General features: G+C 44.9%; 2 protein-coding genes and 1 pseudogene across 6 annotated transcripts in view; 2 read left to right on the top strand and 1 right to left on the bottom strand.

The window, feature by feature from the left end:
• Window positions 1-17,871: 17,871 nt before the first annotated feature.
• On the top strand, window positions 17,872-20,971 carry PROP1 (PROP paired-like homeobox 1; the record flags this gene model as incomplete). Its single annotated transcript, XM_080672704.1, has 3 exons — window positions 17,872-17,980; window positions 19,178-19,407; window positions 20,633-20,971. 3 exons carry the CDS (start codon window positions 17,872-17,874, stop codon window positions 20,969-20,971), a joined length of 678 nt encoding a protein of 225 aa, XP_080528830.1.
• Window positions 20,972-27,599: 6,628 nt separating this feature from the next.
• On the bottom strand, window positions 27,600-28,241 carry LOC308251806 (rho-related GTP-binding protein RhoQ-like; annotated as a pseudogene). Its single transcript has one exon. The product of its transcript is annotated as a rho-related GTP-binding protein RhoQ-like (transcript).
• A 23,123-nt stretch (window positions 28,242-51,364) lies between these two features.
• Window positions 51,365-60,948, top strand: part of LOC308250898 (class I histocompatibility antigen, Gogo-C*0203 alpha chain-like) — a 14,482-nt gene continuing 4,898 nt past the window's right edge. For all 4 annotated transcript variants that reach the window (XM_080673835.1, XM_080673837.1, XM_080673838.1 and 1 more), the window contains exons 1-4: window positions 51,365-51,642; window positions 55,646-55,753; window positions 58,535-58,795; window positions 59,777-60,052. In XM_080673835.1, coding sequence (XP_080529961.1) covers window positions 55,705-55,753; window positions 58,535-58,795; window positions 59,777-60,052 — 586 coding nt within the window. In that variant the 5' untranslated portion in view covers window positions 51,365-51,642; window positions 55,646-55,704. The remainder of the gene's footprint in view (window positions 51,643-55,645; window positions 55,754-58,534; window positions 58,796-59,776; window positions 60,053-60,948) is intronic.

Below are 60,948 nucleotides of genomic sequence, written 5' to 3'. Positions count from 1 at the left end.
ATCCACCTATAGCCCTTAGGCAAGCAATTTCCAGTAACAGCTCGATGATAGCCCATCAGCAAGGATTTACATAAGACTAAAAGGTGGCAGTTGCTTCAGCTCCCTTTGTCTCAACTAGACAGTGGGTGCTTGACCAGCCTTCCGGGTTCCTTGTCCACACCTCTCTGCTAGTAAAGGCAATGGGCAGCTTCCAACACTGCACCTCCCAGGAAGCCCCAGAGCCAGCACACCCCGTGGACAGTTTCTGACCACAATGAAGTGCCACCACCCAGCCACCTCCACAAGTGACACACTCAAGGTGTGGTCTTGATGGGTACCAGAGCCCTGCTGAAGTAAGTCTTGCTCTTTGGGGCAGGTCCCTGCACAGTAATCCTCCACTGTGCTTGGAGGTTGGTGGTCAGTGGACACAGCCAGTCCTTGCAGCTGATCAGCCTGAGTAAATCCTTCCCATTGATATGCCAACAGCATTCAAGACTCAATCACAACAGAAGGGTGTACAGCCCACATGGGGGGCACTACTTGATACCCAGCTGGGGTGATCAGGAAGTCTGTACCACTAGACCCTACAGGACACCTACTACATTAAGCCACACTACCAAGCCTAGGAGATGTAATGGCTCTACCTAATACATAGAAAAAATACAGGGAGACTAACAAAAGGAGGAGACAAAGAAACATGGCCCAAATGAAAGAACAACAAACCCCAAGAAAAAGAAATAAAATGGAGACCAGCAATCTACTAGATGCAGAGTTCAAAACACTGGTTGTAAGGATGCTCAAGGAACTTAGTGAGGACCTCAACAGCATGAAAAAGAACCAGTTAGAAATGAAGACCACACTAACTGAAATAAAGAATAATTTACAGGGAATCAACAGTAGAGTTGGTGAAGCTAAGAACCAAATCAGTGATTTGGAATGTAAGGAAGGAAAAAACACCCAATCAGAACAGCAAAAAGAAAAAATAATTCCAAAAAATTAAGATAGAGTAAGGAGTCTCTGGGACAACTTCAAGTGTACCAACATTCACATAATGGGGGTGCCAGAAGGAGAAGAGAGATAGCAAGAAATCAAAAACCTATTTGAAAAAATGACAGAAAACTTCCCTAACTTGGTGAAAGACATACAAGTCTAGGAAGCACAGAGAGTCCCAAACAAGATGAATCCAAAGAAGTCCACACCAAGACACATCATAATTAAAATGTGCACAGTTAAAGACAAACAGAGAATCTTAAAAGCAGCAAGAGAAAAGCACTTAGTTACCTACAAGGGAGCTCCCATAACACCATCATCTGTTTTCTCAAAAGAAACTTTGTAGCCAGGAGGAAGTGGCAAAAAATATTCAAAATAATGAAAAGCAAGATTACTCTATCCTGCAAAGCTATCATTTAGAATCAATGAACATATAAAGAGCTTCCCAGACTAGAAAAAGTTAAAGGCGTTCATCACCAAACCAGTATTATATGAAATGTTAAAGGATCTTCTTGAAGAAGTAGAAGAAGATAAAAAAATATGAATAATAAAATGGCAATAAATACATATCTACCAACAACAAATACATATCTATTTACAATTGAATCTACAAACAAAATGAACAAGCAGAACAGAAACAGACTCATAGATATTGAGAACTTTTTGTTGATTGCCAGATGGGAGAGGCATTGGTTGAACGGGTGAAAAAGCTGAAGAAACTAAGAAATATACATTGGTTGTTACAGAATAGTCATGGGGATATAAAGTACAGTATAGGGAATGCAGTCAATAGTATTCTAATAACTAGGTGTGGTGCTGGATGGGTGCAGGATTTATTGGGATGATCACTTATTAAGTTAAGTAATGTCTTGTCACTGAAACTAACATAATGATGAATGTCAACTATAATTGATAATAAAAAATGATAAAAAAAGAAAATATTGGATGCTTCAAATGGCAGAGAGAGAGTTTTTGAAAATAAGCAATAGATGACTTGAAAAATATTTCAAAATGGATGTCTATCAGGACCTTAGTGGGCTTACTTGCTAACGTCAACTCTGTCTGCAGCTCTGCAGCTTAACAGTCACCCACAGAAGGGCTCATTAACTGTCCAACTTGTAATTTTCCAACACCACCAAGCATTTAACTAAATTGTGACACTATTTGCCAAGTTAAAAACAATTCTAGCTGAAAGCTTTTCTGAAACAGTTTATTGAGCCATACGCTAGCCAGAGAAAAGGGCCAGGACCTGGGGCATACAGTCTAAAGTACCAGCAGCCAAGCTACATGGAGAAGGCAAACACATCTACCATCCTTGAGCTGATGAGGCTCTTTTATACAATGTGTTTGGGGAAGAAAATGTAAGTTGTTTTTGTGGATAAATAAAGGGAAGTAACTTTTCTATGGAAAGTAACTTCACGGAGTTATCTGATCATACATTCCTAACTGGGCAGGTCATGGTGGGTATATAATTTCTTTAGTTAAAGGCTCATCTTTATCTTAAGCAAGCCAGGCCATTGTTTCAGTACATCTAGGTCAATGCACCTTTGAAATGCCTCTTTTCAGACCCTTCCTTCTAAAGCGTGACCACCCTTTCAGACACCTTCTACAGGAGAGGACCCTCAAGAGAACACCTAACTTTGCTAACCTGTAATTGGATGCCTGCCTCTCTCCCACCTTCATATAATCTTCCTTAAGGTCTCTTCTTAATTCCAAGTTAATAAAAGAAACTAGAAATTGTTATTTTCTGGAGCATTTGTCTCAGGCTGTTGAGATATCTTGCTTCCAGGCATAACCTCTGTTTGACTCAAACAATTTTTATAAAAATTCTCTATAGGTTTGGACATCCCTCTGTGGCCATGTTCTTGACATAGTAAGGCAGGATTCTGAAGAAGCCCGCCCAGGACCACCTCAGGCACCTGGACCAGCTGCTAGGTACCAGCAGAGACCCATGTGCCCCACTGGCTCCCTGCTTCAAATTAGTTGAACTAGGGGAGCCTTCTCTTGGAATCCCAAACCTACCTGCTTTAGGTAGTGGTTCCTGGCTTTATTTGAGCCGTTCTTATGTGGCTGCTTTTAATTTCATGGGTGTGTTTTTTTAATTGGCTCAAAAGGAAAATTAAAATTAACATGGAAAATCGTGCCCCATGGCCAACAAGTCCTACAACAGTCAGCCTCCCTTTAGTGCTCTGGCAAGTTTAATGTACAATTCATATGAAGCCTCACCTTGTAAGTATCTACCAAATGTGGAGATTTAATTAAAAGTGATTTCAGCTTAAGATGTCCAAAATGGGGCTGTTTTGATATTCTAAGTTAATTATTTACATGCTCAATTGGAAAAAGCAGGCTCTAAAATGGAACTGAATGAATGGAATGCTTACCTTGATTGACAAATAGAAGCATCTACCTTGTATGCATATATGCATAGTCCATGGACACAGACAAGGGGGCCGTGAGGGCCTGGAGCAGGGGGCAGGGGTGGGCTGGAGGGGCTAATGGGGGTAAAGGGTGACATATGTAATACTTTCAACAATAAAGATTTAAATTAAAAATAAATAAATAAAAATATGTGATCTGTGACATTGATAACATGAAGTGGAGGACATAAAGAAGTAGAGCTTTTGTATGCAACTGAAGTTAAATCATTAGCAGCTTAAAAAGATTGTTATAACTATAAAATATTTTATGTAATCCCCATGGTAACCACAAAAAACCTATAGAAGATACACAAAAGAAGTAATATGATATAGGTCAAAATTGTAGAATGGCATACTAAAAATGAAAAGCATCAGAAATGGAAGGTAAATACGTACTTTTTTTCCCTTGTTTTTATTTGCTCTGATAGATAACTAGCTGCTTAAAGCAATAATAGCAACAATGTATTGTATATTTATAACATGTTAAAATGGAATGCATAACAACAGGAACAAGAGGGAAGAATTGGGAATATACTATTATAAATCCCTTAAACTAGTGATATAATATTAATTAAAGGGAGGCTGAGAATATCATAATGTATTGTAAACTCTAGGGCAATCACTAAAAAGTTTTTAAAAAGAGATATGTAAACAAATCAATAGAGAAGATAAAATGAAATAATTTTAAAATACTCCAAGAGATAGCAGAAAAAATAGAAAGTTTAGCAAATAAATGGCACAAATGAAAAAATAGCAAGTAATAGATTTTAATCCAATTATATAACTAATCACTTTCAAATTGAATGATCTAAAACACTAGTTAAAAGATACAGGTTTTTAGATCACATTTTATGTTTTGTTTTTTTAAATCCTCACCGGAGGATATTTTTCCATTGGTTTAGAGAGAATAGAAGAGAGGGGGGAAAAAAGAGAGAAACATCCATGTGAAAGAAACACATCAACTGGTTGCCTCCTGCACACACCCCAACCCCAGGGCAGAGCCTACAACCAAGGCACATGCCCTTGACCAGAATCAAACCCAGGACCCTTCAGTCCGCAGGCTCTATCCACTGAGCCAAACCAGCTAGGACTAAATCACATTGTAAAAGTGAGATCCATATATATGCTTTCTATAACAAGTTCACTTAAAATAAATGCATAGATAAGTTAAAATTAAACGTAGGAAGAAAGATGTACCATGCAAGCACTAATAAAAAGAAAGATGGAGGAGCTATGTTCATTTCTGACAAAGTAGATGTCTGAGGAAGGAATATTATCAGATATAAAGAAGAACATTGTATAAGGACAAAGGGATCAATTCTCCAAAGGACATAGCAATCCTATATTTGTGTGCACAAATAACAAAATTTCAAAATATACGAGGCAATAACTGATAGATCTGAAAGGAGAAATAGAAAAATTTACCAAAGTGCTGAGCTACAAATCAATAACAAAGATATTAGCAAAATTCTCTAAATATTTGGAAATTAAATAAGACATTACTATATATCCCATGGGTCATTGAGGAAGTCTCAAGGGAAATTTAAAATTATTTTGAACTAAATGAAAGTGAAAACACAACATATCACAGTTTGTGAAATGCAGCTTAAGCAATACTTAGAGAAAAATTTCTAGCATTACATACTTATAGTAAAAAAAAATCTAAAATAACCTAATCTCCACCTGAACAATGTAGGAAAGGTAGTGCAAGCAGAAAAAGGAAATAATAAAGACAAGAGTAGAAATCAATTAACTTGGGAACAATTGAAATTGTTGTAGATATGTATAAAATTGTCACAATGTACACTTTAAGCATCTTACAATTTTATTTGTCAAATATACTTCAATAAACATGAAAAAATAAAAAGAAACCCAAAACACTTATTGGAAAAGACCTATGTATTATGTATCCCTGTGTTTATTGTAGCATTGTTTACAACAGATAAGATATGGAATCAGCCTAAGTGTTTATCGGTGGATGAATGGATAAAGAACAGGTGAAACATGTATACAGTGGAACATGACTCAGGCATAAAGAATAAAATCTTGCCATCTGCAAAAGCATGGATGGAGCTAGAGGGTTTTATGCTAAGTGAAGTGGGTTGGACACAGAAAGACAATGCCATGTGATTCTATTTATACTAGTATGTGGAACCAAAAAACAAAATAAATGAACAAACAAAACAGGAACAAACTCATAAATACAGAGGACATTTTGACAGTTCCAAGATGGGAGGGGGTTCGGGGGATAGGTGATAAAGGGAAGGGATTAAGATGTGTAAATTACCAGTCACCGAGATGTAAGTTACAGCCTGGGGAATATAGCCAATAATATCGTAATAACTATGTATGTATCAGATGGCTACTAGATTTATATGGGCGATCACTTCTGTAAGTTACATAAATGTCTAATCATTGGGGTATACACCAGAAGCTAATATAATATTGTACGTCAACTGTAATTGAAATTTTTAAAAAAATATTTAGAAATATAAAATATGTTTGCATTTAATAAGTGTATTAGTTTGCTAGAGCTACCATACTACTGACTAGGTGGCTTACCCAACATAATGTTATTTTCTGACAGTTTTGGAAGTAGAAGTCCAAGATCAAGGTGTTAGCACAGTTGATTTCGTCCTGAGGCCTCTCTCCTTGTCCTATGGATGGCTGTCTTCTTCCTTTGCCCTCACATGTTTTTCCTGTGCGCATGCACACATCTGTCTCCTAATCACCTTCTCTTATAAAGAACACCGGACATATTGTATTAGGGCTCCCATATGTTCTCATTTTATCTGAATTACCTCTTTAAAAGCCAAATACACTCCCATTCTGAGGTACTGGGGATTAAGACTTCGATATATGAATTGGGGGAAGCACAATTTAGCTCATAAAAATAAGATTTACTACTCATGTTGTAAATTCTACGGATTTTTGACAAATTCATGGTTGTACCTTTAATCCACTTTCAGTTAATTTTTGTATATTTTATAAGGTAAGGACCCAACTTCATTCTTTGCCATGTGGATGTACAGTCATCATTTGCTTAAAAGACTGTTCTTTCCTTATTCAATGACCATGGAACCCTGTGCAAAACTAATTGACTATAGACAGACTCTGAAGTGCATGAAAGGCCCAGCCTGTTTTGGGCACTGCCCCACAGCATCTGTGTGGGCCTGAGGGGGGTGGGATTCTCATGGGAGATTTGCAAAGTGCGGAGGAGATGGGAGCCCAGGAGAGAGAACAGGAGAGGACTGGATAGCAGGGACAAAAAAACTTTTTATGAATTGACCATATTATACACTAGAGGCCTGGTGCACAAAATTCGTGCATGGGGGGGTGTCCCTCAGCCCAGGCTGCACTCTCTCCAATCTGGGACCCCTCAGTGGGATCGGGCCTAAACAGGCAGTCAGACATCCCTCTCACAATCTGGGAATGCTGGCTCCCAACTGCTCGCCTGCCTGCCTGCCTGCCTGCCTGCCTGATTGCCCTTAACTGCTTCTGCCTGCCAGCCTGATCACCTTCTAACCACTCCCCTGCCAGCCTGATCGATGCCTAACTGCTCCCCTGCTGGCCTGATTGCCCCTAACTGCCCTCCCCTGCTGGCCTGGTCAGCCCCAATTGCCCTCCCCTGCAGGTCTGGTTTCCCCTAACTGTCCTCCCCTGCTGGCCCAGTCACCCCTAACTTCCCTCCCTTGCCAGCCTGGTCACCCCTAACTGCCCTCCCATGCCGGCCTAGTCACCCCTAATTGCCCTTCCCTGCTGGCCTGATCACCCACAACTGCCCTCCCCTGCAGGCCATCTTGTGGCAGCCATCTTGTGTCCACATGGGGGCAGCCATCTTTGACCACATGGGGCAGCCATCTTGTGTGTTGGAGTGATGGTCAATTTGCATATTGCTCTTTTATTAGCTAAAATAGGGTCTATTTCTGGGCACCCTAGCTCATTGATCTACATGTCTGCCTTTTTGCTAGTACCACGCTATTTTCATTACTGTAGTAACTTTGAAATCAGGAAGTGTATGTCCTTGTTCTTTTTCAAGATTGTTTTGTCTCTGCAGGGCCCCTTATAATTTTATATGAATGTGAGGATTAGCTTTTATATTAACGCAAGAAATAAAAGTTATTTGAATTTTGATAAGCAGCACAGCAAATCTATAGATCACTTTAGGTAGTATTTTCTTCTTAACATTAAGTCTTCTGATTCATGAACACTGTATATCTTTTAATTTATTCAAATCCTTACTTTTTCAGTAATATTTTGTAGTTTTTCAATGTACAAGTCTGTCCATATGAACAACTGTAAACCTACTTTTGCCCCACCCTGTATAAGTGAAACCATATGTTTGTCTTTCTCTGCCTGACTTGTTTTGCTTAACATAATACCCTCTAGGTCCATCCATGTCTTCTCAAATGGTAAGATTTCATTCTTTTATATGGCCAAGTAATATCCATTATATATAAGTACCACATCTTCTTTATCCCTTCTTTGTCCTTATGGAAACTTAGGTTGCTTAAATATCTTGGCTATTGTAATTAATACTACAGTGAACATAGGGATGCATATGTCTTTTCAAGTTAGTGTTTTGGATTTCTTCAGATAAACATCCTGAAGTGGGATTGCTGGGTCATATGGTTGCTCTATTTTTAATATTTTGGGGAATCTCCATACTATTTTCCATAGTGCCTGCACCAATTTGCAATCCCATCAAGAGGGCACGAGGGTTCCCTTTTTCCCACATCCTGGCCAACATTTGCTGTTTGTTGATTTATTGATGATAGCCGTTCTGGCAGGTGTGAGGTGATATCCCATTGTGGTTTTAATTTGCATCTCTCTGAGACTAGTGATGTTGAGCATTTTCATATGTCTGTTAGCCATCTGTATGTTCTCTTTTGACGAGTGTCTATTTAGGTCTTCTGCCGATTTTTTAATGGATTTTATGGTGTGGGTTTGTTTTGTTTTGTTTTGTTTTTTGGGTGTTAAGTTGATGAGTTCTTTATATATTTTGGATATTAACCTCCTATTGGATGTATCATTGGCAAATATCTTCACCCATTTGGTAGGCTGTCTTTTCATTTTGTTGATGATTTTCTTTGCTGTGTAAAAACTTTTTTGCTTTACGTGGTCCCATTTGTTTTTTGTTTTGTTTTTTTCTTTTGTTTCCCTTGCCCAAGGAGACATCCACAAGACTATTGCTAAGCAATGCCAAAGGGTTTACCGCCAGCACTTTCTTCTAGGAGTTTTATGGTTTCAGGTCTTACATTTAAGTCTTTAGTCCATTTTGAGTTTACTCTTGTATATGGTGTAAGAAGTACTCTAGTTTCATATTTTTGCATGTATCTTTCCAGTTTTACCAACATTATTTACTGAATCAAATGTCTTTATCCTATTGTGATATCTTGCCTCCTTTGTCATAGATTAATTGACCATATGGATGTAGGTTTACTCCTGGGCTTTCTACTCTGTTTCATTGGTCTATGTGTCTGTTTTTATGTATCTGGTAGAATGATACCTCCCACTTTGTTCTTCACTCTCAAGATTGCTTTGCCTATTTAGGGTCTTCTGCAGTTTCATGTAAGTTTTAGGATTATTTGTTCTAGTCTTTAAAAAATGCCATTGGTATTTTGATAGAGATTGCATTAAATCTATAGATTGTTTTGGGTAGTATGGACACTTTAAAATGGTAATTCTTCCTATCTATGAGCATGGTATATGCATCCATTTATTTGTATCTTCTTCAGTTTATTTCTTCAATGTCTTATAGTTTTCTGAATACAGGTTTTTTCCCTCCTTGGTTAAATTAATTTCTAGGTATTTTCTTTTTATGACCTGATCAAAAATAAAATTGTTTTCTTAATTTCTTTCAGAAGTTAATTATTGATGTATAAAAATGCAACCAATTTCTGAACATTGATTGTATATCCTGCTACTTTACTGAGTTCATTTATCAGTTTTAATAGTTTTTTGGTGGAATCTTTAGGATTCTCTATATATAGTATATCATCTGTAAATAATGACAGTTTTACTTCTTTCTTTCTAATTTGAATGCTTTTTATTTGTTTTTCTTGTTTGATTGCTATGGCTAGGACTTCCAATACTAAGTTGAATAAAAGTGGTGAAATGAACATCCTTGTCACATTCCTAATCTTAAGGAAACCACTGTTAGCCTTTCACCATTGAGTATGTTGAAGTATGTCTCCTCTATTCCCACTTTACTGAGTTTTTATATTAAATGAATGCGGATTTTGTCAAATTATTTCTCTGCATATATTGAGATGATTATATGATTTTTATCCTTTGTTTTTTTAATGTGGTATTTCACATTAATTGATTTGCAGATATTATACCAACCTTGCATCCCAGGAATAAATCCCACTTGATCATGGTGTGTGATCTTTTTAATGTGATGCTGAATTCAGTTTGCCAATATTTTGTTGAAGGAATTTACATCTATATTCATCAGGAATATTGGCCTATAATTTTCTTTTTTGTAATGTCTTTGTGTGGTTTTAGTATCAGGGTAATGCTGAACTAATAAAATGAGCTTGGGAGCCTTCTCTCCTCTTCAGTTTTTTGGAAAATTTAGAAGGATAAGTATTAATTCTTCATTGCATATTTGGTAATATTCACCTGTGAAGTCATCTGGTCAGGACTTTTGTTTGTTGCATTATTTTTTATTACTGATGCAACTTCATTGTCAGTTAATGATTTGCTCAGATTTTCTGTTTCTTTTTTACTCAGCCTTGAAAGATTGTATGTTTCTAGGAATTTATACATTCTTTCCAGGTTGTCCAGTTTGTTGGCACATAATTGTTCATAGTATTTTCTTATAATTTTTTGTATTTTTGTGGTGTCAGTTTTTACTTCTCCTATTTCATTTTTTTATTTCATTTATTACTGTCTTCTCTCTCTCTTTTTTTTTCTTGATGAGTCTGTTTAAATGTTTTATCAATTTTGTTTATCTTTTCAGTGAACCAGTTCTTGGTTTCATTATCTTTTGAATTCTATTTTAGACTCTATTTCATTTATTTCCAGACTGGTCTCTATTATTTCCTTCCTTCTGCTCACTTTGAGCTTTGTTTGTTTTTCTTTTTCTAGTTCCTTGAGATGTACGGTTAAACTGTTTATTTGAGATTATTCTTGTTTCTCAAGGTAGACCTATAGTGCCATGAACTTCCTTTATATCTGCTTTAGCTGTGCCCCATAGTTTTGGGGTTGTTGTGTTTCCATTTTTATTGGTCTCCAGGTATCTTTTGATTTTTTCCTTGATCATTGTTAACCCATTCATTTTTTTAAAATAAATCTTTATTGTTCAGATTATTACAGTTCTTCCTCTTTTTTCCCCCAAAGCTCCCCTCCACCCAGGTCCCACCCCACCCTCTGCCCTTACCCCCCCCCCCACTCATCCATAGGTGTACGATTTTTGTCTAGTCTCTTCCCATACCCTCCACACCCCCTTTCCCCTCAGAATTGTCAGTCCACTCCCTTTCTATGCCCCTGATTCTATTACATTCACCAGTTTATTCTGTTCATCAGATTTTTTATTCACTTGATTTTTAGATTCACTTGATAGATATGTATTTGTTGGTCATAATTTTTATCTTTACCTTCTTCCTCTTCTTACAGAATACCCTTCAGCATTTCATATAATACTGGTTTGGCAGTAATGAACTCCTTTAGCTTTTTCTTATCTGTGAAGCTCTTTATCTGACCTTCAATTCTGAATGATAGCTTTGCTGGGTAGAGTAATCTTGGTTGTAGGTTCTTGCTATTCATCACTTTGAATATTTCTTGCCACTCCTGTCTGGCCTGCATAGTTTCTGTTGAGAAATCAGCTGGCCGTCATATGGGTACTCCCTTGTAGGTGACTGTTTTTCTCTTGTTGCTTTTAAGATTCTCTCTTTGTCTTTTGCTCTTGGCATTTTAATTATTATGTGTCTTGGTGTGGTCCTTTTTAGATTCCTCTTGTTTGGGGTTCTCTGTGCTTCCTGGACTTGTAAATCTATTTATTTCACCAGGTAGGGGAAGTTTTCTGACATTATTTCTTCTAGTTGGAATGATTCCTTTATTATTATGAAATGCCCTTCTTTCTCTTTTTTTATAGCTTTCGTTTTAAAGTCTATTTTGCCTGATATGAGTTCTGTTACCTCAGCTTTTTTTTCCCATTTCTATTTGCATGAAGTATATTTTCCATCTATTTATGTCTTTGTGTGTCTTTCAATTTGAAGGGGGTCTCCTGTAGGTAACATATATAGGCCTTGTTTTTTTACTCATTAAGCCACCCTATGTATTTTCATTGGAGCATTTAATCCATTTACATTTAATTATTCACAGGTATCTAGTTATTGCCATTTTATTGTTTTTCTGCTTGTTGTGTAGTTCTCTTTCCCTTTCTTATTCTCTTGCTCTCTTGTATGCTGATGACTTTCTATAGTGTTGTGTTTGGATTCCTTTCTCTTTATTTCTGGTATATCACTTGTAGATTTTTGGTTTCTGGTTATCATGTGCTTCAAACTGTGTTTATAGTAGTATATTTTAAGTTGATGATTGCTTAAGTTTGAACACATTCTATATTTACTACCATTTTTCTCACCCCCTCCATGTTAATGTCTTTGTCATTATTTTTTGCTTCTTTTGTGTGTGTGTTTGTGTGTATCCTTTAATTTGCTTTTATAATTACATGATATTCCTACTTTTGTCTTTTAACTTTGTACTAGTTTTATAGTTGGTTGATCCACTGCTTTTATGATATGTTAGCCTTTGTCAGTAGAGTTTTTTTTCTTGGCCATATTTTCTTATCCATATTTTTTATTTTATTATTATTATTTTTTTAATATTCTTAAAGAGGTCGCTTTAACATTTCTTGTAATACTGGTTTGCTGGTGATGAACTCCTTTAGCTTTTTCTTGTCTGGGAAACTCTTTATCTTTTTTTCTACTCTAAATGATAGCCTAGATGGGTAGAGTAATATTTGTTGTAGGCCCTTGCTTTTCATTGCTTTGAATATTTCATGACAATCTCTTCTGGCCTACAAAGTTTCTGTTGAGAAATCAGCTGATAGTCTTATAGGGGCACCCTTGTAGGTAACACTACTTTTCTCTTTCTGTTTTTAAGATTCTCTCTGTGTCTCTAACCTTTTGCATTTTAATTATGATGTGTCTTGGTGTGGGCCTCCTTGGGTTCATCTTGTTTGGGACTCTCTGTGTTTCGTAGACTTGTATGTCTAGTTCCTTTACCAAATTAGGGAAGTTTTCTGTCATTATTTTTTCTAGAATGCCATGGGAGTAAGAGTATCTTGTGAAATTAAGATATCCCTGAAAGATTGAATAATCTAGAAGACAGATGGGTCATATGCTCAGAGTAAACTAGTGTTTATATTACCAAGGGAATTTATATGTCCTTATAGGGACCTTATTCTCTAGGACCTCAGGAAGTCCTTATATAATCAGAGTACTGTCCTATGGGTTCACCTGGTCTTAGGCTAGTAAGTATACCTGTGTAGTCTCCAAGTGTTTAGTTGGATTATGATATTCTAAATTGTCAGAGTACCCTGGGGAAGCAAGAGGGGATTGTTTAGAGGATTCCAGGATATCATATAGGACCAAATGCTTGAAAGATAAAAGTCACAGAGTCTGGGAGACTTGGAGAGTCTTGGGAAGACAGGGGTATTAGAGAGAAAGAATGTCATGGGAGGCAGAGTACTCTGAGCCTCAGGATTTTTATCATGTCAGAACATTCTTGAAGTGTCCTTATAACATCACTAACTTTGAGGTTAGAGTGTCCTGGAAGGTGAAACTGTTTTCAAAGAATCAGAATGTCTTGGAGGTTGGAGTGACTGGGTGATTCAGAGTCCTGGAAATTCTGGGAGTACAGAGCTGGCAGGGTTTTCAGGTAGATCAGCCTACCCTGTTGGTATCTGAATGTGTGAAATCAAGCATTCTAAGTAGGTCAAAGTTTTCTGGAGAGCTGGTGGTCCTTGAGAGTTTGAATAGACTTGAATTGAATAGACCTGCCATGGAGTAGAGTGACAAGTTGTTCTTGTCGGGAATCAGGGGATCTTGGAGGAGCAGAGGATGGTAGGCAGGAGTGATGACAGTATGCAGGGAGTCAAGATACTTTGGCAGTTCAGGGAATGTTATGGAGTAAGTCTCTTATAGGGAATGGTTTCCTTGAGAGGCCAGAATATTTTGAGGGTTAGAAAAATCATCTTTTGGATTCAGAAGGTCCTGGTGGGTCAAAGCTGTTCTGGGCTGTCTGGGTGTTGGGAGTAGGAGGAAGTGTCAGTGATTATGGTACCTGTTGAGAAGTCTAGGGCTGAGAGAGTCAGTGGGCACTAAAGGGTTAAAGTGTCCTGGCATCAGATGTCCTGTTGTGCCAGGGTGCATCAGATAGTCGGGGTGCCCTGGGAGATCGGGCTATGTCTTTACCTGGCCGACAGGGTCAGGTCTGTATGATCAAAGTATCTCCTGGGTTGGGTCGCGGGTTGAGTGGTTTTTTTAGTGTCAGCATGCCCTTTGCAAGATTAGAACCAACGAAGGGTTCTGAATGGACTGAAGGGCAGGATTCCCTTGAGTGTCTAGACCCTTTAGGTCAGGAAATTCCTTATAGGGTCAGATTTTCCAAAATCTCTATAGACCTGGATGTCCTAGAGTGTCAGGGAGTCCTTGTGAGTTTAGGCTACCATGCTGATTATAAGGTACTCAAGTCAAAACTTGCTGGAGGGCCCATTAGTCCTAGAGAGTGAATGCATTCTTTGTGCCCTAGGGCAGTGGTCGGCCAACTGCGGCTCTGTTGACTAATGAGTTTGCCGACCACTGCCCTAGGGAAACAGGAATCTGATAGGGTCAGAATGATTCTGAGAACTAGAGTCTCTTAGAAACTCTGGTAACTATAATAATGATAACAAGGTAGCATTTTCATCCATGCTTACAATTTCAGGCATAGTCCTAAATCCTTCTCTCTTCTGAATTCTCAATCACTACTTCATCAGGTAGGTACAGGTGGTCCTCATTATTTGCAGAATCTGTATTTTCAAATTCACCCACTCACTAAAATTTATTTGTAACCCCCAAGTCAATACTCTTTTGCAGTACTCTTTGGCATGTCTGTGGTTGTTTGTAGCCATGTGCATGCATGGAGGGGTGAAAAATTTGAGTCTCACATTCCTAGGTGAGGTCAAACAAGGCAACTGCTCTACCTTTTTATCTCAGCTCTCATACTATATACAGGTGTCTTTGGCAGTCTATTTAGTGCCATTATTTTTCACATTTTTGTGCTTTGGGGGGTAATTTTGCTGCTTAAAATGCATCAAAGCTGGAGTGCCATTTGGTGTTCCTAAGTGCAGGAAGGCTGTCACATGCCTTGTGGAGAAAATACATGAACTTAGATGAGCTTTGTTCAGCACGAGTTATAGGACTGTTGGCCAAGAGTTCAATATTAATGAATTAACAAAATGTGGTAAGTAAGGTATCTTTAAACAGGAACACACATGCAACAAGGTTATATATTAACCAGTTGACAAAAATATTGTGGCCAGAGGTTAACGGGAGCCTATTTCCCATAGGAGCAATGGTTCAGAATTCACTAATCCAGTGTTTGTAATGACTTTATGCAACATAACTACCTCTCAAATAAAGAGAGAAGCTGTGTTAATTACCCCAGGTGATAAAGCTGTGGCACGGAGATATGAAGTAATGAGCTCAGAATCACATAGCTAGTAGGAGGTATAGGTAGGATTTGAACCCGTGGCAGACTGGCTCCAGAACCTATGCTCTTTTTCCTATCACATCACTCTGTTTCTTATAAGACAAGAGGTTCCTGACCAGGGTTCCTTGAAGGTCAAGGTTGGGGGGATCAGGGTGCCCTAGAAAACCAAATGCCTCTACATCTCCCAGCCTCCTGAGGGATTATGATATTCTGGGATGTCAAGTCAAAGTTATGGTGTCTCAGTATCCTCTGAAAACAGGACTAGTGGATCAAAGTTTCTTTGTAATATCAAAATGTCCTGGGAAATTAGGCTGTTCTGGAAGGCTGGGCAGAGTTCTTATGTAGTGTTAGGGGATCTTGAGGCGTCAGGGTACATTGGATTTCAATGCTTGCTTGTGGGTCCAAGTTGCCTACATGTTACTGGGTCTCTGAAGGCCATGGCTGTCATGGAGCTCAGGTTGTTCTAGGAGGTCACGGTATATCTTGGGGTAGAGGGAGAGGGGCTGGTGTCTTGGGTCAGTGTTTCTTGACTTTAATGTTATTATGACTGAATGTGCCTCCTTCCAGGTCATAAGTTGAAACCCTAACCCCAGTGTGATTTTATTTGGAGGTGGGGCCTTCGGGAGGTGGTTGGGTTTAGAGGACATGGTGAGTGTGTGGCTCCCACGATGGCATTAGGGTCTTTGTAAGAAGAGGAAGAGACACCAGAGCTGGCTCACTCCTGCACTATGGAGACGCTGGCTGTCTGCAACCCGCAACAGAGCTCTCACCAGGATCTGAATCAGCGGGAACCTTTATAGTAGACTTCCCTGGCCTCCAGGACTGTGAGAAATAAACGTCTATAGTTTAAGCCACCCAACCTTTGGTTTTGTTTGTTTGTTTGTGGGTTTGGGGGGGGTGTTTTGTGGGGGATTTTTTGTTTGTGGTTTTTTTTTGTTTGTTTGTTTGTTTGTTTTGGGCAGCCTGAGTTGACGAAGACAAATGTACATTCAGTTCTCCTGGGGATCCTGTTGCAATTCAGATTCTGGTTCAGTAGGACTGTGGTGGGGCTAAGATTCTAAATTTTTAACAAGCTTTGATACGTTTCTGATGCTTTTGATTCATGGACCATATTGTAAGTCGCAAGATCCTAGAGGATTATGATGATTTTCTGTCTTAACTTGTCAGGGTGCTTTTAAAGGATGTGTGTGAAGAATTAGCATGACCTTGAGGATCAGACTGTTGTATGGGTGCCGTGTGTTCTAAGGGGGTTAGGGTGTCCACTTTGGGGCAGTGTGTCCTGAGAGCTCAGAGCTTCATAGTGGGGACTGGGGCTCTCCTAGTAGAGGTAGAATGTTCTGGGTTTCAGTGTGTCCTAGAGGACCCTAGATTCCTGGGATATCAGGTTGTCTTTAAAGAATCAGGATGGCCCTGACTGGTTTGGCTCAGTGGACAGAGCGTCAGCCTGTGGACTGAAGGGTCCCGGGTTTGATTCCGGTCAAGGGCATGTACCTTGGTTGCGGGCACATCCCCAGTGGGTAGTGTGCAGGAGGCAGCTGATCGATGTTTCTCTCCCATCGATATTTCTCTCTATCCCTCTCCCTTCCTCTCTGTAAAAAATCAATAAAATATATTAAAAAAAAAAAAAGAATCAGGATGTCCTAGGATGTCAGAATGTACTTCCTAGGTCTGTGTAGCCTCAAGACCAGAGTATTGTGGGTGTCAGGGTATCCTGGCTGCTCAGGGATTCTGGGTGTATCCAGGTTTCCTTGAACAATCCAAATGTCAGAAAGTCATGGGAATCTCAGTCTCCTGCAGAGTCCTGAGGCCCAGGGGATTCAAGATGCACCTGGAATTCAGATGCTTTTCTGGGTCAGAGTTTTCTGAAAGTCTAGGCAACCTTGGAAGATCGCGGAGTCCGGGGCCCTGGGTGAATGAGGCAGTGACATGTGAAGGAGGAAGCAGAGAGCACTGAGAACTGTGGTGTCCTGGAGACTCAGCCGATGTTGTCCTCGGGGTGTCTGGTGTATTCTGAGAATCAGGGTATCTTGGAGGGGCCAGAATGCACTTGTATCTCTTAGTTTCTTAGTTGTCTGGAAACAGGCCTTTGGGTAGCACCCACAGGCTGAGATGCCAGGCAGGCCCTGCTCCTGGCCCCCTTTGCCCCCTCCCCCCAGGTGGGGTTCTGAGGAAGGGTCTTAGGAGGAATGCATTTTCTTCTCCTTCCCCTCCGCTCCCAGGAGGGGATTTAACAGGACAAAAGAATGTTGTCCTCTGGGAACAGGAGCTCTTGGCCCCAGGCCCTGGACCCTCCAGCAGAGCACCTTCCCTCATCCGGCTTGTGATCCTCCCCTGATGAAGGGGCTCTGGTGACCAGGCAGTGATTGGATGGGCCCACAGGGCCAGGAGGAGGTCATTCCTTCAAGACTCGGGGAGAAAGAGGTGGTGTGGGATTGCAAGCTGGGCAAGGAGGCAGCTGAGAGCAAAGGGAGAACGGTGTGCAGGAACGAAGGGGCAGGGGAGAATAATAGAGGCAAAAACAGACAAACAGGGTGAGGGCAAGACAGAGAAAGAGGCAAAGCTCAAGCAAAGAACTGGGGAAATAGAAAAAAAAGGAGACAGTGGAAAAAAACAGAGATATCTATCAATATCTACAGAGAGAGAGACTCGAGAGAGGTATAAACAGAGGGACACAGAGAGAGGTAACAGGCATAGAGGGGAACAACAGGAAGAGAGAAAGACTGCCCCCGAATTAGAGAATCGGGGACACAGGACGGGACTGTCCAGGGTGCTGTTGTTAGGCATGGAAGTGGAAGGGAGGAGTGAGCAGGGTAAGCCAAGGAAGGGGCGAGTTTGCAGAAGCCTCTGGCTGGAGAGCTGCCCAGCCGCCAGGACTCAGACCTCCACGGTGGGTGAGTGAACCTCTGGGGGGCCCCTGCTGAGGCGGCAGGTGTGGGGGCTCCATGCCTGGGCTCCGCAGGGCAATGGTTTGACACAAGGAAGATGAAGAGAAGAAATAAAACACAACCCTGCAATGTTAAAGCCATGGGAACCTTGGAAAACCTCGGTTTACAGACTGGAGGACGGAGGCCCTGGCATTGATGAGCTGCTGAACGGCTCACCTGGTGTGGCAGAGGGAAAGCTGGGCCTGTCTACTCACTCCTGACCTCAGTTTGCCCATTGCACTGCCTTCTCTGAAGGAGGGAGCTGGAGGGGCCAGGGTTTGGGATCTGAGGAGAGTGGGAGACCAGTGGCTCAATGCATCTGGGTCCCCAAGACCAAAGGTGAGCACTGGGTGGGGCCATACCCCTGAGTCCCCATGGGGATGGGGTGCCATGGCTCCAGACATCTCCTTTTCTCAGTGAATGCCTTCCAGGTGTTTCTTTTCTCTCCCTGTTCTCTCTTCTCCGCTGGCTCTCAGACTAATTAGTGTGGGGGCTTAGGGAGCCTGTGGGAAGGACAGACAAGCCTTTCCCACGAGCTCAAGTTCCTGCAGCCTAGTGGCCCAGCCAGGGCCGGAATAAGGGAGAAGATGAAATGTACAAAGGGGAGGGTGTGTCTGAGCAGAAGAGGGGGAAACGTTTTGTCTTCCCCATGAGGGGTGAGGGAGAATAGGAGCAGCATAAAGAAGGTTTCGCTGAATGTGAGCCCTAAGACAGGGACAAGTGATGGGGTCTTAGAGACCTGGACAGTTTGTTGGGTGTCAGAGCAAATAGGACAGCCACAGGATAAGACTCAGGAGGGCATCTTGTGCACTCAGAGCCGTGAAGCCCATGGAGGGCGCGTTGCAGGGGTTGGACCTGGGAGAGTGGGATGGGGTGGGCATGCCCTGCAGAGGCCAGGCTGCCAGAGCTGAATGCCCAGGAGGAGGAGTGAGTCTGAAGAGTGGATCCCATGAGGAGAGGCAGCCTGGCTTAGGAGACTCGAGGTGAAGCAGGGCCAAGGCTGAGCTGGGTCCAGCTCGTTATGAAAGCTTCAGGGTTTCTGTCTGGGGCAGAGTGTATGTGGACAGCATAGAGGCACTGAGCAGACTCAGGGGGAACAGCATCAGTGTCGGGAATGGGTGGTGGGTCCACTGGGCAGCAATCTCTCCTTCCCTCCATCCTCAGACATGAGCGCCCAGCCCCACATGAGCCTCTCTGGTGTGGGAGTGGGGACACCAAGGCTTTCACCTCAAAGACAGAGGGGCCACTTGCACACCCGGCGCCGCCACCGCACCACCTTCAGCCCAGCGCAGTTGGAGCAGCTGGAGTCAGCCTTTGGGAGGAACCAGTACCCTGACATTTGGGCCCGAGAGGACCTGGCCCGGGACACCGGTCTCAGCGAGGCCAGAATCCAGGTGATGGATCCTGGGCAGAAGTGCGATTTGGGTGCTGAGGAACTACTGGGACACACATTTTCACAGGCATTATGACCCTAACCTAAAATTCACCGAAATATAGCCTCATCCGACAGTCACCAGAACCTCCTCTGCACCGGGAGTGCCCCTGAGTGAACCCTAGTGCTAACCTAATCTAAGTTGCATTTCAGCACCTACCCCCACCCTTAACAGTGATTGAATTCCAACAGAAATCAATCTTAACTCTACATCTACATATAGACATATAACCTTGTCCCTAACCATGGCCTCAAAACTCAACCAGCCTGAGGCTCCCTCAATTCCTACCATGGAGTTCATCAATCTTAAAGCATAAACCCGACCCTAAATTCAACCCTGTCTACAATTAAACTTGTCCATTGTCTGAATGTCTAATAACCCTAGGGGAAATGTCCTATTCTCTGGGGAGGGAGAAATGCCATTGTGTCATATTTATCTCTTTCTTGTTGCAAGTTAACATATCTTTTTTAAAAATATATATATATTTTATTGATTTTTTCAGAGAAGAAGGGAGAGGGATAGAGAGTTAGAAACATCGATGAGAGAGAAACATCGATCAGCTGCCTCCTGCACACTCCCCACCGGGGATGTGCCCGCAACCAAGGTACATGCCCTTGGCCGGAATCGAACCTGGGACCCTTGAGTCCGCAGGCCGACGCTCTATCCACTGAGCCACACTGGTCAGGGCTCAAGTTAACATTTCTTTTTCTTTTTTTTTTTTAAATATATTTTATTGATTTTTTACAGAGAGGAAAGGAGAAGTATAGAGAGTCAGAAACATCGATGAGAGAGAAACATCGATTCAGCTGCCTCTTGCACACTCCCTACTGGGGATGTGCCCGCAACCAAGGCACACGCCCCCAACTGGAATCGAACCTGGGACCCTTCAGTCCGCAGGCCAACGTTCTATCCACTGAGCCAAACCAGTTAGGGCTCAAGTTAACATTTCTTATCCAAAGTTACATTAGGGCAAATGTAGATACAAGTTGGGGATAATAGTATGCGTCTCACTTTGTCAGTAGGTCTGGCGCAGACATGTCTCCTGGAGAGCATTACTTCCTGTGGTGATGTGGGAGACATTTATGCCCTGTATCTATACCTTCTGCCATTGGGGAGGGGGTCGCATATAACAGTGCCACCTAATTGAGACGAGGGCTCTGACATGGCTATTCTCCCCACTCCTCAGGTCTGGTTCCAGAACCGCAGAGCTAAGCAGAGGAAGCAAGAGCGGTCACTGCTTCAGCCACTGGCCCATCTGTCTCCTGCCACCTTCTCTGGTTTCTTGCCCGAGTCCCCTGCTTGCCCCTACTCCTACTCAGCACCATCTCCACCAGGAACCTGCTTTCCTCACCCCTACAATTATGCTCTTTCCTCTCAGCCCTCCACAGGTGGTTCCTTTGCTCGACCCCACCAGTCTGAAGACTGGTACCCCACCTTGCACCCAAACCCCGCTGGTCATCTTCCCTGTCCCCCACCCCCACCCATGCTTCCTCTCAGCCTTGAGCCACCAAAGTCTTGGAACTAAGGTCAAACAAGTGCTGATAAGGTAATTAATTGCCCAGTTTCTGGCCTTCAGGAAACAGAGAACACTAGGTGGTTTCCTTTCCTTCTGAGTAAAGTAGAAATATGGTGAGGGGCAGCTCCGAGAGTAGAAATTAAAAAATGGGAAATCATGATAAAGGCTCACTGAGGTGACTGAGAGAATTTAGGAAGGTGAACTTACTGGAAGATGCACATAAGCCTCAATGGAGGTGACTGGGGGAAGGGTAGTTTTGATGGAAGCAATTGTTGCTGCTGGCGAATAGAAAGGGTTGAGGGAGATAGAGCTTGTGGGGCTTCATTCATTGAGATCACAATTTAAGATCTTCATCCCAGCTGTTGATAGCTGATTTCAAGAAGGCTTTCTCTTTTTTTAAATTTCTTTATTGATTAAGGTATCACATATTTGTCCTCATCCCCCCTCATTCCCATCCCAAACCCCTCCCCACTCATGCCCTCACCCCCGTGTTGTCCGTGACCATTGGTTAGACTTATATGCATGCATACAAGTCCTTTGGTTGGTCTCTCCCCTTTACCCCACCCTCCCCTACCTTTTCTCTGAGGTTTGACCGTCTGATCGATGCTTCCCTGTCTCCGGGTCTGTTTTTGTTCATCAGTTTATGTTGTTCATTATTTCCCCCAGATGAGTGAGATCATGTGATACTAGAAATACACTTATAAGATCTGAAAATGAGACAAGCAATAATGGTTATGCTGAGAGGCAAATGAATCAGTCTGTAGTGAGTTCCTTTCTGGGCCAACAGTTCTTTTGAGTCCCAATTTCAATGTCAAACAGTTCCTTATGTGTACATGTCAGCAATGATATTTCAGTTCTGGATGGTGGACAAATGGTGGTAATGCAGGTCCGACCCTCTCTGGTTTGGTCCTGGGCAACCTGCAGCGACGCACAGCTGCTGACTGCTAGTATGGCAAGGCGTCGTCAGTGTCTTCCATCTCTGGACTGTTTCTCTTCTGTCTTCATGGCTGGAACAGTCCTATCAATTCCTCTCTGTTGCAGGAATCCACATGGTCTTGGAGTTGTTTTCTGAAAATATACAAACATATTCTCAACCAAAAGTTAATAAAGGAATCTTTTCTATAAATTTGACTTGGGATCCTTTTAAACGATTTTCCTTTGGCTTGTTTTGACACCATGTGTGTTTTTGTCTTGCTGTTAGCATTACAAATGAAAGTTAATTTTCTAAAGTAAAAATTTTCTAGATGTAATTTACTTACAGGATATTTTTCCTTACATGATATTCTTCTACTATCCCCCCTTTTTGATTTAAATATTAGGAGGCTTTTGGAAATTTTCTAATGTAGTCTTGATAGCTTTTAAATTTTAATTTTTTGCACTAAAATATGACTGCTTTAGGTTCATTACATGTTACGCAATTTTACCATGAGATGAACTACCAATAAAAATTTTAGTTAACACTTTAGGAACAGCTTTTTGTCCAGTACCATTAATTTTTCTAGAATATTCGCTTCTTTTAATTAGCCAATTTAAATTAGTCTGAAAACTTGACTACTATTTTACTGTCAAATTTAATACTCTAACAACAATCTTATTTTACCCTGTAAATATTAGTGGAAAGGATTATTTGCCTTCAAGAAAGCTTTTGATTTAAAGGCTACCCATACATTCCTTCCCAATCATCCACCCTACACCCCAAATCAATCACTAACTTTTGTTCATTCTGTCCTAGAAATATCTCTTCAATTTATTCTTCTCTTCTCCATTCCAGCAGACACTGCTTTTGCTAGCTCAATATTTTCTAATTCTCATTGGTTTCCTTAGCTTCAGTCTTTCCAATTTATAAAAAATAAATAAGATCTGATTCACTTGGCCTGTAAGAGACTTAACATTCTTTCAAACTAACTTTTAAGTTGACTGCATGTTTTATTTTCTTGTGGGTTCTTTTTTTAATTGGAACAAAGGAAGAAGATTTTTTTTGTGTGTGTATAGATACCATAAAGACTGTGAAGAAATCTATATGATCTAAGCCAGGCAGTTTCATTTATAGCACTGTTTTTTATGTAGTTACATGATGTGATGGTAGTGTTTTAAACTATGAAACCCCTGAGAGATTGTACCTCCTAGTTTAAATACACTATCCTATATAATAAAAGGGTAATATCCAAATCGACCAAACATCAGAACGACCGGTCACTATGATACACACAACCCACAGGGGGATTGCCGCTCAGCCACAAGCCGGGCTGACGGCTGGCAAAGGTAGCAGCGGTGGCAGGAGCCTCTCCCACCTCCATGGCAGCACTAAGGATGTCCTACTGCAGGTGTACACAGCCCACATGGGATGTACCACCACCCAACCACTTCCACAAGTGACACACGCAAGGGGAGCGGGCCTAAGCCATCAGTCAGACATCCCCCAAGGGCTCCTGGACTGCTAAAGGGCACAGGCCGGGCTTAGGGGATCCCCCCAGTACCAATGTCGTGCACTGGGCCTCTAGTTTATAATAAATGATGCTTCAGAAAAAGGAGAGGACTTCCAGGCAAGATGGAGGTGTAGGTAAATGTGTTACTCACCTCTTCCCACAACCACATCAAAATTACAACTAAACCACAGAACAACCATCATTCAGAACCACCTGAAATCTGGCTGAATGGAAGTCTTACAACTAGGAAATTAAAGACACAGTCACATCCAGACTGGTAGGAGGTGCAGAGACAGGAAGAGGCTGGTCCCACACCCATGTGTGGCAGATAAAAATAGGCCCCTGGCCGATGTAACTTAGTGGTTAGAGCATCAGCCGTGCACCAAAGGGTCTTGGGTTGAATTCTGGGTCAAAGGCACATACCTGGGTTGCAGCTTCAATGCCTGGCCCCGGTCAGAGCACATGCAGGAGGCAACCAATCAATGTGTCTCACAGAGATGTTTCTCTCTCTCCACTTCCCTCCCCCCATCTCTTCCACTCCCTCCCTTCCACTTTCTCTAAAAATCAATGGAAAAAATATCCCTGGCTGAGGATTAACAAAACAAAAACAAAAAACAAACAAAACAAAACAAAATGGACCCAGCTGGTGTAATGGTTGAGCGTCAACCTATGAACCAGGAGGTTATGGTTCAATTCTGAGTCAGAGCACATGCCCAGGTTGCTGGCTCCATTCCCAGTGTGGGTGTGCAGGAGGCAGTCAATCAATGATTCTCTCTCATCATTGATGTTTCTATCTCTCTCTCCCTCTCCCTTCCTCTCTGAAATCACTAAAATTATGTATTTTTAAAAATGGGAGGGATATCTCAACCATGGAGGTGCCACCTGAGGAGCAAGGGGGTCCCAGCCCCACACCAGGCTCCCCAGCCCAGGGTTCCAGTACCAGAAAGGGAAGTCCCATAACTTCTGGCTGTAAAGTCCAGCAGGGATTATGGCTCAATGAGACAGAGGGTTGCTGGAATCCCAAGCAGTTCCTCTTAAAGGGCCCATGCATGGACTTATTCAGACTCACTTCCTCTGAGCTCCAGCACTGGGGCAGGAGCTTGAAAGGCACCAGAGACATATAGAGAGGAACTGAATTGTCAGGCATCAAGGCAAGACTGGAGTGGGGGTTATCTTTCTCACAGACAGAAGTGCTGGCAGAGGCCATTGTTCCTTTGCTGAGCCTTCATCCACAGAGCCAGCAGGCAGGAGCATATCTGAAACTCTATAAACTAAGCTCACACCGTTTGCCCCACTGGTGATTCCTTGAGGCCCTGCTCCACCCAACTTTTAGGCCCACACAAGCTGTTTCCAGTGACTTTACTATAGGAATGGCCTGTCTTGGCTCATGCTTCTGATTTTCACAAAATCTCTCAAGTAAGCAGCATCTGGCCTCAGCAAGCCCTGTACCTCTCCCTAAGTGGCCCCAGGCCTGGTACTATCAGCAGCCGGCCTTAGTTCACAGCATGGCCTTGCCTGGAAACCTCCAAACCCAGCACAAGTAGCAGCCATCTGCAAATAGCTTTGTAGCTCATAGTGGGTGGCCCCAGGCAGAACACAGGCAATGGCTGACCTTGGCCTGTACTTCCTGAGAGATCCCAGAGCCAGCACACACAGTAAACAGTTTCAGATCACATTGAAGTACAACCACGCAACCACCTCCACAAGCGACACACTCAAGGGACACACTCAGTGGGCACCAGAGTCCTGCTAAAGTAAGTACTGTTCTATGGGGTGGGCCACTGCACAGCTGCTGCTCCACTGTGCTCGTAGATTGGTGTCGGTAGTCACAGCCAGTTCTTCCAAGTGACTGGTCAGGTGATAAATCTCTCCCATTTACATGCCAACAGCAGACAAAGCTCAACTACAAGAGGAGGGTGTACACAGCCCACATGGAGTGCACACCTCAAGTGAACAGCTTGGGTCACTGGGGAGGCTGAGCCACTGGACCCTACAGGTCATTTAGTACACTAGGCCACTCTACCAAGCCAGGGAGATATAGCAGCTCTACCTAATACAGACAGTCCTCGCGTTACGTCGGACTCGACATATGTCTTTTCGTGGTTACGTCGCCATCTCCCATTTATTTATAAAAAAAAAAGTTTTGTCATTTCAACGTATGAACATATGTGCTTTATGTTTTTTATTATTTATTTACCACAAGTAAAGGTCATGAATTGTTATCTTTCTTTTAATTTTTTTTTCTGTTTCACTTCATTACTGCTGTGTATGTGCTCCATGTGAGTGATGTAGGTGCTTATATAGGTGGGTTCTGACTTAACAGCGAAAATCGCTTTGTGTTGTGCCATAGGAACAGATCTCTGACGTAACCTGAGGACCTACTGTATATAGAAACAAACACAGGAATGCCAAAATGAGGAGATAAAGAAACATGTCCCAAATGAAAGAACAGAATAAAACTCCAGAAAAAAAAAAACTGAACAAAGTGGAGATAAGCAATCTACCAGATGCAGAGTTCAAAACACGGCTTATAAGGATGTTCAATGAACTTAGAGGAAAAGTAAAAGAACTTATGAGAACTTCAACAAAGAGATAGGAAATGTAAAAATGGACCTAGAAACCAGAAAAAAAGAACCAGTCAGAAATAAAGACTACATTAACTGAAATGAAAAATACATTACAGGAATCAACAGTGGAGTAGAGGAAGCAGAAGATCAAATCAGAGATCTGGAAGGTAAGGCAGCAGAAAACATCCAAGCAAAACAGCAAAATGTAAATGGGGATAATATAAGGAGCCTCTGGGACAGCTTCAAGCATACCAACATTCACATTGTGGGGGGGCCAGAAGAAGAGAGAGAACAAGGAATTAAAAGCTTATATAAAAAAATAATAATAGAAAACTTTCCTAACCTGTTGATGAATATAGACATACAAGCCCAGGAAAGTGCAGAGAGTCCCAAACAAGATGAACTCAAAGAGGCCCACACCAAGACACATCATAATTAAAAAGCAAAAGGTTGAAGACAAAGAGAGAATCTTAAAAGCAGCAAGAGAAAAGCACTTAGTTATCTACAAGAGAGCTCCTATAAGACTGTCAGCTAATTTTTCAACAGAAACTTTGCAGACCAGAAGGGAGTGGCAAGAAATATTCAAAGTGATGAAAAGCAGGGACTTACGATCAAGATTACTTTACCCAGCAAAGCTATCTATATATATAAAAACCTAATATGCTAAGTGTCCAACCAATCGGTCTACTGTTCAGTCGACCGCTCAACCAGGCGCTATGATGCACACTGACCACTAGGAGGCAGACACTCCAACTGGTAGGTTAGCTTGCTGCTGGCATCCGGCCCATTGGGACTGGGAGAGACAGGCCGAACACACTCTGGAGCCCTCCTGCAGTCCCTCCCCGGCCAGCCAACCTCCGGCCGTCCCTCCTTGGCCTCTAAAATATTTCTTCTAATTAATTTCCTTTCAATGTGCACAAATTCATGCACCGGGCCTCTAGTCATTTAGAATTGAAAGACAGATAAAAAAGCTTCCTAGACTAGAAAAAGCTAAAGGAATTCATCACCACCAAACCAGTATTATTTGAAATGTTATATCAAATGTTATATTAAATGTCTTCTTTAAGAAGAAGAAAAATATTAAAAATATGAACAATAAAATGGCAATGAATACATATCTATCAACAATTTAATCTAAAAAAATAAATAAATAAATATACGAATAAGCAAAACAGAAACAGCCGCATAGATACAGAGAACATCTTGATGGTTGTCAGATGGGATGAGGGTTTGGGGGATGAGTGAAAAAGGTGAAGGGATTAAGAAGTACAAATTGGTTGTTACAGGATAATCATGGGGATGTAAAGTACAGCATAGGGAATATAGTCAATAATATTCTAGTATTAGATTCTAGTGTCAGATGGGTATGAGATTTATTTGGATGACCACTTAGTAAGTTATGTAATGTCTAATCACTGGGGTGTACACCTGAAAGTAATGTAATAATGTATGTCAATTGCAATTTAAAAATTAAAATTTTTTTTTTAGAAAATTAAAAATTTATTTTAAAAAACTAAAAATGAAAAAAAATAAACTGGCTTCAGATGCTATTTGCTGCTTCTTGGACTTTTAAGAAGCATTCCTAGTGAACTTTATAGAATTCTGAGGACACAGTTATATTTTCCTTTTAAGTTTTAAACTGCTTCAGTATTTATAAGAGGTCTGGGAATAGCTGTAGCATTTCATATGCCTTCTTAGAAAAAATGCACAGTTCCCTTGGCCACTGAAGATGTTTCTCATGTAATCAAACAACAGTTTATACATCTTGATTTTATTCTTTATTTTACTATGTTTCTTTGGAGTTAAAATGGCTATGATAAGCCTTATCCAAAACAGTCTTCATTCCCTTCTGGGTTAAAGCTGAACATTTCACATAGTAGTACCACTCCTATCTCTTTTGCTAGTTTCTGACCGTGTTCCACACATACAGGTTTTTCTTTCAGATCATTCAGTCTTGCTAATGGTTTTAGGTCATATTGGAGATCAATCTGAGTACCTGTTAATAAAAATACATTTGGTGACTATTCCTTAAGTTCTGGTACCCACTCCTCTTTCACATTTTGAAAAGAGGTTGGATTTACCACAGAGAAGCATATAAGGAAAACATTAGTCATTGGATAAGATGAAGGCCTCAGACCATTATAGCCTTCCTATCTGGCCCTGTCACAGTCAGTCCCATGAGGCACTGCTTGCTCCTCAGGGTGACACTGACTGTCGTGCTGGAAGACTGTGGGCACACACACCTCCGGGAAGACATCAGTTGGCATAGCTCATGAGCAGGCACATCTAAACTCCTAATGATGACAATTCTTAGAATTTATTCTCTTTTTTTATTGATTTCCAAGAGGAAGGGAGAGAGAGATAGAAACATTAATGATGAGAGAGAATCATTGATTGGCTACCTGAAACCCAGGCATGTGCTCTGACCGGGAATCAAACTGACCTCCTGGTTCATGGGTCGATGCTCTCAACACCAGCCAGGCAGAATTTATTCTCTTAACTTTCCTACATATCATACAGCAGCGTTAGCTAAGTCATCATGTTGTATATTACATCCCTAGTACATACTTATATTATAACTAGAAGTTTTAATCTTTTGACACCCTCAAATTCCTCTCCTTCCCCCACCTCTGATAACCACAAATCTGATCTCTTTTTCTATGAGTTTTGTTTTTCTTTGTTTTTAAATTAGATTTCACATATAAGTGAGATCATGCAGAATTTGTCTATGTCTGACTTATCTCACTTAACTTTTAAAATTGGCCTGAAGCCAGCCCTGACCGGTTTGGCTCGGTGGATAGAGCGTCGGCCTGCAGACTGGAGGGTCCCGGGTTCGGTTCCAGTCAAGGGCATGTACCTTGGTTGCGGGGTGTGCAGGAGGCAGCTGATCAATGTTTCTCTCTCATTGATGTTTCTAACTCTCTGTCCCTCTCCCTTCCTCTCTGTAAAAAATGAATAAAATATATTTAAAAATAAAATAAAATTGGCCTGAAGCCATAAACACTGGAGCTAGATTAGGGAGACAGGAGAAAGCAAAGCAGGGAAATCTCTGGGACTGGATAAAAAGTAAAGTGAATAGACATCCTTCTTCTACATAAATGAGTACAGGATACTTAACAATTAACACAATAACTATAACAAGGGTTCCTGCTCTAGTGGGAGATATGCTCTGAGGGGTCTGGAAAAGGGAAATTATCCTGACATTCCAAAGGCATGTTATCACAGATGCAAAAAGACAACAGACAGCCTCAGGTAAGGTAATGATTGACCTTTGTCAAGAAAGATACCAGCCTTGCCCTAGCCGGTTTGGCTCAGTGGATAGTGTGTTGGCCTGTGGACTGAAGGGTCCGGGGGTTTGATTCCAGTCAAGGGCACATGCCTGGGTTGCAGGCTTGATCCCCAGTGCGGGGTGTGCAGGAGGCAGCCGATCAATGATCTCTCATCATTGATGTTTCTATCTCTCCCTCTCCCTTCCTCTCTGAAAATTAATAAAAATATTAAAAAAAAAAAAAGAAAGATACCAGCTTAGAACATGACTACCCGCCATGACTTACTTTTAGCTAGAAAGTTTTCATTACAGACCATCCCATGTGGGTACATCCCATGTGAGTTTGTAAGGCCACCACGTGGGCCTCTCCTGAGCTTGTCAGGTTAGTATGTGGCCCCTTATATGTTGCAACTATTTTTTAACATTTGTTATTTGTGTTTTAGCCTTTTTAAACAAGGGTTTAATTAAGCCCTAATGCTGTAGGTATCTATTATATGTAATGAATTCACTTCTGCTTTTAGCATCTAGAATTTTAACAGTTATGTAAGATTGAGAAATAGTCACACAATTCATTTTCTGTGGTTTGGGTGAAGAACTTAAGGTGAAAAATCTCCCCTTGTTTTTACTGGCTTCACCCATGGTTTCTTTGTTATTTGGACCAAAATATTATATCTTGAATCATCTAAAATTTATTTTAGTATGTGCAGTAAAATGGTCATGTAATTTCCCCTCACTCAGTTAGCTGGCTTTTCCAATTATAATTTATTTAATAGTCTGACATTGATCTGTAAAATTATATTTTTTTCACATACTAAGTGCTCATATCTACAGGGAATGGTTGCAGACTCCCAATTCTTTTCCATCAATTAGTGGCTCTATTCTGATACCAGCACCTAGTGTTTCAATTACCAAAAACTTAAGGATTATTGATATGTTTAATGTGTTAAGTTTTCTTATCCAAACACAGGTGTATCCTTTCATTTTTTCAGACCCTCATATTGCTCAGAAAAGTTTTTTTTTTAATTGATATTTTACAGAGAGGAAGGGAGAGAGAGAAGGATAGAGAGTTAGAAACATCAATGAGAGAGAAACATTGATCAGCTGCCTCCTGCACACCCCCTACTGGGGATGTGCCCACAACCAAGGTACATGCCCGTGGCCGGAATCGAACTTGGGACCCTTCAGTCCACAGGCCGATGCTCTATCTACTGAGCTAAACTGGTTAGGGCAGAAAAGTTGTTTTATAAAACAAATCTTAATAGTAGTTTTATAAATTACAAAAGTAATATATGCTCTTTGTAACAAGTCAACTCAAAAGAAAATGATTTTATATATATAAAACATATATACACACATATATGAGTATATACATGCATGATATACATGTATATATAAATCTGGATCAATCACAAAAGCCTCATGTTGAGGAAATAATTTTTTTCAAAAAAATGCCTTCAATATATCATACCATTTATATAAAGCTTTAAATATGCAAACTAATTTTAAGTGACCAAAAATTTGAAGGTCTATGCTTGTGCATATTATGATTAGAATGCATATACATAAAGTAAAATTTGATGACATGCAGTCTCAGGAGGGAGAACATGCAATGTGATCCAGGAGTTGTATACAGCAGTATTCAATCCTTCTTGAGTACATTTGTGTTTTTTATATTAGTTAGTCCTAATATTGTGGGTGGGGCACCCTCTCTGTCCCCAGCTGTTGCCAGTGGAAGCAGAATTCCTGCAATGTCATAAGGAAAGGAATTTCCTGAGACTCCCACAGGAGAATGAGTGATCTTTATTTGTGTGAAATTAAACCCCCGGGTTTCCAAGGTCCCACTTCCCTCTGTCCTGCCATGGAAAACTCCAAGCTTGTCTTCAGAAGGGCAAGAATTAAAGCCAGTGCCCGGAGTCCCCACTTCATTTAAAGCATAGTCCAATCTACATCTGACCAGCTTAGCTTGTGTTCCCAGCTGAAGTCCATTGCTTGTGGGGTCCACATGGCCATGAGCCTGCATAGGGCCACATGGGAAGCTAGGGTACGAATGAGTGCAAGCCATGGAGTAAGTGTGAAACAGAAGCACGAGAGAGCCAGTTTCTTTGTCTGGTGATTTTAAACTTTCAAGATTTCATGAGCCTGCAGTGGTTCCACCCCCCTAGCCAATTATCTTATTCTCAGGTTAGACTAACAGACAAGCATTTTCCCTATGTCACCCCAACTTCACTGTACATACATCCATCTCCCTCTTTGTTGGACCCCTTTCCCCAGTGATCCCCAGGGAATGGACGAAGCAGCCCAGATGATCATGCTTATAATGTCTGGCCTCCCCTTTGCTTTCTTTCTGTTATTAATATTAATAACTAGCTACCGTGTTTCCCCGAAAATAAGACAGTGTCTTATATTATTTTTTGCCCCCAAAGACACGCTAGGTCTTATTTTCAGGGGATGTCTTATTTTTCCATGAAGAAGAATATGGTACACATTTATTGTTAAATGAAAATAAAGGAAATTTATTACCTGTATACGGTACGGTAGTACGGTAGTTGTCAACACAAACCAGACAAACTGTGAATCCTACAGTATCAAGAATTTACTCATTTATTCAATGACAATCATGTCATCCTCTTCTGGAACATCATCATAACAATCCAATTCCTGAATTTCCTGTTGAATTTCTTGTGACTCCATTTCTTTCAGAATCAGTGGACCAAATCTCTCATGTTTAGCAATAGCACTGTCTTTAAATGAGTACTTCTTGTCAAGGTAGCCTGCTCGCAGTGCATTTGCAATGCAACTGTCAGTGATTTTCTCCCATGAATTCTTCACCCAAGTCACAACTTCTTGCAGTTTAGGTTTCACAAAGTTTCCACGCTGATTTCTCTCCATTCTATTTTCAATGTAGTCATTAATTTCCATGCGCAAATTGTCTTTGAATGGCTTGTTTATTGCAATATCAAGAGTCTGGAGATAGGCCGTCATTCCTGCGGGAATCATTATCTGATCTATTTTTCTTTCATGAAGAAATGTCTTCATGTCTTTAGCGCGGTGAGTGCTGGCTGCATCCCAGACTAGCAGACCTCTTTGGCTCCCTCGCATAACAAGCGGCAGCATTAAATCGACCCACTTCCTTATAACTGCTTGTGTGGCCCAGGCTTTTTCAGTTTCAAGAATAAAAACGCCCAAAACACGTTCAATCTTTTCCTTCTTGCCCTTAGAAATGATTAAAGGTGGGATTTTAGTGCCATCCAGATGAATTGCCAAAATACAGGAAACACATGCACTTCCGTAAGCAGTGGAGGGAATGTATGCTAAGGAGGCACCCCGCTGTTCAATTGTTGTTTGAGATGATTGGCCCATAAACACTGCAGTTTCATCCATAGCAATCATGTTGGAAAGACTGTATTTAGAGAAGTCAGCATCATCAATAAAGGACTTGAATGCAAGTGCTCGCTTAATAACTTGAGTATCTTCCAACCTAAACAATGTTGTAGATGTTCTTAAAGACAGTTCACTTCGCTGAAAGAAATTATCCAGCCAGTGTTGTGATGCTTTGAAGTCTTCGGGGGCTATGTCAAACTGTGGTGCCATTGCAAGGGCAAATTCTTGAATCTGAGCCCTATTCACAACCAAAGCCTTTGCTCTCCTGTCAACAACCCATTCACAGATCAGGTCTTCCAGCTCAGAAAATAATGGTTGCCGACCTGATCCACACTTGCGCTTTTTAGCATTTCCCTTGTCCACTTGTTCAATGAGGTTACCATACTCTGCTCGCCATTTTCAGACCAATCGGATCCTCAACATCTTCTCTTTGCAGAAAGCAGTAAGATTTTGGCCCCAAGAGTCTTCCACGATTCCTTTCTTGTACTCCACGGAGTAGCTTTTTCTTTTTGCGCTCATTTCTAGGGGTAAAAAAAAAGGAATTGGGGTATCAAGGTGGGGGGAGGGGGATCACTCAAAATGACACAGGGGGATCAGAGGGGGGAATCAAAATGGCACAGGAGAATCAGAGGGGGGATTACCATTTTAGTAACCCCTTTTGATCCTCCTGTGTCATTTTGATTGTCCCCTCTGATCCTCCTGTGTCATTTTGATTGTCCCCTCTGATCCTCCTATGTCATTTTGATTGCCCCCTCTGATCCTCCTGTGTCATTTTAAGTGATCCCCCTCCCCCCACCCCTGTGCCACTGAACACCTTCACCAGACATCCCCCCTACCCCTTTATCAGACATTTACCCCCTGGGGCCTGCCTGGGGACTGTCACTGGGCTTGCTGGGGCCTGGATCTGGGCTGGAGCAGGGTCTGCCACTGACTGAGAACCTTCAGTCATCATGAAGGCGGCCGTGAGCATCAGGTAGTGTCACCAGAGACAGACCAGCACTTACCACCTTCGCCGCGTCCCGTCCGCTCTAATCCTCCTGTTCTTCTACAAGCATCTGCGAAAGTCTCCTCCTCTCTCCCGCCCCGCGCTCACCGCTCACTCCGATCTCCGCTCTGCCTCCACACAGCAGTGACGTCAGGACTCCACGTAACGTCACTGGTTGCTAGATGCCCATCGGGGCGGCCCTAGCCACCAGTTTACGGTAAATTAATTTTCATTCTGAGACAGAGCCTGGGGGCCTTATTTTCGGGGGGATGCCTTATATTTCACTCAGAAGGAAACCTGTAAGTAGGTCTTATTTTCAGGAAAACACGGTAGTTACAATGGTAACACTAAGACTTTTGAATATCTGAAATATTTCATAATAATTATTTAAGTTAATTATTTTGTCTATCATTCCCTATCCAACTGGGCATCATGAGATAAACAACATTAACAGTGTGTATCTGTCCACAACTATTCATGTTCATAGAAAAATATACATACAGACACTAATAGTTTTTCCTTTTTAAAAATAAAGATGGAATTCTAATATATATATATATATATATATATATATATCCCTTAATGTATATATATTTCATATATATAATATACATTCATATATATATTCCATATATATGTTAAACAAAAAAAATTTAATTTCCATGGCTAAGAGTCTTTTTCAAAAAAAGGATTTATTAGGCCATTGCTAGCAAAAAGAAAAAAAAAGACAAGTTTTGGAGTTTGGGATCTAAACCCCAAGGAGCATGGCTAATTAAGAAAGACTTGTCCAGGAGGTTTGCAAGTATATTTTTAAATCTTTATCTTTTTTCCCCTCATTGCCCCCCTCCACCTGGTTCCCACCCCACCCCAGGCCTTCACCACCCTATTGTCTGTGTCCATAGGTAAAGCATATATGCATGAAGATCTTTGGCTAATCTCTTCCCTCCCCCTCACCCGCTCCCTCTGAGATTCATCAGTATGTTCCATATTTCCATGCCTCTGATTCTATTTTATTCATCAGTTTATTTTGTTTAGGATTTATTGTTGGTTCATTTTGATTTATAGATTTAATTGTTGATAGATATTTATTTATTGCCATTTTAATATTCATATTTTTAATTCTTCTTCTTCTTCTTCTTCTTCTTCTTCTTCTTCTTCTTCTTCTTCTTCTTCTTCCTTTTTCTTCTCCTTCTCCTTCTCCTTCTTCAAGAATACCCTTCAACATTTCATGTAATACTGGTTTGGTGGTGATGGACTCCTTTAGCTTTTTCTTATCTGTGAAGCTCTTTATCTGACCTTCAATTCTAAATGATAGCTTTGTTGGGTAGAATAATCTTGGTTATAGGTCCTTGCTATTCATCACTTTGAATATTTCTTGCCACTCCCTTCTGGCTTGCAAAGTTTCTGTTGAGAAATAAGCTGACAGTCTTATAGAAGCTCCCTTGTAGGTAATTAAGTGCTTTTCTCTTGCTGCTTTTAAGATTCTCTCTTTGTCTTTTGCTCTTGGCATTTTAATTATGATGTGTCTTGGTGTGGGCCTCTTTGGGCTCATCTTGTTTGGGACTGTCTGCACTTCCTGGTCTTGTATGTCTATTTCTTTCACTATGTAGGGGAAATTTTCTGTCATTATTTCTTCAAATAGGTTTTCAATACCTTGCTCTCTCTCTCTTCTCCTTCTGGCACCCCAATAATGTAAATGTTGGTACACTTGAAGTTGTCCCAGAGGCTCTTATACTATCTTCATATATTTGGAGTCTTTTTGCTCTTCTAATTGGGTGTTTTTTTGCTTCCTCATATTCCAAATTATTGATTTGATTCTCAGAATTCTCCACTCTACTGTTGAATCCCTGTAATTATTCTTTATTTCAGTCAGTGCATGCTTCATTTCTGACTGGGTTTTTTCATGTCTTTGACATTCTCACTAAGATCCTTGAAAGTCTCACTAAGTCCCTTGAAGCTCTCATTAAGATCCTTGAGTAACTTTATAACCATGGTTTTGAACTCTGTATCCAGTAGTTTGTTTGCTTCCATTTCTTTCATTTGTGACGTATTTCTTTGTCTCTGCATTTTGGCTGCTTCCCTGTGTTTGTTTCTATGTATCAGGTAGAGCTGCTATGTCTTTTTTTGGAATTGGTAGAGTGGCCTTGTGTAGTAGAGGTCCTGTAGGGCCCAGTGGTTCAGCCTCCCCACTCACCTGAGCTGGGCACTCTAGGTGCGCCCCCGTGTGAGCTGTGAGCACAGTCTTATAGTTGAACCTTAATTACTGTTGGTGTCACTTGGAGGAATTGTTCTCCAGGCCAATTGGCTGTAAGGACCAGCTGCAACTACAGTGGAAGAGCTTCTGTGCATGAGACACCCTATGGAGCAGGACTTACTTCAATGGGGCTCTGGTGGTCACTGAGTCTGCTCCTTGAATGTGTCGCTTGTGGATGTATAGGGTTGTAATCTGGTATGGTCTGAAGCTGTCCACAGGTGTACTGGCTCTGGGGCTTCCAGGTAGATGCAAAGTCAGCCACTGCCTGGGGCCACTGGGCAGGAGCTACAGAGGGATCTGCAGATGGCTGCTACTAGTATTGGGCTTGTGAAATGCCCAGGCGAGGCCGAGCTGTGAAGCAAGGCTGGCTGGTGCTAGTGCCGGGTCTTGGGCCTTTTATGGATAGTTTTGAGGCACACTGAAGCCAGCTGCTGCTTGTTTGAGAGATTTTAGCAAAGTCTGAAGCCTGAGCCAGGATAGACCATTCATATGGAAAAGCTGCTGCAAACAGCTTGGGTGGGACTGCAAATTGGATGGGGTGGGGTCTCATGGAATCACTATGGCTGAGAGAACAGTGTGAGCCAGGCTGATGGAAACTCAGATATGGCTGCCAGTCAGCTCTGTGATGGAGGTGGTCCCAGCACAGGAATAAGGACCCTATCTGGGAGTAAACTGCCCCCAAGTTCCTTCCCTGATGCCAGACAATCCAGTTCCTCCCCATATGTCCCAAAGTCACTCGGCACTGGAGCTCAGAGGGATCAAGTCTGAGTAAGCTCATATGCCAGCCCTTTAGGAAGAACACCTGTGTCTCCAGCAGCCTCTGTGTCACTCAGCCATAATCCCTGCTGGTTTTTATAGTCTTGCATTATGGGGACTTCTCTTCCCAGTCCTGAAACCCTGGGCTGGGGTCTGATGTAGGGCTGGGACCCCTTGCTCCTCACAGGGGGCCTCTGCAGCCAAGATATACCTCCCAATTAAAAAATAGCACACATGGGTGTCAGACCAGCCAGTTCCATGCCTCTGCCCCTCCTGCCAGTCTCAATGTGCATTCTCCTTTACTTCTCTAGTTGTAGGACTTCCATTCAGCTGGCTTTCAGTCAGTTCTGAATGACGGTTGTTTTGTATTTCAGTTGTAATTTTGATGTGGTTGTGTGAAGCAGCAAGTATTGGCATTTACCTATGCCACCATCTTGGTTCTCTGTTTGCAAGCATTTTTTATACACCAAGTAGGTGGAGAAAATGTAAGCTATTCTGAAAAGATTTACATTAGCTATAGACAAAGAGAATGGGCTAATTCTGAGACAGGCACAGCAGAATCCACAAGGAAGAAGTGTCCACTCTTGTGGATTTGAAACTGGACAATGAATGGGTCCAGGCCATCTGTCACTACTTGAGCCAATTAAGCAGAGACAGGGTTGAATCATGTATGAGCATTTATTCCAACAGTGCCAGCAGTACGGGAGAGCAGCAGGTCATAGCCACGAAAATCTGCTCTACCCCTTCCCATAAGCCAGCTGCTTATATTGGGTAGAAGGACAAAGATTACACAGGAAAGTAGGAATTACAGGCATGTGGAAGTAGGCCAGGTATAACGATTACAGGTTACAGGCAATGTGGGCTGGGGTTCACAAAGGGTAGGCACCTCCTTCCATTGTTTGGGCAACAAGGTTGTTAATCTTTCCATGATGATAGGCAGTTCTCAGAAAAGGAGAACAGACCGCATTCTGAGGTTAATTCCCATGTCCTAGAATGTACAATTCTCAGCCAGGTTGGAATGCGCTTTCTCTAATCATAGCAGAGCAATCATTGTTAACAGAGCATGATTAATATTTCTTATAACATAGCTAGTCCCCACTATTCTATTTCTGCCCCTAACAGACTATGGTAGACAGCCAATTTATGTATAAACTAGAGGCCCAATGTACGACATTCATGCTCTGGGGGGAGGGTTCCTCAGCCTGGCCTGCACCGTCTCACAGTCTGGGACCCCTTGGGGGATGTCTGACTGCTGCAGAGGCAGGAGAGGCTCCTGCCACCGCTGTTGTGCTCTCCAGCTGTGAGCCCAGCTTCTGGCTGAGGGGTGCTCCCCCTGTGGGAGCACACTGACCACCGGGGGCAGCTCCTGTATTGAGCGTCTGCCCCCTGGTGGTCAGTACCTGTCATAGTGACCAGTCATTCTGCCATCCGGTCAATTTGCATATTAGCCTTTTATTATATAGGATAAGTAGAGACTCCTGGTGCTATGGTGCCTGGTTATTCCCATTTGGATAAACTGAAAATAGCCACCTAGAAATTAATCCTAAATTCCAACAGATACACTGGGATGTGAGCAGTCATTTGTCAGAGCTGGTCTAAAGCTATTAATTCAGAACATCTAATAATTTTTTCTGGTCATATATGTTCCTTAATGCCTTTTTAGAATTAATAACTATCAACATAAGAAACATTCAGCCCAGCCGGTGTTGCTCAGTGGTTGAGCATTGACCTAGGAACCAAACGGTCATGGTTCAATTCCCAGTCGGGTACATGCCCATGTTTCAGGTTTGATCCACAATAGGGGATATGCAGGAGGCAGCCAGTCAATGGTGTTTCTCTCTCGTCAACATTTCTCTCTATCCCTCTCCCTACCCCTGCTTTCTAAAAATCAATAAAAAACATATTTAACTTTTTAAAAAAAGAAACATTCTAACCTGTAGAGCCAAATTGATGACAATTGCCAGGAAGAAAAAAACCTCAACAGATTGAGAAACTGCTCCAGAAAATGGCAATCTGCACCCTATCTTATACATTACAATCCAAAGAGAAGATGTAAGTGGGTACATAAAATCCATTCGTGACAGATTAGGGAGGCCAGTGAAAGCAAAGAGGGCGGGGGGTGGTCAGGGAATCTCTGGGGTTAGATAAAAAGTAAAATGATAGACAAATACTTTTTTTTTGTAAGTAGGTGCAGGATAGTTAACAGTCAACAATGAACATAATAACAGTAACAGTGAGGGGGTTTGTGGTCTCTGCTCTGGTGTGGTGCCTGTGCTTTGACAGGGGAAAAAAGGAAATTACCCTGACATTCCAAAGGTATGTTATCCTAGATGCAAAAAGATGATAGACAGGCTCAGTTAAGGTAAAGATTGACCTTTGTCAGGGAATATTCTAGCCTAGAACATGACTACCCACCATAAACTGCTTTTAGTTTAAGTTTAATTTCAGACCATCCTATGTAGCTACTTTAGGTCTCTGAGTTTATGAGGCCTCCCCTGAGCTTGTCCATAACCTATGAACATCTTTCAAGTGAATTATATAAATTTTACTGTTTACATTGTCATTAAGTGGAGTTTTACCCCACTCAACTATTCCCTTATCGTTTAAGAATCAGAGTTGGCTTGGTATTTTGTTTTGTTTTACCACCACCAATACCACTGTAGTTGTTTTGTTAAAAGGTAATTCCCAAAAAAGAAAGAAAGAAAAAAAGAAAGTGTTATTGAGCATGGTCTCTAAGCCAGCCAGTTTAACTATAGAGATCAGAGAGGTGTTCTTGGAGGTATTTGCCCAGGAGGGGTCCTTTATAGTAGATAGTAGAGGCCCGATGCACGAAATTCATGCAAGAGAAGGCCTTCCTTTACCCGGCTGCTGGCACCGGCACTGGGGACCCAGGCTTCCCTCGCAACCCCAGCTTTGTCCGGAAGGTCGTCCAGAAGGACATCCAGAAGGATGTCCAGTCTAATTAGCATATTACGCTTTTATTATTATAGATACCCAGAAAAAATGTACCATGTTGATAGTAAGAAAAGACCAACGTATGGCCAGCATAGCATTAACTTCATTATTATAACTGATCATTAGACTATCATTGTCTAGTAGGTGGGATAGATGAGCAGATAACCAACTTAAGTTTTTCATCTCTAATAAAGAAGGGGTCTGGGTAGCTCATGCTGCTACTCAGGGTGTAGATGGAAAGGGCCCCTGATAGGAAGTTCCAGCACACCTCATCCCACCTGTAATCCTTCCCCTCCTTCAGTGCCCCCTCCACGTGGGAAACCTGCAGTGAGCATCACAGTGAGACCATGCTTCCACCCCAGGACATTTTTAAAATTTATTTTTATTGGTGACAGTATGATAGTTGCCCCCCATTTTCCCCTTTGCCACCCTCCACCTGGCCCAAACCACACCCCAGGTGTTCACCACACTATTGTCTGTGCCTATGGACTATAAATAGATGCATATAAATTTTTTGGTTAGTCTCTTCCTGCCTGCCCTCCACTCTTCCCTCTGAGATCCGTCAGTCTGTTCCATGCATCCAGGTCTCTGGCCCTATTTTGTTTTGTTCATTAGATTCCACATAAAAGTGAGATCATATGATATTCATCTTTCCCTGACTGGCTTATTTCACTTAGCATGATACTCTCCAGGTCCATCCTTAATGTCACAGAGGTTAAGAGGTGCTTCTTTTTGAATGCCACATAACATTCCATGCTGTTAATATACCATGGCCTTTTTATCCACTCATCTGCTGATGGGCACGTGGGCTGTTTTCAGTTCTTAGCTATTGTAAATAACGTTGCTATGAACATAGGGGTGCATATACTAGTATTCTTTCTGATTGGTGTTTTGGGATTCTTAGGATATATTCCCAGAAGTGAGATCACTAGATCAAACAGCAGGTCCATTTTAAATTTTTTGAGAAAATTCTATATTGTTTTCCACAGTGGATGCACCAGTCTGCATTCCCAAATAAAAATAAAAAATAAAAAGCCTAGGTGACGTCACGCCCTCGTGCGACGCCCTTACACAACATTGTCACAATGTGGCTGCCACAAGATGGCTGCCCTCACGTCGTCACAAGATGGCCACCATAAGATGGCCACCACAAGATGGTCAGGAGGGGAAGGCAGTTGGGAGTGATAGGGCCAGCAGGGGAGGGCAGTTGGGGGTGAGATCAGGCTGGCAGGGGAGAGCAGTTGGGGTGACCAGGCTGGTAGGGGAGGGAAGTTGGGGGCGATCGGGCCGGTTGGGGAGGGCAGTTGGGGGCGATTGGGCCAGCAGGGGAGGGCAGTTGGGGGCGACTAGGCTGGCAGGGGAGGGCAGTTGGGGGCAACATCAGGCCAGCAGGGGAGGGCAGTTGGGGGTGATCAGGCTGGCAGGGGAGCAGTTAGGGGGCGATCAGGCTGGCAGGCAGGTGAGCGGTTAGGTGCCAGCAGTCCCTAAACAGGCAGTTGGACATCCCCTGAGGGGTCCCAGATTGGAGAGGATGCAGGCTGGGCTGAGGGACACCCTCCCCCGCATGCACGAATTTTGTGCACCAGGCCTCTAGTGTTAAATAAGAATGGTGAAAGGAGCCCTGGCCAGTATGGCTCAGTGTTTAGAGCATCGGCCTGCTCACCAAAGAGTCGTGGGTTCGATTCCTGGTCAAGGACACTTGCCTAGGTTGCAGGTTCATTCCATGGTCCAGGTCAGTGTATTTGGGAGGTAACCAATTGAAACATGTCTCACCTCAATGTTTCTCTCTCCCCCTGCCTCCCTTCTAGTCTATCTAAAAGCAATGGAAAAATATCCTCAGGTGAGGGTTATAAAAAAAATATTTAAATCCTGTGCTTAAGGGACATGCTTTTAGTTTTTGCCCATTGAGTATGATATTGGCTACAGATTTGTCATATATGGCCCTTATTATATTGAGGTATATTCCCCCTATTCCCACTTTGCTGAGAGTTTATATCAATATTGGATGATGGACTTTGTCGAATGCTTTTTCTGCATCTATTGATACAATCATGTGATTTTTATCCTTCATTTTGTTTATGTGATGTATCATGTTTATTTTTTTGTGAATATTGTATCAACCTTGCATCCCCAGAATAAATTCCACTTGGTCATGGTATTTGATCTTTTTAATGTATTGCTGGATCCAATTTGATTATGTTTTGTTGAGGATTTTAGTATCTATGTTCATCAGGGATATTGGCCTATCATTTCCTTTCTTTGTAGTATCTTTATCTGGTTTTGGAATTAGGATAATGCTGGCCTCATGAAAAGAGCTTGGGAGTCTTCCCTTTCCTTGAATTTTTTGGAGTTATTTGAGGAAGATAGGTGTTAGTTCTTCCTTGAATGTTTTATAAATCCACCCAATCCAGCACTTTTGTTTGCTGGGAGTTGTTGTTTTTGTTTTATTTTGTTTCAATTTCATTAGTTGTTATTGGTCTATGCAGGTTTCCTGATTCTTCCTGATTGAGTATGGAAAATTGTATGCTTCCAGAAATTTGTCCATTATGCCCAGGTTTGTTGGCATATACATGAGTGGCTGGATTATTATGACCACCCTATCAGTACTTCATTGGGCCACCTTTTGCTTTCAATGCTGTGGCGATTCTTCTTGGCATTGACTCCACAAGATGTTGAAAGGTGATGCAAGGAATCTGACACCATGCCTGATGAATAGCACTGTCCAGTTCTGTGAGATTTGATGGTTGTGGAACCAGCTGCCTGATGGCTCTTTTAACTTTGTCCCACAAATTCTCAATTGGGTTGAGATCTGGTGATTGTGGGGGCCACCTAAGCAAGGTAAAGTCTCCCTCATGTTCTTGAAACCACTCCTGCACAATACGAGCACCGTGGCATGGCGCATTGTCTTGTTGGAAGAAGCCATCTCCATTGGGATACGCCATCAACATGATAGGATGAACTTGATCAGCAACGATACTTAGGTATGTTGTGCTATTCAGACGTTGTTCCACACGAATTAAAGGGCACAAATCATGCCAGGAAAACATGCCCCAAACCATAACACTGCCCCCACCAGCTTGAAGGGTTGTACTCATGCATGTGGGGTACATGCTTTCATGATGTTTTTGCGAAATTCTCATTCTGCCATCTGCATGATGCAACTGGAAATGTGATTCATCGGACCACATGACTTTTATCCAATGCTCGACTGTCCAATCCTTGCGTTCCTGTGCGAATTGGAGACTTGGTAACTGCAGACAGCAAAGGTGTTCGAACAGGCCTTCGGCTTCCATATCCCATACAATGCAGTGTACGGCTAATTTGCCTACAAACGTCAGGTGGTCATAATAATCTGGCCACTCAGTGTAGATGTTCATAGCATTTTCTTACAATTTTTGTATTGCTGTGGTGTCAGTTGTTATTTTGCCTCTTTCATTTCTGATTTTATTTATTTGGGTCTTCTCTCTTTGTTTCTTGATGAGTGTGGCTAAAGGTTCATCCATCTTGTTTATCTTATCAAAGAACCAGCTCTTTGTTTCATTGATCTTTTTTATTGTTTTTTTTTTATTCTCTGTGTCATCTATTTCCACTCTGATCTTTATTATTTTCCTTCCTTCTATTTACTCTGGGCTTTTCTTATTCTTTTTCTCATTATTTTACTTATAGGGATAGATAATTTATTTGAGCTTTTTCTTGTTCTTGAGGTAGGCCGATAATGCTATGAACTTCCCTCTTAGGACTTCTTTCACTGTGTTACATAGATTTGGGGTTGTTATGTATTCTTTTTTATATGTTTCCAGGAATTTTTTTATTTCTTCCTTGATCTCATTGGTAACCCATTCATTGTTTAATAACATGCTTTTCAGCCACCAGGTGTTTGAATGTTTTTGAGTTGTTTTTTAAATATATTTTTATTGATTTAAGAGAGGATGGGAGAGGGAGATATATATTGAAACATCAATGATGATAGAATCATTGATTGGCTTCCTCCTCGCATCACCTCGCAACATCTCGTGGAGTCAATGCCAAGAAGAATCGCCACAGTATTAAAGGCAAAAGGTGGCCCAACGAAGTAGGATTGGGCCCACAACCCAGGAATGGGCCCTGACCAGAAATTGAACCACGACCTTCTGGTTCATAGGTCGACACTCAAACACTGAGCCACGCCAGCTGGGCAAGTTTTTTATTATAGTTCATTTCTAGTTTCATGCCATTGTGATTCAAGAAGATGCTTGATATGATTTCAATCATCTTGAACTTACATAGACTTATTTTGTGTCCCAACATGTGGTATATTTGAGAACGCTCTATATGCACTTTTGCAGCTTTGGGGTGAAATGTTCTGTAAAAAAAAAAAAAAATCGTTTAGTTCCATCTGATTTAGTGTGTCATTTAAGGTTGAAGTTTCCATATTGATTTTTTGTTTGAAAGATCTATCCAGTAATGCCAGTGGTGTGTTGAAGTCCTCTACTATGACTGTATTGCTGGTGATCTCTCCCTAAAAGTCCTCCAGGAGTCTTTAGATGTATTTAAGTGTTCCTATATTGCATGCATATATGTTTTCTTTTGCATACATATATGTTTACAAGGGTTATATGCTCTTGTTGGATTGATCCCTTTAGTATTATGTAGTAACATTTTTTTCTCTTTTCATTAGAGCATGTAAGCCATTTACATTTAAGGTTATGATTGATAAATTTTTTCATTTTTATTCCTTATGGATATGCTCTTCTTCTTCTTCTTCTTCTTCTTCTTCTTCTTCTTCTTCTTCTTCTTCTCCATCTTCGTCTTCTTCTTCTTACAATAGTCCCTTTAGCATTTATTGCAATTCTGGTTTGGTGATAGATAATAAACTCCTTTGGCTTTTATGTGTGTGTGTCTGGGAAGCTCTTTATTTTACCTTCAATTTTGAATGTTAGCCTTGCTGCATATAGTAGTCTTAATTTCAGATCCTTAACTTTCATTGCTTTGAGTACTCCATGCCATTCCCTTCTGGCTTATAGTGTTTCAGCTGACAGCCTTATGGGAGCTCCCTTGTAGGTAACTTTCTGTCTCTCTCTCACACTAGCCTTAAGATTCTTTGTCTTTAATGTTTGCCATTTTAATTATGATGTGTCTTGCTGTGGTCTCTTTGTGTTCAACTTGATTGGGACTCTCTATGCTTCCTGAACTTGAATGACCTTTTCCTTCACCAGGTTAGGGAAGATTTTTGTTATTTCTTCAAAAAGTTCTCTATCCCTTGCTCACTTTCTTCTCCCTCTGATACCCCTGTGATGTGGATGTTGTTCCATTTCATGTTGTCCCAAAGTTCCCTTACACTCTCCTCATGCTTTTTAAAAAAATTTTTTTATTGATTTCATAAAGAAAGGGAGAGGGAGAGAGAGATAGAAACATCAATGATGAGAGATAATCTTGATAGGCTGCCTCCTGCCTGCCCGCTACTGGAGATCGAGCCCACAATCCAGAGCCAAACAAGCTAGAGCTCTACTCATGCTTTTTAAGTGTTTTTTTTTTCTTTTTTGCTGCTCTATTTGATTGTTTTTATCTACCTTGTATTCCAAATCACTTATTTACTCCTCTGTTTCATCAAGCCTGCTTTTAATTCCTTCCAGTGTAATTTTTAAATATATTTTTATTGATTTCAGAGAGGAAGAGAATCATCAATTGGCTATCTCCTGCATTCCCCCTACTGGGAACCAAGCCCACAACCTAGGCATGTGCCCTGCCTGGGAATCAAAGCGTGACCTCCTGTTTCATAGGTCAACATTCAACCACTGAGCCATGCGGGTCAGGCTCCAGTGTATTGTTGATGTCAGCTATAGTATTCTTCATTTCCAACTGGTTGTTATTTATGGTTTCTATGTACTTTGTCATGCTCATGTAGTTCTCACTAAGTTCCATGTAGTTGTATTTAAGTTCCTTGAGCATCCTTAGAACCATTACTCTGAACTCTATGTCTGTTAAATTGTTTAGTTCCATATCATTTATTTCTTTTTTTCTGGATATTCCTTCTTTTCTTTCATTTGGGGTTGTTTCTTTGTCTCCCCATTTTAGTTATCTTTTTGCATTTGTTGCTATGTATTAGATATAACTGCTATGACTCCCACTCTTCATGTGGTGACCTTTGGTAGTAAATTTCCTTTGGGGCCCAGTTGTATGGTGTCCTTGAACTCCTGAGCTGGATGCTCTAGGAGTGTCATTTTGTGGGTTATTTGGACTCTCCTGCTGTAATTGGGTCTTGATTGTTGTTGTCCCATTCATGCGTGGGATCTCCTCTCAAGCAGCCTAACTGTGAGGCTCACCCTGACCACAATGTGCAAGCTGTTGCACAGGTGCTGACAAAACAAAGCGAAACAGGAAATAAATGAAAACATACAAAAGAACTCAAGAGCAACAGCAAAAACAACCACAAAAGAAAAGAGAATTAGGAAAGAGAACAAGAATAATAAGAAAAAGTAAATAATAATAATAAATAAAAAGAGTACTAGAAGAGCCCTCGCTGCTTTGGCTCAGTGGATAGAGCATCAGCCTGTGGACTGAAGGGTCCTGGGTTCAATTCCAGTCAAGGGCACATGCCCAGGTTGTGGGCTTGATCCCCAGTGTGGGGCTTGCAGGAGGCAGCCAATCAATGATTCTCTCTCATCATTGATGTTTCTCTCTCTCTCTCCCTCTCCCTTCCTCTCTGAATCAATAAAAATGTATTTTACAAAAAAAAAAAAAAAAAAAAGAATGGGAAAGATTATGAGAAGGCAAAAAGAAGAAAAAGATAAAGCAAAAGAAAACATTAAAAAAAAAGGATAGAGACAAATATGAGATATGAAAGAAACACAAGAGAAAAGGGTAAAAATAACAATAGTAATAATACCAATGCAATAGAAAAGAAAAAATTAAAGAAAATAATGGGGGTGAAGGAGTGAAGTTCATCTCAGCAGATTTAGTGCCTATTCGCATTTCCCTTTGGATCTTGCTCTTATGTTGTCTGAGGCTGTTTTGTATGCCACTTTCAGGTCTCCCAGGAGGTACTTTTGTGCTAGCCATTGTCAGAAGCTATCCATGTCTGGCTAGCTTGAAGCGATCCACAGCTTGTGGTTGCTTCCACTGGGCTTGGCTGCTCACAGGAGGGGCCAAGCTGAGCTCTTAGGCTGGCTTTTTAGCAGCATGGGACCCTAAACTGGGTCAGCAAACATTCGGTTTTCAAGGGAAGATGGTGAGTGTGTTCCCCGAATATTTCCCTATCCTTGGCAGGACAGAGCCCCTCTTAGGCAGGCCAGTGGGGTCTGCCAGGAGCCAGGAGTTTCTATGAACTCTTCCATGGGAGAGAAGTTCCAGCCAGGTCCCAGGAATGTTGTGGGAATGGCCCCTCCCCAAAGTCAGTCACTGGCATGCCCTGAGACTGCTGCCTCCTCAGTAGGGATTGAGATGCAGGGTGGAACACACTGGATTCCATAGGGTGGGGTGAGCAGGATTCCTTAGGATGGGATGAGCTGTATATGGGATGGGAGGATGGCGGGGGAGGGATGTTTGCCTTTCCACAGGCTTCTGCTGTTGGAAAGGGCTTGTGAATCTCAGGAAAAATGGCTTCTGCGATATCAGGGATGGGGAAAATGACTCAGCACAGGGATCCTGGCAGCCACTCCCCAACCCGTGACTCTCCCCAACTCCTTCCACCCCTGTCTTTCCTCAGGTGACTCCAGTCCGCACTGCCCTACATCCACTGAAACCTAGAGTGAGTGACTGAGAACAAAACTTCCATGTGCCAGCCCATTTAAAAAAAAAAAAAAAAAGTGGTTTTGTCTCTGGGAGGTTCAGCTCCTTGGCTGATAGAAGCCCCTCTGCTGGTTGCTGTGTGGGTGGCTGTTCCCAACTTTAGCTGTCTGTGCTGGGGAGCCCTGTGCCTCCTGTCTCCTGCTGCCCTCTCTGCAGACACGAGTGTGAAGGGGCAGCACTGAGGTGAGGTGGGGAGAGGATAACCTTTCTCCAGCCAGGGAGCACTAACCTCAGACTTGCCCTTCAACATGGAGCTGGCTCTGCTAAGAGGCTGTAAGCTTTGAAAGGCCCCTCTCCTCTCAGGGGTAACCTTCCTTACCCTTGGCCCACTGCTCCTGGGAGGTGGGCCAGCGCCTCTCATGACCCCACCCTTCCTACCAAACTCAAGGTGGTTTCTGCCCTTCCTTGTTTAAAAGTCTCCTCTTCAGCCAGTCTTCAGCTGGTAACTCAGGGTGAACAGTCCCCAATTTAGCTTTAATTCCAGTTAGATTCTGGGAGGAGGTGCAAGAAAGATTCATCTACTCAGCTGTCATCTTCTGGATTACCCGGAACATCTTAATGACCTGGCTCAGCACAAGGAGCATGTGGAAGCTGCACAGGGTGGGCGTTTCCTGTGGGAGACAGCACATTCAAGCAGTGGTTGCTGTGGAGGGGCCCCCTTGAGAGGAGCCAGGATACACCTGCAGGTTGAACACTAGGGGCTGAACGGATCCTCACCCTGGTCCAGAGTGAGGAGCTAATGGGTTGGACTCAACTTTGTCTTAGCAGGAGCTTCTTGGGAGCCAAGGTGTGGTCAGAGGGGACCCCCTTCCTGGCCTGGTTAGACAAGTCTCCATGAGGCTGAGTCTCCCAATCTCCAGATGGACTGCAGGTTGACCCAGAGCCTGGCCACATGCAAAACCCTCTGTGTAATTCTACCCTCTGGGGATAAAGATTTAGTTCTGGAAATGGGATCATTGGCCTGGTCCTCCTGCCCTTAGAGGATTCTCATTCTCCTCTCCTCCTTGTCCTCCTGTTTGCCTCTCTTCCTTGTCCTCCTGTTCTCCTCTCCTCCTCCTTGTCCTCCTGTTCTCCTCTCCTCCTTGTCCTCCTGTTCTCCTCTCCTCCTTGTCCTCCTCTCCTCCTTGTCCTCCTGTTCTCCTCTCCTCCTTGTCCTCCTCTCCTCCTTGTCCTCCTGTTTTCCTCTCCTCCTTGTCCTCCTCTCCTCCTTGTCCTCCTGTTCTCCTCTCCTCCTTGTCCTCCTGTTCTCCTCTCCTCCTTGTCCTCCTGTTCTCCTCTCCTCCTTGTCCTCCTGTTCTCCTCTCCTCCTTGTCCTCCTCTCCTCCTTGTCCTCCTGTTCTCCTCTCCTCCTGGCCTCCTGTTCTCCTCTCCTCCTGGCCTCCTGTTCTCCTCTCCTCCTTGTCCTCCTGTTCTCCTCTCCTCCTTGTCCTCCTCTCCTCCTTGTCCTCCTGTTCTCCTCTCCTCCTTGTCCTCCTGTTGTCCTCTCCTCCTTGTCCTCCTGTTCTCCTCTCCTCCTTGTCCTCCTGTTCTCCTCTCCTCCTTGTCCTCCTGTTCTCCTCTCCTCCTTGTCCTCCTGTTCTCCTCTCCTCCTTTCCTCCTCTCCTCCTTGTCCTCCTGTTCTCCTCTCCTCCTTGTCCTCCTGTTCTCCTCTCCTCCTGGCCTCCTGTTCTCCTCTCCTCCTTGTCCTCCTGTTCTCCTCTCCTCCTGGCCTCCTGTTCTCCTCTCCTCCTTGTCCTCCTGTTCTCCTCTCCTCCTTGTCCTCCTCTCCTCCTTGTCCTCCTGTTCTCCTCTCCTCCTTGTCCTCCTGTTCTCCTCTCCTCCTTGTCCTCCTGTTGTCCTCTCCTCCTTGTCCTCCTGTTCTCCTCTCCTCCTTTCCTCCTCTCCTCCTTGTCCTCCTGTTCTCCTCTCCTCCTTGTCCTCCTGTTCTCCTCTCCTCCTGGCCTCCTGTTCTCCTCTCCTCCTTGTCCTCCTGTTCTCCTCTTCTCCTTGTCCTCCTGTTGTCCTCTCCTCCTTGTCCTCCTGTTCTCCTCTCCTCCTGGCCTCCTGTTCTCCTCTCCTCCTTGTCCTCCTGTTCTCCTCCCCTCCTTGTCCTCCTGTTCTCCTCTCCTCCTTGTCCTCCTGTTCTCCTCTCCTCCTTGTCCTCCTGTTCTCCTCTCCTCCTTGTCCTCCTGTTCTCCTCCCCTCCTTGTCCTCCTGTTCTCCTCTCCTCCTTGTCCTCCTGTTCTCCTCTCCTCCTTGTCCTCCTGTTCTCCTCTCCTCCTGGCCTCCTGTTCTCCTCTCCTCCTTGTCCTCCTGTTCTCCTCTCCTCCTGGCCTCCTGTCTTCCTCTCCCGCTGTGCTGTTTGCATCTTGCTGTCTTCCTCATCCTCTTGTCCTTCTCATCCTTTTGTCCTGTCCTCATCTGCCTATTGCCTGGCGGGGGGTGGGGGGCGTTGCAATGTATGAGAAGGTGGGCCTTGCTGAAAGAGGGGAGGGGCAGTCCCACAGTCAGCAGGTCCTCTCCACCCAGTACCCTGTGATCATCCCCTATCAAGAGCTGGACACAACTTCTCCCTCATTATCCTCTCCTCTGCTCTCCTCTCATCTTCCAGTTGCCCATCCTGTGCCACCACTGTGAGAAGCCATGTGGGCTGCATCACAAGGGCAGCCAGGTAGAGTCATTGTTTGCGGTCACAGGAGAATTTTCCTGGCTTGGGGACAGTGGAGGAGGGCTTCCCACAGATTCTGAGCCCTCTGTGCCTCCTGTCTCCTGCTGCCCTCTCTGCAGACACGAGTGTGAAGGGGCAGCACTGAGGTGAGGTGGGGAGAGGATAACCTTTCTCCAGCCAGGGAGCACTAACCTCAGACTTTCCCTTCAACATGGAGCTGGCTCTGCTAAGAGGCTGCAAGCTTTGAAAGGCTGTCTGTCCCACCAGGGTTGCCAGTCCCAGCCATGTTCTTTGCTGGGACTGGCTTTCTCGGCATGAGCAAAGCCAGTAGCTTCCAATCCTCTGTGGCCAGGAGCCTTTGTCCACTTACACACCTCTCTCTTCTTCCACCCACCCTGAGCATCCCTCCTGCCTGTGGACCTGGACCATCTTTAGTATTTCTTCTCTTGCCTCATCCTTCTCAGGTGGGCTAAGCAGACCCTGGAAAGTGTAGGTTGGGAGAGAGGGCAAGGGCTCTAGCCCAGAGCACTATCATTTCCTGCTGCTCATGGGCAAGAGCAGCCAGCACTCCCACACAGAAGGACACTATGCTCCCTGGAGCCAGCTGACATCACTCAGGACAAACATGTCCTGTTTGCCATCTTTCATACTTCCTCCTCCTTGCAAAGGCCTCAGGCCAGAGCAGTGAAGACCTTAGCCAGGGAGCCTGTTATTGGCAGGTGACACCTGAGAGAGATTGTGAAAGATGAGAATTAATAGCTCCCATAAGACCTAAGGTCTCAGGTGAAACTATAGAAGGATTTAGCCTTCAGCTCCCCATGGGGAGCACTGGGGTAGAATCCCAGTGGATGTCTGGGCTGGAGATCAGGGAGAATGGAGCCAGGGGTGGGAAGAGTTTGGCCAATGTCCCTGGAACACCATCAAGCACTTGAGACAAGACCTCCCCATGAATTTTCAAATAAGAGAAATTGCCCAGCTGAAAACTGTTGTCTTAAACATGGGGCTCCCTGGTCAGAATTCAGAGGGGCTGTAAACCTGGATGAGAAAAATAACCTTGAGTTTTACTAAGTGCTAGCTGTAATGTAGCCATTTTCCCCGACATGAATGAAGGTAAGCAAAGCGCAGTAGAATTAGCAGGACCCGTGCCTTGTCCCCAACAGAAACCACAGGTGTTTTCCAATCACATGACAGTTGTGGCAGACACCTGCCCTACTTCCCAAATGACAGCAACGTCGTTTGGCTCCACCGCTGCATATTGTTTCATGAGGTGGTGAAAAGCATAAAAGCTATATTTCATAATTACCAACATGATTGGTTTTCTTTCACACTTTTCTTGGTTTTCTCCTTCTGAGGACCAGCAGAGGGTGCCAGCAGAGAATCCTCCAGAGCCTGGCCTGAGCGAGGGCGGGGCGGGGACACGCAGCACCTACTAGCTTGCGCCTCTGGAGAAGCTAAGCGTTCTTCATTCGAAGACCGCGCCAAGGATGCGTTCGCGGTCAGAAAGCTCCGAGCGCTGACGTAAGACCACCGGCCCCTCAGCCGAAAACTGTCTCGGCCGGGCCACCGACCTGGAGCTGCGCGCGAGGCTGGCGGCCCAGGGCCCGCGGAGCCCGGCGTGGGCGCCACCCCTGGTGCTCCTGCTGCTGTGGGAACTGGTGCGGGAGAGCGCGGCAGGTGAGTGGGAGCGGAGGGGCGGGTCGTGGGCGCACTCCCAGTCATCCCCCACCCGAGTGCTGGTGGGAGCAGAGGGAGGCGAAGGAGACATTGGCTGAGACTGCGGAGGCCGCCTCCAGGTTTGCGGCGAGGGGCGGGGGGGGGTGGGGAGTTGGAGAGCTGGCCCAGAATCTGCGGTGGGGAAAGGAGGTCCGGAACGTACGGGCAAGCCGGTGGCCAGGTGTCCCGTGGGGTGACAGGTTTGGGGTTTGCTTTAAAGCCTAGTTCATTGGGCTAGGCAGGTCTTCTGTTTTGCCGCCTCCAACTGTGGCCCCCGGATCGGGGTGAGCGGCCAGCGGGTGGGGACCGTGGGGACTGGCGGGGCACGGGACATTGGCAGTGACCCCCCCCCCGGCACCCCGCCGAGGCCACAGCTTCCTGAAGGTCCCCGTGGGTCCCTCCGGAGGACGCCGCTGTCGCTCGCGCTCGGCTCCCCCGGCAGGGTCCTCCAGGAAAGCCCTAGGCAAGCTCCTTGCGGGCAGGGATCTGAGCCGATACGTCCCCCACCTAGCTCGGCCGTGCTCGGTCCATCGCGGGGAGGGAGGGGGGGTCTCCCTGGCCCCTTGGCGAGGCTCTCTCGGGTTGCCCTGGCGGAGGTGGAGGGTGAAGAGAAAGGAGCAAGTAACCTGGCTCGGAATTTCCATTCTTTCTGTTTCACTTTGGTGCGCAGAGCTGGCCGGGCCGCGCCCATCACGAATTACCCACGGCTGACGCAAGCTGCGCAGTGTTTATTCGAAGTCGGGAAGTGTCCATCATCGTGGCAGTCATACTAGCTGGGGTCCTGGGTGCGAACATCTGTTATAAGAGCTTCACTTACAAGAAGCCATTTCAACTTTTCAGAACATCTTCAATTTACAATCTACAGACTTCAAAAAGGCCCACAGAGGCCACTAGATGACAGCACTGGGACCTGGAGTTGTTAGACCTTTCTGAGCCATAGAATCTAAGGCTTAGATACCGCCTCAGAATGTTTTTTTTTTTTTTTAATATATTTTATTGATTTTTTAAAATCTATTTTATTGACTTTTTACAGAGAGAAGGGGAGAGGGAGAGAGAGTTAGAAACATCGATGGGAGAGAAACATCGATCAGCTGCCTCCTGCACACCTCCTACTGGGGATGGGGATGTGCCCACAACCAAGGTACATGCCCTTGACCAGAATAGAACCTGGGACTCTGGGACCCTTCAGTCTGCAGGCCTACGCTCTATCCACTGAGCCAAACCGGTTAGGGCTCAGAATAGTCTTAATACATAAAAGGAAACACACAGGATTACAAAGGAATCCTGCTGCACACCGTTGCCTTCCATCATCATGAGAGGAAAGGCTAAATGTCAGCTAGAAGTCTGTGAAAATAAGCAGGTTATATCTTCCCTCCAAATCAAGGTTCTCGAACTCAAATTTTCAGGTTCACACAGGGATCTGTGGACCCCAGGGTAAGAGCCTCTTACAGGCCCTCCCTGGCGTACAGGGGCACACGGGTGGTCCCAGTTGTGCAGGGCAGGGATGGTCATGGGTGTGTGCATACAGGCCCAGTAGCTTTGTTGGGAGAAGGGTCAGGGCTGGTCCAGGGGGATGGGACCCCAAGCAAGGAGGCGAGAAGTGGAGGGATAAACCCAGGTGTGTGCCAAACTGTAGGAGAGAGATGGCACATGGAGGGGACAAAGCCAGAGGTTCCAGCAGGCACCCTCAGTGTTCCTGGCTGCCAGCCCTCCCTGGAGGAGGTGAGGAGTGGAAGGGAACAGAGGTGAGTGTGCAGCAGGAAGCCGAGCCTCCAGCACACTACAGATTCAGGTATATCTATCTCCAGGGCAAACAGGAAAACTAGGCTCCGCGAGGTTAACTGGCTCCACGAAGTTGGCAGTTAATTGGCTGGTTAGGACTTGGACCCAGAAGGCTGGCTCTGGAGTTCATGCTGCCTCAGGCAGAGCGTCCTGACCAGGTGAGAAAGGCTAGAAGGCAGAATTAATCAGTGGCCTTTGGGACAAGACAACTAGGGGCAGAATTATTAAGATAGTTACAAAGCTGGTTACTAAGGCAAAACTGGAGTTAGGGCTGGGAGGTGGGAGCAGGATAAGGGGATTGCTCTGGGGTGTCTGCCTGAGCACCCAGCTGGGCATGCTGCTGGCGCTGAGCTGGGAGCAGCATGAAGGGCAGGCCAGCACAGGGACCTCAGAGGCTGGCGTGGGCACTGAGGCATGCTCCATGGGACATCACAGGCCTCCTGAGACTTCTCTGGTCTCCCACTACCCTTCTCCCTGCTCCTCAGGTGGTTCTACAGGCCCTTCTCACTCTGCTTCCCCAGCCCTTCCCTCCATGGAAGGCTCAGCTAAACCCAGGGATTCAGGGCCCCCCTCCATGCCAACCTCAGCCACGTCCTTTCTCTGGCCCAGACCCTACCCCTGGATTCCAGCCTTAGCATCTGCACCAACGTGGCCTTTCCTGTGGGCTGATTTGACAAATGCTTTGAACAGCACCCTCTCACACCAGGCACTATTCTAGGCATTTTGCAATATTAACTTAGTGTACCCTCACAACCATCCTATTATCCCCCACTTTCTAAAGAGGAAACTGAGACATAGAGAGGCAATCTAGCCCTTTCTCTCCTCCCCAGACTCATCTCCCTTTTTTGGTAAGTATGTTTTTATTGATTTCAGAGAGAGAAAGAGAGAGGGAGAGAGATAGAAACATCAATGATGAGAATCTTCAATCAGTTGCCTCCTGCATGCCCCCTACTGGGGAAGGAGCCTGCAACCTGAGTATGTGCCCTGACTGGGAATCGAACCGTGACCTCCTGGTTCATAGGTCGATGCTTAACCACTGAGCCACAGCAGACAGGCTCCCAGACTCATCTCTTAAATTTGCAGTCTGCCCTTGGCCTTAGTTTTCCTGGATACACCAGTCTTCCTCCAGGCATTCATACTTTGCTAGTTCTTTTTGCCAAGAGCAAACTTTAGAATTACCTGAGAATCACCCAGAGGGCTTGTGAACTACAGAAAGCTGGGCCCCACCCCGTTTCTAATTCAGTCGGCAGGGGCCTAAGAACGTGCATTTCTAACAAGTTCCCAGGTGACACTGATGCAGCTGGGCCAGGGATAACACCTAAAGACTCCCTAGCCTAGAATGTTCTTCCATGCTCACCTACCCCACTGCCTGGAAACTCACAGCTGGTGAGGTTTCCTTTGGGCTCAATTGACAAGACTCCTGACCCAGCACCCTCCTGTCCCCAGAGTGTTACCAGCACCTGGTACCTCCTGCACCCCACACTCCTCAGCTCCCACTAGCCTTACTGAATCTGGTTTAAATGTTCAGTTGTCCCCCTTCCTGCTAGACCTGATCTCCCTTGGGGCCATGTCTGCCTCAGGTCATCTCTGTCCCCACCCGCACCCCCCCACACACATACCTGGCTCAGTGCCTGGCTTGTGGTAGGTGCTCAATAGATGCTTGTCCAATGCAAGGATGTCAGGGCTGGCAGAGCTGAGCAGTGATCATGCCGGCCAGGAGGTGTGGCCTGGCCACCTGGCAGCATATGAGGGTCACCTGGGAGCTTGCACACCTGCAGGGTCCAGTTCCCCCTGCCCCAGAACAACTAAATCCACCTCAGTGGCAGGATTATCAGAGCTGCTGGGCGGTGCTGGGCAGACGAGGGGGCAGCCCAGCCCTGGCCTCCCTCCTCTCTAAGTGGGAGCAGTCAGGGACTACCTTACAGGAAATGCCTGTGAAAACACCATGAATCGATACTTACAGAGCTCAGAAAGCACTCCTGGCACTGAGACCTGTGACTCACCTTGTTGGCTTTGCACCTGCGTGCTGGAGAAGTTTCTGGTCCCAGGCCCCACGCCCCTCTCCCCTTCCAATGGGCCTCTCTCATTACCATTCCATACCTTCTCTCCCAGCAGACACGAGGATGTGTCGGGTGTTTATGCCTGGAGAGTCATGCTTCCCTTTTCCATTCCCCCTTTGCAGAGAGCCCCTGGGGGCTGCCGGTGGTGGCTGATGGCCCGGCTTCCTTAGCGAAGGCCGTGATGGCAGAACTGGCCGGTCTGAAGTTAGAAAACAAGCCATGGCCTGGAGGTAAGGCCCTACCCGCCTGTTGGAGGGACCAAGTGGTGGAGGCCAGGAGCCCCCAGCCTGCAGGAGGGCACATCCACAGTCTGGGAATCTAGGGGACTGGCTCAGGGAGGGGGGACTCTGCCAGGGTGGGGAACACAGAGGCCAGAGCCTCCCAAGGGTGCCTGGTGGCAGGGACCTGGTCTCCAGAGGGCTGGCTTTTCAGGAAGCTTCCCCACCCAGCTCTTTCCTTCCCAGGCCGCCTCTCCCCTGCAAACAGCAGGGAGACTGGGAAATGACATCTGGGGCCTTCCTCCTGCTACTGCTGTGCCTCTTCACTGCCTCAGTGAGCGCCCCAGTGTGGGAGGTTCTCACTGACAGAGGAGAGCAGGCCGGAGCTGTGACATAACTCCATCATGCCACACAGCTAGAGTGCCAGTGCCCATGGATTGTGGAGAGGTGGGGCAGAGGCAAAAAGTCTCCTGCGGGGGGGCAGGGAAGGGGCCAGGCATCTCACTCCCCACCACCACAGTCAGAGGAAGAGAGACTGTTTACGGGGTGCAGGACTGCTCACTGAGGCACTAGCCACACAGCCCAGTGACCAGGAAGGGACCGTGGGGGCTGATGACACAGACAGGCCCTGAGGCAGCAATGGGCATGTAGCCACTTCCTTAGGCCATGTCACAGCAGAAGCAGGTTCCCCTAAGCAGCTGTCATGTGGCCCTCACTTCCTCCTGCTGTGGCCCCACAGTGCCTGGCACTGACCCCAGCCTGGCAGGGGTGGCACCTGGTACCTCCAGAGCCAGGGAGTGGCCTGATGATTGCTCCCTCAGCTGATTTTGCCACACTCTGGGCTGGAGCCCAAGGCGTGATGATCCCTCCTGGGTCTGGTGAGCAAGTGGGAGTCTAGTCACAGCTCAGACCGTCTTCCTGGGGCAAAAGAGGGGTGTGGTCAGTGTGTGAAGCCCCACAGAGAGCAGGCTGGGCCCCCAGGGCCATCTGGCAGGTAGAGCAGACAGTGGTGGGGTTTTCAGGGCAGGAGGGATGCCAGGCTCCTCACTGGGTACGTGCAAGGCAGTACCTGGGAGTCAGCTATGATAAAGAGCTTGTGGCCCTTACTCCTGGGATGGGCATCCAATGCCAGGAGTAAGCTGTGGGTGAAGCAATCCAGGGTGGAGCAAAAGCCAAGGCCAGGAACCAGCACTCGCATGGTGCGAAGGGCTAGGTGAGCTGGATCAGGCCATTCTAGACACCTGGCCAAGCCTGAGCAGTCAGCACTCAGCCCCTTGTTCATCCCTACTGCAGCCCTGAGTCACACGACCATTTTATTTCCCGTTATTACAGCAGTCTCCAAACACCCTCTTGCCTCAGGACCTTTGCACTGGCTTTCCCTCTTCCGGAATGCTCTCTCCCAGATTTCTACATGGCTGGTTCCATCAAGTCTTCACTCAAAAGTTCCCCTTTTGGGAAGGCCATTCCTGACGGTTCTATCTCAGACTTTAAACCCCTCCCTTAACATTTCACATATCCTTACTCTTTTCCCTTTAGCACTTACTGCTGTCCAGCCTGTCGTGCGTTTATTCAATTATCTTGCTTATCCTGCATTCATGTAATGTCTGGCTTCCCCTTCACTCCAGCTAGCTAGTGACAACGGTAACATTGGGGTTGGCTGCCAAACTGATTTCATCTCCAGCACCAAGTCGAATGGATCAGTTGGTGCTTCTGGAGACATGGAAGGGAGCAAGCTGAGGCAGCATTTGGACTTAAAGAGATCAACTAGGCCGAAACCGGTTTGGCTCAGTGGATAGAGCGTCGGCCTGCGGACTCAAGGGTCCCAGGTTCAATTCCGGTCAAGGGCATGTACCTTGGTTGCGGGCACATCCCCAGTGGGAGGTGTGCAGGAGGCAGCTGATCGATGTTTCTCTCTCATTGATGTTTCTAACTCTCTATCCCTCTCCCTTCCTCTCTGTAAAAAATCAATAAAATATATTTAAAAAAAAAAAAAAAAAAAAAAAAAAAAAAAAAAAGAGATCAACTAGCAATGTCTGCTGTGCAAGCCGGGTTAGGGGTGGGGAGGGCGCAGGGAGGCGGGGAGAAGTGGTGGGGGTGAAGTCCAGGTGCCACCAGCTCCGCAGCCCAGGTTCAAGCCAAGAATGATGGTCAACCTTTATCAGCTTCTCTGGGGAATGAATAGTTCCACATAAGTTAAGCTTCTAAACAAACAACTTTTTAAAAACCACAACCTTTTTAAAAATTATATATATATATATATATATATATATATATATATATGTATTTCTTTACTGATTTCAGAGAGGAAGAGAGAAGGAGAGATAGAAACATCAATGATGAGAGAGAATCATTGATGGGCTGCCTCCTGCACACCCCCCCACTGGGGATCGAACCGCAACCCAGGCATGTGCCCTTGGCCAGAATCAAACCTGGGACCCTTCAGTCTGCAGGGTGACGCTCTATCCACTGAGTCAAGCCGGCTAGGGCAACCGCAACCTTTTTAACTGTGAGATTAGAAACCGAATACTCACACTTACTTGAGATGAGTGTAAGGTATGAGTGAGCAGGCCCTGAGAGAGGAGCCAAAAACTGTGGTGGAGTAGTCACCAGCCTCAGCGCATGAACCTTGGCCTCAATGTTTGATTGTTTAAACTACTCAGATGCCCTGTTTTTATAACTGAAATGGCCAGTTCTTGCTCTTTCTCAAGATAGCGAATTCTCTGGGTAGGTTCTGACCCGACCCCTGGTGCAGCCTGACACTGTGTGAGCCTGAGACTGTGTGTGTTTCCACAGGGACGCACTCCCTCCGCTACCACTACCTGGCCCTGTCGGAGCCGGGCCCCAGCCTCCCCCAGTTCCTGGCTGTGGGCTACGTGAACGACCAGCCCTTCATACGGTATGACAGTCGTGTGGGCAGGGCCGAGCCCCAGGCCCCATGGATAGCGCCCGTGGACGCCCACTACTGGGAGATGGAGACCCAGAAGCAGAAGGCCTGGGCAGAGGTGCAGCAGGTGGAGATGTGGACGGTGATGGGCTACTACAACCAGAGTGGCGGTGCGTGAGCGCCCCCCTGCCCCAGCCGCCTCCTTCCTCTAGGGGACAGGGGGTGGGGGCAGGCTCCTGAGGCATGGCTCTTCCCAGTCTCCTGCCCCCACAGCCAAGCAGGGGCACTAGGGCCTTCAGAATCAGCTGTGATGTCAGCAGCTGGCCCACAGGCCAGTGTAGGAAGCAGCCACAGGAGCAGGGAGCCCATGATGTCTCCCCCTCAGCTAGCTAGGGTTCCAGACCTCAGCAGACTGGGCGGCTTTTCCCTGCCTCACCCATCCCAAATGCTTCAAATCGTGCCCACCCCCAGGCACCACAGGGAGTGGAGGGAGGCCAGATGACCTTGAACTGGGCAGACAGCACAGGGTAGGAGACAGATCCAGAGGAGGACCCCTGATCTGCCCAATGTCAGCAAAGGACGGAAGCATTGCTCCCACCCTCAGCCTCCTCACTCCGCAGCAGCGAGCTCACACCCACGGCCAGGGCTGCGGACGTGCCACGTGGGGCACGGCTCCTTCATACTGCACCCTCCCGCATGGGCCCCGACTCCCACAGGATACAAAGGCCCCAAAGGCCAGGTGTAAAGGACTGAGACTGGGAAGGGTGTGCTCAGCCCAGGGACCCCAGAAGCAAGGCAGCCCTCAGCAGGAGAGTGACCAGCAAAGTGCACGGATTTCCCTCCTTCTAATGGCGAGGGCATCTTACACCCATAAGAACCAAATCTTTTCCTTCTCGCTAGCACAGAAAATATTGATGTGTCTAGTTATGAACTTGAGTGTTCTTCCCACATGAAAGGCCCAACAGTCTTCTCAGCCCGAGCTGCTCATCCAAATTGCCCAGGGGCCCTGCCCTGCCCCCAGCACTCAGGAGACCCCTTAGCATTAAGGAAGGAACTAAGGAAGATGGCATGGAGGGGAGTGGATTACAGGACAATGACTCAGCCCTAGCCCACCACCCCCGCTAACTGTGGCCTCCTGCCCACGCACCCAGGCATGCACAGCGCTCAGCGCATGTTCGGCTGTGAAATCCAGGAGGACGGCCGCTCCAGCAGCTTCTGGCAGTTTGGCTTTGATGGGAAGGACCACCTGTCGCTGGACCTGGAGACTCTGAGCTGGGTGTCGGCCGAGCCCATGGCCGTGCGGACCAAGCGCTGGTGGGAGTCGGAGCGCTGCTACGCCGAGTATGACAAGGCCTACCTGGAAGGCCTCTGCCTCGCCTCTCTGCGCAGGTATCTGGAGCTGGGCGGCCAGAGCCTCACCCGCAGAGGTAAGGCCCAGCCTGAGGCGGTGCAGAGGGGCCATGCTCCCATTCTCCAGAGCCTGTCCCACTTGACAAAGAAGCCTGAGGGGTGGTGGGGGGGGGACCTCCGCTGGGGCCCAGGAAGATGGCCAATCACCAGAGTAGGGAGGACCCGGCTCAGGCCCTCTCTCCAGGGGAGCTGGACGGGGAGGGATTCTGGAATCCCCTGTCCCAGGATGGTCATGGGGAATGACCCCCCCTAACTCAGCCTCATTTCTTCATCTGTGGAGAATGGATTAAACTTGGTGGCTCATAAAGTCCTTTGGGGGTTTCCTGTGGTTCTGCTCCTTGGGAAATAACCCCAGGCTCCAGGGATAGCGTCCATCACCACCCCCAGGACCGGCAGGACTGCTGGGGACGCTTCGCCCGCTCCTTCCACACAGCCTTATGCTAAGCATGCTCCCCAGACATGGTGCCTCCCAGACTCCTGACCCTGGCTGGCAGGGCGGGAGATAGAGGGCTGGGATGGATATTAAGGAAGCGGGGTGCTTGGGGTGCGAGGGTAGAGGCTGCAGGCTGCCGGGGCCGGGGCTCAGGACACCATGGACATCTGCTCACTGAGTGGTGGGATGCGAATAGGCTGAGGTAATAGAGAAGACAGTCCTCAAAGGGAGGTTAGGACAAGTAACGTCAGGAGAAGGCTTTTATATGAGAGAGAGCACGTGGTTTAGAGCTCAGGTACTTGAGCCCAGCCTCCAGACCCACAGCTGCTCCAGGACTTGCTGCCTGGCTTGTGCCTCAGTTTCTTCATCAGTGTAATAGGGTGGTGGTACTTGCCCACACGTCCCTGCGGCACCATATTGCTGTTAAATGAGTGGTGTTGGACTCCATTCAGCACCAGGTTCTACCTCCTTCTCCTGGTA

The sequence above is a fragment of the Plecotus auritus genome (assembly GCF_963455305.1).
Source record: "Plecotus auritus genome assembly, chromosome: 6".
Lineage (NCBI taxonomy): Eukaryota > Metazoa > Chordata > Mammalia > Chiroptera > Vespertilionidae > Plecotus > Plecotus auritus.
This window is presented reverse-complemented; position numbering and strand designations above follow the sequence as displayed.